Source organism: Mytilus californianus, unplaced genomic scaffold (genome assembly GCF_021869535.1).
Source record: "Mytilus californianus isolate M0D057914Y unplaced genomic scaffold, xbMytCali1.0.p SCAF_11, whole genome shotgun sequence".
Taxonomy (NCBI): Eukaryota; Metazoa; Mollusca; class Bivalvia; order Mytilida; family Mytilidae; genus Mytilus; species Mytilus californianus.
The window spans coordinates 65,124,663-65,196,751 of NW_026262593.1; the positions used below are offsets into that span (position 1 = coordinate 65,124,663).

The 72,089-nt window shown below is 33.6% G+C and overlaps 1 protein-coding gene across 3 annotated transcripts; it reads left to right on the forward strand.

Annotated features, from left to right (window-relative positions):
• The first annotated feature begins 23,354 nt into the window (after nt 1-23,354).
• Nucleotides 23,355-44,121, forward strand: LOC127720540 (uncharacterized). 3 transcript variants are annotated; one of them, XM_052227133.1, is made up of 5 exons: nt 23,355-23,571; nt 24,487-24,536; nt 27,047-28,236; nt 39,893-40,082; nt 42,177-44,121. In XM_052227133.1, exons 3-5 carry the CDS (start codon nt 27,478-27,480, stop codon nt 44,051-44,053), a joined length of 2,826 nt encoding a protein of 941 aa, XP_052083093.1. In that variant the 5' UTR covers nt 23,355-23,571; nt 24,487-24,536; nt 27,047-27,477; the 3' UTR covers nt 44,054-44,121. The 3 variants fall into 3 exon arrangements, with proteins under 3 accessions (XP_052083093.1, XP_052083094.1, XP_052083095.1); XM_052227134.1 differs by lacking the exon at nt 24,487-24,536; XM_052227135.1 differs by lacking the exons at nt 24,487-24,536; nt 27,047-28,236 and having other exon boundaries at nt 23,360-23,571.
• Nucleotides 44,122-72,089: the final 27,968 nt, after the last annotated feature.

Consider the following 72,089-nt stretch of genomic DNA (forward strand, 5'->3'; position numbering starts at 1 on the left):
CATGTGGTAGACGATAGAAATTTCCGCAAAAATAAATAGTTTACAAGTTCAATATTTCTTAATAAAGTAAAAGTTTAATTTCAACTCTGATGAAGACCTTGTTAAGAGGTAATTTCTATTTGACAGGACTTGTTTAAAACAAATATTATGATTTAAAATTTTGTCTCCAAATCAAATGAATTTGAAGGGATCAATTATTTAGTTTAGAGTTAAACAAGCATTGGATATTAATAGCAAATTATGAAAGCAATTCACTTGATTCTCTTTCGCCGATGTGCCTGTGATGCCGAGATCTGTAAGTTTTTTTGTTTAAATTTATCGACTTAGCTGAAGAATGAAAAGATTTCTGGATTTTGTTTTTGTTTTTGTTGATCAATTTTGTATTTTCTCTTGAAATATGAGAAATGTTTTGTTCTTGCAAAATCTTTGGCAAAATATCTTTAAAAAAGGATCTTAACATAAAACATATATGAAATAGTTCTTCAAATTAAGGAGAAATGAATTTACAGTACACGATTCTTTTTTTTTTCAGAGAAGGAAAAGAAGTGAATTACTTGTAGATGGAGAAACAATCACTGTCTTTGTGGGCAAAGCCAAAAAGATCCATGCCATAGGTTATCACGTATTAATTAAGATATATATATATTGATACTGCCCAAAGAAATTAAAGAATTTGCTACACAGTATAATATGCATATCATGATCACAAATAAAATATAAAAACATATTTACATAAAATATAAAAAGATTAGAGTACCACTGCAAAAAATAACATTCCATTGGTTACTAGTAAATGATTTCTATCAGTACAAAAAATTATCATAGAAAAAAAAGGACACCTAGGAATATTAAGGACATAAAAGATGCCAATTTTTATGCACCAGATGCACATTTCGACAATTAATGCCTGTTCAGTGAAGCTCGAGACTAAAGTAATTGAATATCCAAAATCTAATACAAATGCTGACGAGCGGATCAAACTAAATGGGACATAAAGTATACCCAAATCCGGACAAGGAATTAGAGCTTTACACGAGGGAGATATATTCCTAAGTTTTAAATTATTTCCAAAATTTTGTAACAGCAAATTTTAATCAAACAATATTCTTATTCTTATCAAAGTACTGGCTACTGGACTGGCGATACCCTCGTGGGCTAACAGTCAAGCAGCAGAGGTATCAACCCAGTGGCAGTAATGGCATAAACGGTACCGATTTTAACATGAACATGAAAACCTAGGACATTATTTACTGACACCGGACTAAAAATACTAGTAAATTCTGTAACCATGGACCTTTTATACTAGCAATTTGTGTCTGTCTGGACACATTTTACCAGAACCTGTTGATCTCTTTCATATATCGAATTGATTATTTTTGGTGATATATTATTTCTTGTTTTCCCGTTCACATTATAATGCATTCAAATGTAATATTTGTTCTTCAATATGCAGTAGAGACTGTTGCAAACATATATATATATGCTAGGTCATAAGGTCAAAGATGTGCAACAACAAACTTTAAATAAAAAGTGTGAAGTTAAGTTTTTATATACAAACTAGGTGACCTATAGTTGTTAACCTCTATGTTTTTTGGTATCTGGTGGAGAGTTGTCTTGTTGGCAATTATACCACATCTTATTTTTATACGACATGTATAACATTTTTATTCTCTTCAGTGATGCTCGAGGTCGGTCTACAGAAACAATCTTGTTAAATAAGGTCATTCTGCAGCATGGCAAAAGGAAGGAATCAGTCAATTTTCAAAGCCACTACCAAAATGTGCAGACTCCAGTACTTCAGGCACATCTTTGACACCAGAACCAATCACTTTAGGTACATCACTGACACAACAATCTAGCTCTTCATGCACATCTTTGACACCAGTGTCAAACACTTCATGCACTACATGGACAAATGTAATATGTAATATTGTTCTTCAATATACAGTAGAGACTGTTGCAAACATATATATATATGCTACGTCATAGGGTCAAAGATATGCAACAACAAACTTAAAAAGAGTGAAGTTAAATTTTATTTAAAAACTTACAAACTAGGTGACCTATAGTTGTTAACTTCTATGTTATTTGGTCTCGGGTGGAGACTTGTCTCATTGGCAATTATACCACTCTTCTTATTTTTATACGATATATATAAGTTTTTTTTTCTTCTCTTCAGTGATGCTAGAGGTCTACAGAAACAATCTTGTTAAATAAGGTCAATCTGCAGGCTAAGCATGGCAAATGGAAGGAATCAGTCAATTTTCAAAGCCACAACCAAAATGCCCAGACTTAACCATCCAGATGATGCTGCAAGTTGGTTTAGAAATCGAAAAACAAAGTTTTCCTCTGTGTCGTTATTTGTTTAATCTAAAGGTTATATGAAGCAAGTTTCAGTGTAATGAAAATATGTCTACTGATAATTTATTTTGTTAAAAATATTTCACCAACGGTTGGCTTGATGAATGTTTTAACGGAATCCGTGCTGTTAATAGCATATAGGTTTTTGTTTCGCCTTGACGGAGTCAAAAAGCGAGACATAGGTATGCTGTTTCCGGCGTCGGTGGCGGCGGAGGCGTCGTCAACAATGTATTAGTTTGTGATTAGGTCTAGTTTATGGTGAAGCACTAGTGGTCAATGATATTTGGTATGCACTTGCATTAGCATTGTCACATCTCATTACCACGAAAATTATTTGGGCCCGCCCCCTCAGTCATGGTCTATTGACTTTGAAACGTTTGCTTACTTTACATGTATTAGTTGATGATTAGGTCAGTTTAAGATGAACCACTATTGTTTAGTCAATGATATTTGGTACATGTATGCAGTTGTATAAGCATTGGCATATCTCATTTCCATGCAGATTATTTTGGCCAGCTCCCTCAGTCATGGTCTATTGACTTTTGAAACTTTTGCTTCGTTTACATGTATTAGTTTATGATTAGGTCAGTTTAAGATGAACCACTAATGTTAAGTCAATGATATTTGGTATGCAAATGTATAGGCATTTGCAAGTTTCATTCCATAGAGATTATATAACCCCACACCCCCATTATGGTTCATTGACTTTGAAACTTTTACATAGTTTACAAATTAATGTTTGTGTTTGTTTAAAGGGAACGACTTATAAGATTTCAGTAGTATTTGGTATACAGTTGTATTAGTATTGGCACATCTTATTTCCATGGAGATTGTGCAGCACTGTACCTTCAGTCATGGTTCATTGACTTTGAATATTTGCATAACTTACATATCAATAAAGTATTGCTATTTTAATTTCAACATTTGCATTATCAAAATAACAAATAGGCGAGACATATCTCTGTGTTAACAGTTTGTTATATAAACTACACGTTTTAATGTTCAATAAGAATTATCCATCCGGATAATGCTTTAAGTGAGTTTAGAAATCTAAACTTTTCCTCTGGGTTGTTATTTTATTACTTGTCTGTACAAATTATAAAATCTGTAAGTTTGTTAAATGTCCCTCTACAATAATGTTCAATCAAAGTCTACAGACTGACATCCAATCAATACAGTTTTATTACCAAAAAGAATTGGCAATAATAGTTAAGATGATAAAACACCTATAAAGACTTACATATAACGAGGAATGGTGAGCCATAGTTATTCCTTGACTAGAAAGTAGGATTTAAATCTACTTTGCCGATCAAAAAAGTGGGAGAAGAAAGTCAATTAATATATCAGTATATTTACTACCATAGCTAAAAAACGAAAGTAACAATTAAAACAAATACAAAAATAGAAAGTGCCGTATCGAGTGATAAACATTGTGTTGTTACGTTACTGTCTAAGGAACATTTATCACAATTCTCCTTTTGTTAGTGTCAGGATGAATGATTTGTGTCATTTTGTTATAATATCTGACTGTGGGATATGGCAAGTCGGAGCCAAAATGTATGGTCTAGATTACAAAAAAAAAAAATTCACTAAAATGTCATTAAAGTGTTCCCCCAAACAGAACACCAACTGTTGCCATAGATATCAGTGCAGCAGATACGGAAAGATGACCCAATAATGTATATGTCATTTAAACATAAATATAAGTTGTATTTTTAACAGACTACCTTGATACCAGATCGAACAAGATAACACCTAATGGTGAAGGTATGGTATATGTATTAAAACAACTATGTCTAGTCTTTTATATATTCAGAGGACCAATACAGATGGACCATTCTATGCATACAAATGTAAGTAGTCTAGTGGCAGTGGTCTTTGTACACCTCTGAGAAGCCTTTTTTAATGGCAAGACTAACATAGTGAAATTATTATTTTTCAAAGCTAATATTTCATCAAAAAAGAAATGATTATCACACTTCATTTACTCATCTAATTTTAGACACTACATTTAGTTCAAAATAGCCTGTGGCACTTATTGTTCCGAACATTATACTTTAATTACATTACAGTGTACAAATTCTCTTGTGGTTACCCATGCACGGAAAGAGTATGTTCTTTAAACCTAGGACAGAAAATTCAAACAACTTCACATGACGAGGTAGGAGCTGTAAATATGCGCTGATCATAAAATATAAATATTCATTTGCAACCAGTTATATTGGAATTAACGGGGTAAACAGAATTTCGGCGAGTACTGACAAATGCCTTTTACTTATTCGCCATGGAATGCATGCAGATACAAATAAGACGAATGCATATTTTATATGAAGCTTATACCCCTTTAACAGTCTCGATTGTCTCGTGGTGACATGCTAACCTCAGTGGCGAGAAGCAGTTGTTCACAGACATGGTTAAACCAAATACTTTAAAATATATGCTTCTCCGCTAGGCACGTGGTCAAAGAACAAAGACGGAGTGGTTGGCAATTCCCCTTTTTAACGATCAATGCTTTTGAATGGAGACATATGGTTGGAACCCCCTCCCCCTTTATCCTGGGTTGGAACCCCTCACCCCTTTTAAAAATGACTGGATCCGCCCCTGATCACTATGATCTACAGACGTCAACTACCACCAGGATATAATAAACCTGCCCAAATTCCTTACCATAATCGTTCTTGCGTTAGGTCGCGTCAACCCTCTTATGTCATCATTAATTATTTGACTAAATAACTCACAAGTCCAAAAAAAGTGACAACGCCATGGCAAAAAAACGAAAAAAATGGCGAATAGACAAACAACAGTACAAAGAACACAACATAGAAAACTGAAGACTGAGCAACTAGAATCTCAGCAAAAATGGGGGATGATTAAAAGATTGTGTTAAAATTGCCAGATTCGAATTAACCAATCAGATTACGTAAATTAGGTATTTTCCACATTTTATTAACACATAAAAGCGACGAAAATTAAAGGTACTAAAGGACGTTAAACACCCCCTAGTAGTAGTAGGGATTCACCAGTCTTAAGGTGAAGTTACGCCAGATTATACATCAACATTATAACCGATTTAAATGTATGGAACGCAGAATTTCAACAATAAGAGTGACATGAAAAATTTACAGTGTTAGAATGTTTCTAAATTATAAGAATCATAATTAGTGTTATATTGGTAATTATTTGCATCGGCTCTGGGATCGACGGCGTGCGCATGCTCGACTATATGAGACAAATAGGGGGTTATATTTCTCATATGGAGGTCAACCAGAGCTTTCCTGAGACGTTTCAGTCACCGGCACCGTAAGATCAACTCCATTGTGGAAGACTAGGGCGGTGGTCTCAGATCTAGATGCTCGCAACTCTACACAATTGTTACAAGCAGAACTGCCTAATCTTGTAAACCGGGTACTTCAGTGAAAGTGACTTGAACTTTATTGCATACAAAAAGAGGGGATCACATTTAAATTTAATGCTCTCGAAGTTGGCTACTGAACTGGAATGGTGATCAATAATTCATACTAGATAACTCCGTGATCATATTTGCATATATAAACTACACAGTTATGGCGTGATCGTCAGTTTGCAGAGAATTCCGCTCAAACCGGTGCTAGGGGCCGTCTTTAACTTGTATGAAGGTAGAGTTTTAGATCCGTGTTGAAGGCCCCACTGTAACTTTGAGATGAAGAATATCAATAAAATCGCTGTTCCTTTGCTTTTTGTGTTTTTGTCGTAATTAGTAACCTTATGCTTTATGACCAGGCTATCCTCCAAGAATTAATTGATTTAATCAAAATTAGTAAGTTGATGCTTTTAAGATTATTATGCAAGGTGCAAATATAATTACAATTGAAAACATAGACTTAACCAAAAAGAAGAAGTTGTTTAATGACTATTGAGGGACTGGGGACAGAAGGTGTTTGCTTTTTGTCAACAAAAAACGACATCATAATACATAATGATGACGTCATTGGGTATCCTCTTGGCTATTTTCTCTCAAAGGTTTAACATTAACAAACAGTCGCTTTATCCCTTACTACCCCACTACTGATGTACTTTATGACTAGTTATTTTGGTGTGTATACATGTGACAGACAATAGAAATTTCCGCAAAAATAAAGATTACAAGTTAAATATTTCTAAATATAGTAAAAGTTTAATTACAACTCTGATTGAAACCTTGTTCAGAGATAATTTCAATTTGACAGGACTAGTTTAAAACAAATATTGTGATTTCAAATTTTGACTCCAAATCAAATGAGTTTAAAGCTATCAATTATTTAGTTAGGAGTTTGGAGTTAGTTAGCAAGCATTTGATTATAATTATAGCAAATTTTGAATGAAGTACACTTGATTATCCTTCGCCGGTGTGCCTGTGATGCCGAGATCTGTAAGTTTGCATGTTTAAATGTATCGACTTAGCTGAAGTATGAACAGATTTCTTGATTTTTCATTGTTGTTGATCAATTTCATTTTTTTTCTCTTGAAAGATGAGAAATGTTTTGTTCTTGCAAAATCTTTAGAAACAGAGCTTTAAAAAAGGATCCTAACATAAAATATGTAAGAAATAGTTCTTCAAATTAAAGAGAAATGAATTTACAGTACACGATTCTTTTTTTCAGAGAAGGAAAAAAAGTTGAATTAATTGTCGATGGAGACAAAATCACTGTCTTTGTGGACTCAGCCAAAAAGATCCATGCCAAAGGTTATTCAGTATTAATATATATTGATACTGCCAAAAAAGTGAAAGTCGGAATTTTCTTCACAGTATAATATGCATATTTTGATCACAATTATAAAAAAAAACATATTTACATAAAATAAAGAAATATTAAAGTACCATTATAAACAAACATATTTAAACAAATCATTTAAACATTCCATTGTTTACATATAAATGATTTCTATCAGTACAAGGAATTTTCATAGTTAAAATAGGACACGGACATTTTTACCTAGACATAAACAGTACCAATTTAAATTCACCAGATGCGCATTTCGACAATTAATGTCTCTTCAGTGGTGCTCGAGGCCAAAATCTAATACAAATGTTAAAGAGCTGATCCACCCAAAAAAGGACCTAAGGTATAGCCAAATTCGGACAAGGAATCAGAGCTTTGCACGAGGGAGATATATTCCTGAATTTGAAATTATTTCCGAAATTTTATAAAGGTAAATTTTCATCAAACAATATCCGTATTGCCATGCCAATACCGAAACACTGGTTACTGGGCTGGTGATACCCTCAGGTACTAACAGTCGACCAGCAGAGGTATCGCACCAGTGGTAGTAGTAACATAAGGTAGCTACCATTTGCTTTTTATAGGGGGGGGGGGGGGGGGGGGGGCTAGGATGAAATTTGAAAAAAATAGGCAGGACAGGAGTTTTGAGTAAAAAAAAAGGCAGGATGAAACACTTTGCAAAATAAAAAGTCAGGATGACAATTTATGTAAAAAAAAGTCAGGATAAACTAAAAAAAAAAAAAGGCAGGACCGAATAGAGTGAAAAATAAAAAGGCAGGACAGAGATTACAACTAAAAAAAAATGCAGGACAAATTTTTTCATACTAGCCCCCCCCATAAAAATCAAATGGCAGCTCCCTAAACGGTTCCGGTACCAATTTAACATTGACACGTACACCTGGGAAAATGTATCACTTTGATTACTGACACCGAACAAAATTAATTGTTAATTATATAACCATGGACTTTTTATACTGGTAATTTGTATCCACCAGGACATATTTTCCAGGACTAATTTATCTCTTACCAAATTGATTTTAATATCATTTCATCGTGTGTCTTTTTAGTGATATATTATTTCTTTGTTTATTCTGTTCACAGCTATTACATTCAAATGTAATATTTGTTCTTTAACTTGCAGTATAAATTGTTAACATATATATGCTAGGTCATAGTAGAAGAGAGGCGAAAGATACCAAGGGGACATTTAAACTCTGAAGTCGAAAATAAACTGACAACGCCATGGCTATAAAAAAGAAAAAGACAAACAGACAAACAACAGAAAAAACTGAAGAATCATAGATGCGCTACAACAAACTTTAAAATTTACTTTACTTTAGTCTGTATTGTTCCGCCTATATCAGACGACCCATTTTTCAGTGTGAATTCTATTAAATTGTCCAATAATCCTATGCACTATAATAGTTACGTTTATACACATCTTACCACCACCTCTGTTTACACACGAAAATATTTACATCCAATGAAATATACATAAGTATATTTTTCTGCGTTTCGTAGTATAGTAGAAAAATAATGTATTGTACGGTTCATCAAGACTAAGTGTAGTCACGTGTTTAGAATGACCAATGGTCAAGTTTCTTATGGTTTGGCGCCAAGTGTATTGTCTTGTGTTAAGGTCTTCATTCTAGCCGTGGACGTTCGATAGTAAACAACAAAATGGACGAGCCGGCGATTAAACAGTTAATAGCAAACGAGGTTCATAATGCTGTACAGACTTCTCAGAATTCCATGCTTTCCAGAATCGACACTCTGATGAGCAATAAGCTAGGTTCTTTTGAAAGTTCCATGAAAGAATCCCAGAGACAGCTCTCCGATAGCCAAATTGCAAAAATCGAAGAACTGACAACAGACAATTACGAGTTCAAACGGAAGGGCAATAAAGAACAACATAAAATCAACACCAAAATCATCAAAAAGATGAAAGAAGCCCAATCTAACTTACAAGACAGTCCAATGCAGAACGAACAGATAAACTCAGCAACCTAACGAATTGGTGAAAGTATTGATTTGCTAACACATAGGCAAAAACTTGTGAAGATGGCTGATCAGTCAGAAAGCGGGTGGAAGACGGTAGAGGAATACCAGACGAATAGTCTAGCGGATAATTCCGAAGACGAGAAAAGAATACGCAGAGCTGATGTAAGAGCTGCACAGAAAATGAAGGCAGAGAGAAAGACAAAGAGTAGATTTACCCCGATTTCGCACCCCACATCAACCAGATCGAGTGCACCCATACCTGTTCAGATATCATTACCTGTACACAGACCAGGGAAATGCTACGAGTGTGGAAAACCAGGTCATTGGCGTAAAGATCATGCTGCAATGTCAATGAAGCAGAACTTTGATAAGATAAGTATTGATTTTGAATATTTATCAGAATTTCAAGATTTTGAAGAATTCGGTATTTCCGATTCTGAAAATATAACGTATGATTTTTTAAACAAGTCTAGTTTTCATAACGAAAACAACATATCGAAAGGTAAACAAGAAGATAATAGATCGCCAATAGGCATGCTAAAAAGGGCTTTTAATCATTGGACGAAATCAGGTGCTAATGAACAAGTTTTAGATGTTATCAAGAACGGGTATAAACTACCATTTTACACTGTACCTAGCAATTGTTCCCTAAAAAACAACAGATCGGCATTAGATAATCCTGAATTTGTACAGAGTGAGATAGACCAATCAATAAGTTTAGGTTGTGTGTCAAAAGTAGATCTCATACCAAAAGTAGTAAATCCTTTGACAGTAGCTAAAAATAAAAATAAGTTGAGATTAGTTTTAGATGCTAGGCATATAAATCCGCACTTGCATAAATTTAGATTTAAATATGAAGATACAAGTGATGCATCAAATTTGTTTAACAAGCAAGATTATCCGTTTTCATATGATTTGAAGTCTGCATATCACCATATTGAAATATTTTCTGAACATAAAACATATCTTGGATTTGCATGGGAAATTTCAGGTAAAATTTCCTATTATGTTTTTAATGTATTGCCATTTGGTATTTCAACAGCCGGTTACATTTTCACTAAAGTTACTAGACCGGTAGTACAGTATTTAAGACAAAAGGGTATGAAAATCATTATGTATTTAGATGATGGCATAGGTGGAGCGGAAAATTACGAGAAAGCATTAGAGATAAGTAATCAAGTGCACACAGAATTGCAAATGTTTGGATTTCTTATAGCAGAACAAAAATGCAACTGGCAACCTTCTCAGACAGTTACATGGTTAGGTTTAATATGGGACATGTGTGTTGGTAAGATTTATGCGTCTCCTGAACGTTTAGATAAACTGAGAATTTTTTAAAACACTTTATCGAGAAAATATCTTCAGGAAACTGTTTATTTAAAGCGAGGTTAGTGGCTTCATTAGTAGGTCAGATAATTTCTATGCAAGCGGCTATGGGTAGTTTGGTTAGATTGAGAACTAGGAGTCTTTATGAATGCATAATGCAAAAAGCTAGTTGGGATTCGCCAGTTTTCATTAAAGAAATGGCATTTGATGAAGTCGTTTTCTGGAAGGAAAACGTAGAGTTCCTCAATGGAAAGGAACTGTTGGATGAAAAAATCTGCACCAGTGTGGTGTACACCGATGCCTCTGGTACAGGCTTCGGTGGGTATATAGTAGATTATGAAAAAAGCGAAGTAATAGGTTCATGGAAACCTGAGGAACAAGTAAAAAGTTCAACATGGCGTGAATTTGAGGCAGTTTATAGAATGCTTATGTCGAAATTGACCTATTTGAAAGGTCAAAAAGTTCTATGGAGAACTGACAATCAGAACGTCGTACACATATTGTATAAAGGCAGTGTTAAGTCAGATCTACAAAGAATCGCAATAAATATTGCAGACATATGTACTAGGGAAAAAATTCAGTTAAGTCCACAATGGATACCCAGAACTGATAATGTAAAGGCTGATTTATTCAGTAAAAAATCAGATTGTGATGACTGGGGGATCAAAGAATTTATTTTTAACCATCTTAATAAAAAGTGGGGTGGATATTCGATTGACAGATTTGCGTCAGATTACAATAAAAAATGCATGCGTTTTAATTCAAAACATTGGTGCACAGGTACCGAAGGAATTGATGCGTTTAATTACGCATGGGCAGGAGAGAACAATTGGATTGTTCCACCTCCTAGTTTGATTGCAAAATGTATTTTAAAGATACAACAAGAACATGTTACATGTACATTAGTAATTCCCAAATGGACCTCAGCAGCCTTTTGGCCATTGTTAGTGACTGAGGGGGGAAAACTGAAAACTTTTATTGTAGAGTCGGAAAGTTTTTCCTCAAATCATATTTTACGAGGAAGAGGAAAAAACGGTATTTTTGGAATGTACAAATCTGTATTTGACATGATCGCATTAAAAATTTGTTTTTAATTTATTAAAAGCACATGTGCATAGGACATAACGACTGAAACAAATTAAAATACTTACAACAAAAATTATTTTATGAATCGAAATAGATATTTATTGATTTAATTTATTTTGACAGGGATTCAACTAGAACAAACAATAGAAGACGATATTTTAGCAGCTGGTGTGACGTCAGATAACTTTTCAACTTTAGCCAATCGAATGGTACATTTTCTATTACATTCTAGAAGTGACAATACAACTAAATTATATCATGGTGCTTTTCGGAGATTCGAGAAATTCATAGTTTCTGAAGGCGGAGTGGCAATTCCAGCAGAACCTATTCACGTGTCATTGTATCTAACCAAACTTTTAGACAATGGTTCTTCGCACAGTGTTTTACAAACTGCTTTTTACGCTATTAAATGGGCGCATAATATAAACAATTTAGATGATCCAGCAGATAATAATTTCGCAAAAATTTTGTTAGAATCCTCAAAAAGACAAGAGCATAGTCCAAAAGTTAAGAAAGATATTCTTGACTCAGCTGATATAGTTAAGCTATGTGAAAAATATACTAATAGTGAGGACATAGGTGTAATAAGAGATTTAGTTATGATAGTGCTTGGTTACTCTGTTTTTTTACGATTTAGTGAAATCAGTAATATAAAATACAAAGATGTTAAATTTTGTGAATCACATATAAATATTACTATAGAAAAGAGTAAAACCGATCAATACAGATTAGGTGACTCTGTAGTTATTGCTAAAGGTCAATCCGCAGCATGTCCTTTTCTCTTACTTCAAAAGTATTTGAATTTAGCTAATATCAGTTTGTCAAATGAATTCATATTTAGACCTCTTTTTAGATCAGGCAGATATTATAGTTTGATATATAAAAATAAACCACTTAGTTACACTAGGGCTAGAGAATGTATTGTCAATCGTTTGAAGGAAGTTTGTAAAAATTTGAATATTGGGTTGCATTCACTGAGAGCTAGTGGTGCTACAAAAGCAGCGAATTCAAATGTAAGCGACAGGTGTTGGAAACGTCATGGTCGTTGGAAGAGCGACTCGGCCAAGGACGGATATGTCGCTGATTCATTAGAACATAGATTAGAAGTGACCAAACATTTAGGTATTTGACATTTTTAGGGGGAAACGTTTTTTCAAGTATTTATTGTTCTAACTATTCTGCGCCCGTTCTTTGTGGATTTCTATAGTTCGTCCGCACGGCAAATGCAAAATATATTAGAGTTATTTTTTAGATTTATATAGTTTTGAAGTATAGTCCAATTTGTATTTGGTATACTGGTCAGTCAACATTTTGAGTATGTTTGGTATATCTAGTATGGTATAGTAAATACGTATATTTTTCTGCGTTTCGTAGTATAGTAGAAAAATAATGTATTGTACGGTTCATCAAGACTAAGTGTAGTCACGTGTTTAGAATGACCAATGGTCAAGTTTCTTATGGTTTGGCGCCAAGTGTATTGTCTTGTGTTAAGGTCTTCATTCTAGCCGTGGACGTTCGATAGTAAACCACAAATTACAAGTGTATGTATTTATATATAAGTATGTTATAAACAGTGGCTGTTTATTTTTGTATTTGGTTTTTTTTTTGAGCGCTGGACTTGACGCTTTCTCTGGAAGTGGTGTCGGCATTACCTCGAGTTACAGGTTTCCATGAAATTATTTTTTATGGTTTTTCCTGGGTGGCATTCATCACTAATGACGGAGATAAAGATTCAAGGAATAGAATCTTTTATATTGTTTCAAAAATATAGACTAAGATGGACAAATCTGTTAGTCTAATTTATCATTTTCAATTGATGTATTGTATAAATATGTATCGTCACATAATGTCAGATTATGTCATATTAAATGCCGGCTAGTTCGTCCGCACGGCAAATGCAAAATATATTAGAGTTATTTTTTAGATTTATATAGTTTTGAAGTATAGTCCATTTGTATTTGGTATACTGGTCAGTCAACATTTTGAGTATGTTTGGTATATCTAGTATGGTATAGTAAATACACGAAACTGGAGGCGCAAGTCAATTGACCTGTTAAAGTTCATTGCCTCATTTCAAATAAACATTGTCCCTGATGAGCACTTTATATTCCTTAAACTAATTGTTATTAATTAATTGATTAGTACTACCTCAGCAGAGTCGACCGCACCTGATGTACCTTAAAACATAGTCCTCTGGTGATACATTCCACTATAAATATATACAGTATATTTCGCTTTAAAAACGGTGAAGTTAAAGTTTAGACATAGGCGTCCCGGCAAAATAGAAAATATGCTATTTCAGCTACATCACGGACACAACAATCTAGTAATCTAGCACTTCAGGTATATCACAAACACCAGAGTCAATCACTTTAGGTTCATCACGGACACATCAATCTATCAATATAGCACTTCATGTACATCACGGACACCAGAGTCAATCACTTCAGCTACATCATGGGCATCAGAAGCAAGCACTTCAAGCCCATCATTGACACCAGAGTCAAACACTTCAAGCACTACATGGACATCAGAGTCAAACACTTCAAGTACTACATGGACACAAGAAGCAAGCACTTTAGGCACATCGTTGACACCAGAGTCAAACACTTCAAGCACTACATGGACACCAGTAGCACTTCAGGCACATCATTGACACCAGAGTCAAACACTTCAAGCACTACATGGACACCAGTAGCAAGCATTTCACGCACATTTTTGACAACAGAATCAAACACCTCAAGCACCACTACATGGACACCAGACGCAAGCACTTCAAGCCCATCTTTGACACCAGAGCCAAACACTTCAAGCACTACATGGACACCAGAGTTAAACACTCCAAGCACTACATGGACACCAGAGTAAAACACTTCAAGCACTACATGGACACCAGAAGCAAGCACTTTAGGCACATCGTTGACACCAGAGTCGAACTCTTCAAGCACTAAATTGACACCAGTAGCAAGCACTTCAGGCACATCATTGACACCAGAGTCAAACAGGTCAGGCACTACATTAACACCAGAGTTAAACACTCCAAGCACTACATGGACACCAGAAGCGAGCACTTCAAGCCCATCTTTGACACCAGAGTCAAACACCCCAAGCACTACATGGACACCAGAGTCAAACACTTCAAGCACTACATGGACACCAGAAGCAAGCACTTTAGGCACATCGTTGACACCAGAGTCAAACTCTTCAAGCACTAAATTGACACCAGTAGCAAGCACTTCAAGCCCATCTTTGACACCAGAGTCAAACACGTCAGGCACTACATTGACACCAGAAGCAAAAAAACGGCAGTGTCCAAGAGATATCGAAAGAAAAATATAATGATGATTTAGATGTAAACCTCGAGTATACCCTTGATTCGGAAACCATAATAAAAAAACTCATCACAGAAGCCTCCTAGAACAGGTAACTCGCCATTTACTTTTAAGCAGTGCATGTTTAACCGAAACGCTGAATAAATTACATGTACCTTTACTCCAATAACAAACTAGAGGCTCTCAAGAGCCTGTGTCGCTCACCTGATTCTACTTTGGTTTTGAAAAACATGTAAAAATAGATTAAAAGAAACATTTATGCCATGTTTTGGTTTCATTCCATTCAGTGCACCTCTAGAAGAAGCATTTGTATGTATTTCCCATAGGGTCTTATGTTAAAGGAAAGCCCCCCATTGGCGGCCATCATGGATGAAGGATCAGCTTCAAAGTAACAAAACTTAGTCAGCACCTCATAAGGAACATTCATGCCATGTTTGGTTTCAATCCATTCAGTATGTGGTTCTCTAAAAGAAGACATTTGCATGTATTGTCCATAGGGTCCTTTGTTAAACATTGTCCCCATCTGGCGGCCATCGTGGATGAAGGATCAGCTTCAAAGTAACAACACTTGGTCAGCACCTCAAAAGGAACATGCATGCCATGTTTGGTTTCATTCCATTCAATGGTTCTCTAAAAGAAAACATTTGTATGTATTTCTCAAAGGGTCCTATGTTAAACTAAGTCCTCCGCTGGCGGCCATCTTAGATTATGGATCGGCTTCATAGTAACAACACTTGGTCAGCACCTCATAAGCAACATTCATGCCATGTTTGGTTTCATTGCATTCAGTGGTTCTCTAAAAGAAGACATTTGTATGTATTTCCAATAGGGTCCTATGTTAAACTAAGTCCCCCGCTGGCGGCCATCTTGGATGATGGATCAGCTTCAAGACTTAAGTAACAACACTTGGTCAGCACCTCAAAAGGAACATTCATGTCATGTTTGGTTTCATTCCATACAGTGGTTCTCTAAAAGAAGACATTTGTATGTATTTCCCATGGGGTCCAATGTTAAACTAAGTCCCCCGCTGGCGGCCATCTTGGATAATGGATCGGCTTCATAGTAACAACACTTGGTCAGCACCTCATAAGGAACATTCATGCCATGTTTGGTTTGATTCCATTCAGTGGTTCTCTAAAAGAAGACATTTGTATGTATTTCCCATAGGGTCCCATGTTAAACTAAGTCCCCCGCTGGCGGCCATCTTGGATAATGGATCGGCTTCAAAGTAACAACACTCGGTCAGCACCTCATAAGGAACATTCATGCCATGTTTGGTTTCATTCCATTGAGTGGTTCTCTAAAAGATGACATGTGTATGTATTTCTCATAGGGTCCCATGTTAAATTAAGTCCCCCTGCTGGCGGCCATCTTAGATTATGGATCGGCTTCAAAGTAACAACACTCGGTCAGCACCTCATAAGAAACATTCATGCCATGTTTGGTTTCATTCCATTCAGTGGTTCTCTAAAAGAAAACATTTGTATGTATTTCCCATAGGGTCCAATGTTAAACTAAGTCCCCTGCTGGCGGCCATCTTGGATGATGGATCCGCTACAAAGTAACAAAACTTAGGCAGCACCTCATAAGGAACATTCATGCCATGTTTGGTTTCATTCCATTCAGTATGTGGTTCTCTAAAAGAAGACATTTGTATGTATTGTCCATAGGGTCCTTTGTTAAACATTGTCCCCATCTGGCGGCCATCGTGGATGAAGGATCAGCTTCAAAGTAACAACACTTGGTCAGCACCTCAAAAGGAACATGCATGCCATGTTTGGTTTCATTCCATTCAATGGTTCTCTAAAAGAAAACATTTGTATGTATTTCTCATAGGGTCCTATGTTAAACTAAGTCCTCCGCTGGCGGCCATCTTAGATTATGGATCGGCTTCATAGTAACAACACTTGGTCAGCACCTCTTAAGGAACAATCATGCCATGTTTGGTTTCATCGCATTCAGTGGTTCTCTAAAAGAAGACATTTGTATGTATTTCCAATAGGGTCCTATGTTAAACTAAATCCCCCGCTGGCGGCCATCTTGGATGATGGATCAGCTTCAAAGTAACAACACTTGGTCAGCACCTCATAAGGAACATTCATGTCATGTTTAGTTTCATTCCATTCAGTGGTTCTCTAAAAGAAGACATTTGTATGTATTTCCCATAGGGTCCTATGTTAAACTAAGTCCCCCCGCTGGCGGCCATCTTGGATTATGGATCGGCTTCATAGTAACAACACTTGGTCAGCACCTCATAAGCAACATTCATGCCATGTTTGGTTTCATTCCATTCAGTGGTTCTCTAAAAGAAGACATTTGTATGTATTTCTCATAGGGTCCCATGTTAAATTAAGTCCCCCTGCTGGCGGCCATCTTAGATTATGGATCGGCTTCAAAGTAACAACACTCGGTCAGCACCTCATAAGAAACATTCATGCCATGTTTGGTTTCATTCCATTCAGTGGTTCTCTAAAAGAAAACATTTGTATGTATTTCCCATAGGGTCCAATGTTAAACTAAGTCCCCTGCTGGCGGCCATCTTGGATGATGGATCGGCTACAAAGTAACAAAACTTAGGCAGCACCTCATAAGGAACATTCATGCCATGTTTGGTTTCATTCCATTCAGTATGTGGTTCTCTAAAAGAAGACATTTGTATGTATTGTCCATAGGGTCCTTTGTTAAACATTGTCCCCATCTGGCGGCCATCGTGGATGAAGGATCAGCTTCAAAGTAACAACACTTGGTCAGCACCTCAAAAGGAACATGCATGCCATGTTTGGTTTCATTCCATTCAATGGTTCTCTAAAAGAAAACATTTGTATGTATTTCTCATAGGGTCCTATGTTAAACTAAGTCCTCCGCTGGTGGCCATCTCAGATTATGGATCGGCTTCATAGTAACAACACTTGGTCAGCACCTCTTAAGGAACAATCATGCCATGTTTGGTTTCATCGCATTCAGTGGTTCTCTAAAAGAAGACATTTGTATGTATTTCCAATAGGGTCCTATGTTAAACTAAGTCCCCCGCTGGCGGCCATCTTGGATGATGGATCAGCTTCAAAGTAACAACACTTGGTCAGTACCTCATAAGGAACATTCATGTCATGTTTAGTTTCATTCCATTCAGTGGTTCTCTAAAAGAAGACATTTGTATGTATTTCCCATAGGGTCCTATGTTAAACTAAGTCCCCCGCTGGCGGCCATCTTGGATTATGGATCGGCTTCATAGTAATAACACTTGGTCGTCAGCACCTCATTAGGAACATTCATGCCATGTTTGGTTTCATTCCATTCAGTGGTTCTCTAAAAGAAGACGTTTGTATGTATTTCCCATAGGGTCCCATGTTAAACTAAGTCCCCCGCTGGCGGCCATCTTGGTTTATGGATCGGCTTCAAAGTAACAACACTCGGTCAGCACCTCATAAGGAACATTCATACCATGTTTGGTTTCATTCCATTCAATGGTTCTCTAAAAGAAGACATTTGTATGTATTTCCCATAGGGTCCTATGTTAAACTAAGTCCCCTGCTAACGGCCATCTTGGATAATGGATCAGCTTCAAAGTAACAACACTTGGTCAGCACCTCATAAGGAACATTCATGCCATGTTCTGTTTCATTCCATTCAGTGGTTCTCTAGAAGAAGTTCAAAATGTAAAAAGTTAACGACGACGAGGGACGACGCCGGACGACGGACGACGGACGCCAAGTGATGAGAAAAGCTCACTTGGCCCTTTGGGCCAGGTGAGCTAAAAATGTAAATCATCTACCATTTTCTCTCCTAAGCAACTCTAAAAAGGACTAAAATGATTTTTATACGAATATTCTAGGATGGTATACTTCAATGAGACAGTAACCCACCTATAAAAACAACCATTAGACATATGGTGAGCAACAAACAGTCTTCAACAAGGAGTTTATTCAATATGTCAAGGTTAAATGGTCCCAAGGCCACAAAAGTTGTTTATCAATTAAACCCAAACATTAATCGACATAAGTTGCACAGTTACAAAAAGATATTAAGATTTATAAGATGTGCGTTAATTTCAAATTTTACAGGTATTTGCATTTATACATAGATTTATCCAACAAGAAATAAGTTTGTGTACTTGCTTATTCATTAAAAATTATGAACACAAAAAAAACAAACAGTTAAAATCTGATTTCTGAGCTGGTACACACAGTGAATTGTAAAATTATGATTCAATGTATTTTCTTTAACATAGCAAGTTTACACCAGAACAGATATATCACAGGAAAGAATTTTAAGGCTACATATATTTGAAGCTTAAACTTTTAACTTTAATCTTTATAAATGTTTTTTTCTTCTTCCAAGCTATCACCCATAGCTGTTATTAAATGTGTAGTCATATTGGTCAGTAACTTTTGAAAATATATGTACACATCGTCCTGAAAATGCATAAAATATTTGCCACTGTGTTGAGCAATCAACAATCAATGAGTGTATACAATACATTGCTATCCAGGTCTCAGTGAAACATGTCAAATGTGAACCTGTATTGTAGGGTCTGAACAGTAGTCCTGTAATTTTGAAAAAAAGCTTACAAAATTGTTTTCAACATGTCCTAAACTTGCTTAAAGTAAAATCTGCGGTTAAACCTATTTTTATTGCAGAGGCGTTAAAATTCTATGACCCAGATGCAAAGTATTGATGTTGACGGGGACTTCACAATGCTTGGCCAGGACTTCCTTTCATAATTGGATATTTGGACACATCTTCAGTCGATAGGAAGGTGATTTTAGAAAAGAAACTACTAGTATTTAACAAAACTTGCATACAACAATACATTCCCTGAATCAACTCCAAGATACATTATAAGGTGCCGTAATACACGGGAGTTTAAATTTCATCCAGTTTGCAAACATGGATGTTGAATTCGGTTCATGGCCTTTAAAATTTTTGAAGTTAAAAATACCTAAAAGTTCTGCGATTTGTATAAAAAAATTAACGTGATTAGGTTAATATGTATTGATAATTTTATTGTAAAGCATAAATGAAGTAGTTTCATAGTTTATTATGAAGCATTTTTTGAGTTATAGAAGAATACATGTATAAGAACTGTAAATAAGTTTTCAGTCAAACGAATGAATACAGATGTTCTAGATATGAAAGATTTGGTATAATTACCAATGAGACAACTCTCCACCAGAGACCAACTGACATAGAAGTTAACAACTATAGGTCACCGTACGGCCTTCAACAATGAGCAAAAGTTTTTATTTCACATTATCATTTCTTGTGTGTATCAATGTTCAACACCAACAACCAACCAAATCATACAACATGTAGATTTTCAATGCTTTGTTTTCAATCTGGTTAAACATTTTTTGGCATAATATATTCATGCATGCAGGATCGTTAACTATCCTATTCTGTTTTAATAGTTATGTCAAACTTCCTTGAGTCTCACTTAATTAAAGCTAATCTTTGAAATAAAAATCGCTAGTTAATTGATCACCATATTGACGTACATACATCTTGCTTATTACACCACCACTTGCATGCATTGGAAAGTATTACATATCTTTTATTTTTGTATGTACAAACTGTATGTCAAGTGACAATGTAATAAAACTTTGAACATAAACATCATTTTATTGAAAAACCAGTGTTATTGATAGTTTGTGATTTATGATTTGAATAAATTTCACTTAAGGATGCACTTAGGTGAAATTAAAAAAATCTAGAATTTAAAATATTTTAAGTCGAAAGAGCATTAGTTAAGGAACAAAATAAGCTAAAAATATTGATAGGTTATGGAGCTCCTTTTCGAGATATTATTTTTTTTTTAAATGGCGTGAAAAGGCTGACTCGGACTTTTACCTTGTATTTGCATTGGTATAATTAGTCTCAAATCGAAAGAAAAGAAATCTAGAATCTGCTTAAATTTTGGTAAATGACCTTTTATGAGCTATTGAAGTCTTATATGAAAAGAAAAATGGGTGTCATGGGGCAAAATATTTTACCATGTATCGTAGGAAAAAAACCAAGGAGTCCGAACATATGACACAAATTCCTAAACCTGACCTAAGTATATCCATAAGATATGCACAGTCGCATAATAAACGATAACGTCCTTGTTGGCATTTTCCGTCTCCTAACTCCCACAAACTAGAATGTCTAAACACCTTGGCATCATATACCCTATTTTTACATACTCCTTGCAGAATTAAGTTAAGGAATAAAATATTTGTCTGTTAAAGTATGCAATTGATTTATTTTAGGTAGGTCCATTCGTATGTGTGTCCCATCAATTTCCCAAACGATGTTCGAAAAAGGTATCCCCCCCCCCCTATTTCTGAAATAGTTTCAAATCTCTGCACATTGATTAGCATCAGGCCATGAAATAAACTTCTTATTTTGATATGAAAGTGCCAGGATAGTATGCAAAGAATTATTTTCAAATTCAGCTCTCTATATACAGCTGCCTTATAAGTTGACTGAAAGGTATAAAAAACATTGAGTTTCTATAAACGGTTAGTGTACAATATTACTAATAACTATCAGAAATATATTAGCTTTACTAACCACCGTGAAGGGTGAATGTAACATAAAATTAAATGTCGACAATTAAATGTGTCATATTTTGATTACAATGTGTAATTTATTATTTATGAAAATATTCACCGAAAGTTTAAAATATTAACTTCTTGTGTTTAAAAGATTTTTGACATAATAATTGTTTGTATAGAACTTTACCTCTAAACCCAAACAAAAGAATTTCATTAACTTTAAAAGCCTCACTCTGACGATTTCACAAAGGAAAGTAAAATGTCCATTACGATATATATAATTACACATTTTATACATAAAAATTTAATTTCTAACACAAACCACTGTGTTTATTATTATTGAAATCATAAATACCGAAAAACTGTAAACCGTAAGTGTTTTTGAAAGTAAGTTTTTAATTTATTTTTATGTACGAGATAAGAGATCTATGTTTAACTTGCGTTGTTGGGATGTGTACCCCACATTTCCTTATATTTTTTTTTTTAATTTTTAATGCTTGATTTTGTTTATATGTGTGAACTTACGACTCTTTAAATTTAAACACGCCTTTGCTTAGCTGTGGACTTTCTATGGGTAAGTATCGTTTCGTTAACAGTGTGAGGGTCAGTAATTGTATACCCTGATAAAATAGAATTCAAAAAGCTATAATTAAAAAAAGAAAGTGGGCTGCTAATTGTCAATTAAGTAACGCATCAATGAAATGACGAGTACATACGGTCCTCGGTAACAGACAAGCTTTTTCATACCGCATATAGTGATACTCGCCCCTGGAGTCGATACAAGTTGTGAATGAATAACAAAAATTGAAGGACTGCAACGAAAACCTATTCTCGACATTAAACCAAAAAGTAAAATCGAAAGACAATAACTGTCGAGGTTAGTGCAAGCTAATTATATTAGTAACAGCACATAGTTTGTTTATATCCACTAGTGAGTTGTCTGAGATTGTACGTCAATCATTGTTGCAATAAATTCTCAGTCAGGGTTATATTAAGCATGAATAAATAGTATCTCTGAAAAAAGACAGGTAGAGGTAAACATACAAAAGACAGCTATAGACAACACCCATATGCTAAACAAGATGTTTTAGTTATCTTTTTTATAACTTTGTCAGTTTTGTCTTTAATGTTAACACCCTCTCCTACATGTAAATGGAATACCTTTTTAAGAAAGATATGACTACGGTAGATAACTCTTTAAATTAGTAAAACGTTTTAAAAAGTCAGTTTGAATGGGATTCATGTTAAACAGAATCCAAATCATTGGTGTTACTTTGAAACTTAGAATACATAAATGAAAACGGTTAACAAAAATATGCAAGTATTTTTGAAGACCTAGTTAGGTACTATCTATTTTAAAGTTTACCACAATTTTGTAAGTAACACTGTCATGAAATAGAAGTTCCTTCATAATATAAGTTCAAAATGGAATAAATATTCTGAAATATTATTTCCACTGGGGAACAAATATATAACAGTATTTGTATTTGTTTCCAACGGAAAGGAGTATAATAATAGAATATTTGTTCCAAGAGGAACAGTGCTTTGTTTATAACAAAGTTTTCAGGAGAACTACTGTTAGGCGGAACAAATTTACTTTGGCAATACGCCGTCTGGGTAAAGACGTAGCTAAGCACATACATTTTAACAATTTAATCACAGCAAAATCAAAGGCATATTTTGTATTGCTTATATTAATGTTTATACAGCGTATATCTGGCTTCTCTACTTGGGTGTAAATAACTGTAATCAACGTATATAAGCAGTATTGTTTATTCACAACAAATGTCACTGACCAAGAGTCTGTCGTCTTATTGTTACTGGCCAAGCGATGGCATATTCGTTGTCTTATTGCTACTGGTCAAGTGTCAATCATCTCAGGTTCGATAACTTTCATTATTTATAAAGACACATTTGACCAAAATTCTTGCTAATTACCATTTTAATAGTTAATCACCGATACACGCCATAAAGGACGCAAATCATTTACTGCAAATGAAATACTACCTCGAATAAACGCGGGAAGATCGATCGATGAATCTTGATCAATATCGCACTGTCATGAACATGATCGCGGATGGGAAATTATACATGTTGTGTAAAATCCAAGACTATAGTATAGAATCACGCTGTCGGAAGTAGAGACTTTGAAATCTCGATGGATTTTTTTATTCAATAAGAACTTATCAGGTAATATTTTACAGCAATTTAGTTTTGTACAGTGGTAATTTGTTTTGATTATTGATTTTCTGTTCACCTAATACGAAGATATTAAGTTTTATCGTCATCTGACTTAACGTGGTTCATCAATGAACTGAATTAGAGATAAAGTCTTAAATTAAATTCCTATATTTACCAAAAAAAATAGATTTGTACATAACATGTTTTTGTGAAACATTCATTGAATATAAATTGTAGAAAAATAACTTACTACTCTTGTACTAATTTGCAACTAGCTAGTAATTATACACCTGTTAAATAAAAATGTCGACACCTTTCAATGAAAGTTTAAAGGCGAAAAGTAAAGATCAAACAGTATTTTTGCCTCATTTCACCGAAATCCATTGACTGCACACTTTATTACACAATTGATTTTATGTCAACAATTTTACATTATAGTTATTGATTTTTAAAATGTGTGTAGATTTGAATATTTAAAAAAATATGCTACACTTCGTATCGTGATTTCTAAAATGTAAATTATTTGTTTTCCACACTAAACATGATATATTTTTGTAATTATTTGTATAAAAGTTTTTGAACAACTACACACTATTTTCACTGTTTTATTAACCATATTTTTCTCAAAGAAAATTTAACCACCCTGTTATTGTAAACTACCACGCCCTCTTTATCTTCAATAAGAAACACCTGGACAGATCCAGGTAAAAGGACGTAGGAATTAATTTACAGATTCTGAAAGAGGTGGCAAATTATCAAGGTTAAATAGAAACACACACGTATGAACAGGTGAAATTTACGTAGTTAGATGCCTAAATTATTGATGATATATATCAATAATAAGGTGTAAAATCCAGAATAACATTGATTCAAGTAAATAATTATTTACAGTATGTAATTGAATTTTTTGCTTTGTACACTTAGATGGGGATCGTTAATGAACAGAATCAAATGATGGCTTGCTATAACTAAAGGTATGAGCTATTTTCTGTTCTAAATCTTGCAGAAAAAACATTGCCCATGTCCACTTCATTTGAACTCTGGTGAAATTGTCTCTTTGGCAATCATACCACATCGTCTTATTTTATACATATACGTGTCGAATGGATTTGTCTTTATATACTCTTAATTAAAAGTTAAGGTTAATAAAAAAAATAATCAATTTATACCTAGAAAAAGGCTTAAGTAGCTTGTTCAATGCACGTCAACAGTTTCATGTTGCTTTCACTGTGATTTCTCACATTCTTCGATAGTTTTTTTAATAATTTTTTTAAATATTTTTGCAATAAATATTGTAAGGGACCTTTCCTACTCCAGTAATAAAAATAAAATAAAGAATAAAAATAAGTTCTTTTTCCTGTTTTCTTCCAATTCGTGTCTAGAACAATAGAACGGTGGCTCCATTGCCAAGCGACGACTTCGAAATTATGTATACAACATTCAGCAGCTACTCGCTCTCTAAGCTGGTTCTCAGCTGATTACTACTCTTATCTTCATAATCTTTAAATACAAGTGGATACCAGTTTCCAGTTTACTCGCTGTCGAGCAGATACTATACCGCGGCGTAATACTATGAAGTTCTTATAAGGTTGCAGAACAATTATTTAACCCATCAGTTTAAACAGCGAATTTCGCTGAGCTCAGTTTGTCAACCATTCAATTCATAAAGTCATTTAAGGTTTATGACCCCTTCTGTAGGCCTGTGTATTACAAAATTTGAAAATTGCTACAATATCAAAACAGTAAAAATACAAAATAAAAGTGACGGGCCATTTTGTACATATACAAAAGGGAAACGTTGTTCAAATGCTGTTAAATATTTCATTGCATTTTAAAATAGTAAATGAGGATTTGGTGGCAAATAAAGCCAAGATTTTTGCAAAAAAGCCACAGACTATATTACAGAGATTTTCGTTATACAGTTGTAAACATAGATTACTCACTTGTTTGTTCATAATGTGCAAACGTTTATTGTCTTAGACTACAAGCAAGTCCGAAGCAACCTTAACATTACAATACACCTCGTGATGAGACACTCAAGTCGAGCGCACCCTAGAAGGTGTACTTGAATAGTTCATCTCTTCAATCATTCATTTATAGGATAAATTTTATTTAAAGTTTGGATTGTAAAACCTAGAGAGCACAACTATAGAGATTTTTTCCGACAAGATAAATAGAGCCATTTCGTTATATCAGTTTCTCAACCGTTCAGTTTATAGAGCTATTTCGCTGAGCTCAATTTGTCTATTCGATTTAAGGAGCCCTTTAGTTGCTCCCAAAACGTCAACCATTTCATTTAGTCGATTATTCAGTTTACAAAGGATTTTAGCTATGTCGATTCATCAACCATTGCAGAATATGTACCACTCAAAACGATGATTACAACACTCTTTATGAAAAATACATTTAACGCATTAAGGAAAAATTAGTAGTATACAACTGTATTACTTCCTTCTGTACTAAAACTACTATTTACACAACTCCTCAGGTTTCAAAAAGATTAAAAAAAAGCGATATATCAATTTACATAAGAAATGTAATTCATTTTATCACATTCTCAACCTATGTAAGACTAATTTTGTTTCAAATTTTGATATTCATATCAATGTACTTTAAATCGTTAGAAAACGATCTGAATAAATGGACCAAAGGGTTTAGTGGTGTATGGTCAACCTTTGGTCCGCGTCAGATGGGCAGTAAAACGCATACATGTACTAAAGTGGGGCGTCTGTTTGGTTGTACGGGATGTATAAATTTTCAGACACGTCCAGTCATAATGGGGACGTTAAATCCGATAGTACCACGCTCTCTACACATTCAGAACCCTTGCAAAAAGAACTTGAGGGGTATGTCGGGTGCCTGTTGCAAGGTTAATTTCTTATCCTATCCAATATTCCATCATTTTCCAGTGGCAGTCCAAAGTTTTACCTTCATCCCTGTCGACCCCCTATTAATTGTCAATTTCTTCTTGTACTGAATATGCACGAAGCACTTGCCATTGGACGTTATGCAAACACCACACACACATGCAAGCATGCAACAAAACCCTACCCAATGTGCATACTTTACATACACCGAAAGAAAACCCTACTCAACATGTATTCTTACAAGCTCAGATGCAACGACGTGGACCCTTCTCAATATGACCTTTTCATTTTTTAAAAGCTTCATGAGAAATGCATTATAATTTGTGTTTACTAGTATAATATAAGATGTGTACTAAAAGAAGAAATTTTATCTCAAATTAAGAGTAAAGAACACGTTACAATAACTTCAAAGAGTATACCTAAAACATTAAAAACATAGGAGTAAAACGTCATGCTTAAGCAAAGATGCAGTTAAAGTATAGGGTCATTTGTCGTTAAAAAGTGCAAGATTAATCTTAGTTTCACACGTATACAACTGTTATACTGCAATTTTGATACATGATAATTGTGAACAACAATGACGTATTATGAATAATGATTTTCATTTCTCTTTTCAGAAATGAATTTTACATTAACAAAAAACAAAGAGGGCATGATTTCGTATATGTGTAAGAACCCAGTTGTTTTTGTTTAAAGGAAACAATGATTTTATTTTTCACAAAAGAGATTTTATCTGAAACAAATTTTTTACAAAGAAATGATTGAAGTCAGGAAAAGATATAAATTAAAACAAATTTCGATAGTGTGGAAGATGTGTATCAAGAATTTATTTTTACTTTCGTTTAACTATGAAATATAATGTCGAGTTGTTTCTCGGAAAATTAATTTTCGATCGTCAAATGTGTTTTAACTTCGTTAAATTATGGATTATAACGTTGAGTTGAAGGTTACAAATTTTCTCTGGAAATTAATTTTCAATCGTACGTAAAAAGGTGATTTTCAAGCACACTAGTACACAGATAAAACTATTTTAAAAATTATCTTTAAAATGACAAGCAATGGTTTTGGATTATCATGGATTATTTTGTCTCCCATCGCCATTTTAACAGATGTCACAGCAATCGCTATCGTCTGCCATTACAGGCCATTTTACCATGGATCAGATGTCATGGTCATTTCGTTAATGGTTGCCATGACAATGAATGCAATTCTGATTGTTCCAATTCCAGCATGTACAGAACTTGGATATTTCAATTGGAGCGCATCTTTGTGCAAGTTTTACGTTTGGGCGTTTGTGACGTTTAGAGTAGTTCAGATGTTGAGTTTAAGTGCAATTTGTTTTCATTGGTCGACAATATTCAAAGCCTCAAGCAATAATCAAAATAAAGGTTTGACCTACAGAATTAAAATAATATCTGTTATCATATGGATACTATCAACGATCATTGGCCTCTTGCCAATAATTGGTGCTGTTCCGGACGAATTTTTTGGAGCCGGTTCCTGTAGGTTTTTATCTAGCGATATTGGAATCGGATTTACCGTGTTTATCTTTGTATTTGTAGTAACATGTATGTTTATGGCAATTATAAGTATCTGTGATGTGACGTTCTTAACGAAATGCATGAAAAGAACAGCTCATATAAAATTTGGTGCTGGTCGGTTTTACCTTCCAAATAAAAGATCAGATATACCCGGGACTTACAGCACTCAAGAAAAATTTAACCAGCTAAACTTTACTAGGGATTTATGTAGATTTTTCTGCATTGTTATATCATTTTGCTTCATAGGAAATCACCTACCATTTGCTGTAAGTATTTTATTAAAATCAGTTAGAATGATACGAATGTCTGAAAAATTCATACCTTTACTACTAGTAATTTGTAATAATGCTAATTAAGCTAATATTAAACTAAGCAGTCTCGGTAGGATTGTCAATTAGACAACTATCCACTCTAGAGACAAAAAGGACGAGGATGTAAAGAGCTATAGAACATTGTACGAACCTGTAAGGTTGCACTTCTTTCAGGCAATGTTGATGAAAAACGCCGTGTCATTTCCGTTTTGTGCTTTCTAACGAGTAATATGTGTTGCTTTCCAAACTTTAAGTGTACTTGGTGAATGTAATCACAGAATCACGTGTTGTAAAAGTGGGAATCATATCATGCGTATAATTATGATGGATATTTTGTGGGGAAAGGGGGGTTGCAACTCAATTCTTTGTTCTCGTAAATTTAAAAGTATCATCGGTAACTGCAACATGTGTTGCTTGCATGTTTGTATTTTTGTGCACGCCTTATTCTGGCAGAGTCGGAGAGTTTATGATAGGTGTGGTTTGTTATACTGTCCAATACTTTTGAGGAGTTGGTTTCCAGTCGTTCAGAAATGGTCGTGCTGTACAATCTTTAAAATGTTTTGAATTTATTTGTCTCTTATTGTTCGAAGTCACTTGATCATTAGACCGACACAAGTTCCTCTACCACATTTTAAAACCCGATAAGGTATTGGCGTGTGTGTTTCCTTTGTTCTTGTAAAAGGTTGTAGTTTTAATTCTGAGAGCATGCTCATGAGACATCCGGATTCGCGTGTACCGATTTACAATAACGGTGGTGTTGCATATATCACATAAGTTACAGAACTTGTAGCTTCTCTTACTGTAAAGACATTTTATGATTACTATACGGAGAAAACAAAACAGTCACTCAATAGTGCGAGGCACAGCCAATTTTTTACATATAGAAAAGACTATATTAAAAAAACCCGTTTGTATTGTTTTATACTGTTAACAAGAGTTTCTTGAACTTGTAGGATATTTCTTGACCGCATATTAGCACTAATTTCTTGAATTGCTCTTTTCTGTCTTCCGGAAGGTACCTTGTTTATGTTTGAAATCGATAAACGATGTATAGACCAAAGAATAGTTTTAAGCAAAAGTTTGAAATATTTATAAAACAAATACTAGTATAATGTCAAGGGTCACTGGACTGTAGTAATTAAACGCTAACGGCATGCTATAAGAAATTTCAAAAATCCTCAAAAACTTGCATGAAAATAAACTACACAATGCACTCTTAAGGGCAGCTTCTCTCAATGAACGAAATATACAAACCAGTATAGATGTGTTTCAATTACCTCAGTTTATGGTAATATATGTGTTGTCGTTTTTAATCCCGATACATTACAAATTTTCCTGAATTTTATGATTCATTCGGATTTTCAAAATCGGGAAGTTAATGAAACCTATGAATGTCCTTATTCATTTGCTGGATTGATACTCCTAATTTGTCAATATCTAACAAGATTGCAGTGCCAGCAATCATATATTTATAGCGGGTCAGAAGATAAAAAATATTTTATGATATGTCACAACCTCATCTACGCTTATGCAACTGCCGAACTGTGAATCGAAGAAAAGATTAACAGGCTTTTTGAAAATGGCCCGGATGTAAAATAACTACGGCGGGAAAAAATTACCATAAGCAACACAACGGGTGCAACGTGGAGCAGAACCTGCATACCCTTTAGAAGCACCTACAACCACCCCCAGTTTTGTCTTGGGGTTCGGGTTTCTCAGTCTGTAGTTTTCTTTGTAGCGTTTTGTGGATTGCGGATTGTCATTTTGTCGGTTTCTCTTCGACTTGTTAATTCTGATTGTCACTTTGGTATCTTCTGCATCTTTTTTATATCTTTTATGTACACTATGAATATTTATATATGATATCCACAGTGACGAATCAATTAACTAGTTTTCTGTCTCTTTACACGAAGGACATATTTATTTTGAGTTTAATTTGTCAAGATGTTGTTTTTAATCAATGTTTTAAAAGATTGATAATGTACGTTCTGCCTGGCCAAGCATTCAAACATCCATTTGAGAAAATTGATAGATATACTAAAACGTGTTGTCATATTGATGCATAGACTGTTTTTACATACAATGATTAAAAAATATGTCACAACAGTGCTTTTATTTAAAATATTGTATTGTTTATTATGTATAATAATATATTCTGTTGAATTCAATAAATATGTTGTCAATTGAGGTTATTTATCCAAACTCATCTTAAATTATTCACACATTTATATCTCGGTTAGGAGGCGACATTTGATTTTTCTGTCGAGAAATGGGGAAATGCTCGCGGATTGTTAGCGAATTGAATGTTCATTTTCATTTATTGTTAGTATGGCTTATTTATTTAGTGCCGGTAACATTTTTCTTTGGTACATAAGCATTTCCTACATTCTTTTATACCTTAGTATTTCCTCCATAGTCCTGCATTTTGTATTCATTTTTATTCTGTCTTGGGTAAAGTATTTTTTCCAGTTATTACAATTCGTAAACCATGATAAATATAGACAGCTACTGGCGAAGTTTAAAACCTTTGACAGGGCATAAGAATATGTGGGACTGCAGTAGTTTAATCTCGGTCTGTTGACCATCAACTTCGTTTCGTTTATGAGATTAAATATGCAATTTCATCGTGATACAATTTGATCTGTTATACGGTATGGGTTTTCTCATTGTTGAAGATCGTACGTTGACCTATAATTGCTTACTTATAATACTACCACTTCATTTTAACTCTGGTAGATAGTTGTCTCATGCGCAATCATACCACATTTCCTCATTTTTATTCTGCTTGATAACGTACATATATCCATAGAAAGCTGTTATCAGAAAATTACTTGTTGACCAATGCATTTATACAAATCCAAAATGGACAATCTTGATGGGAAATAATGGCCTTTTCGTACATATACCATATTCAAATATGGTTTATCCTGCATGCAATGTTTTATAATCAAATGTTTGATAAATGATGTCGGAGTTAATCAGTCCAGAGAAATCTTGTACACAAATTTTATTCAATATCCGACATTTTATAGAAAAACTTAATCTTGTTCAAAACTGTAGAAAATTGTTCGACACTTCATAATTTTAATACCCAGTCCCTGCATTGTTTAAATCCTTTTATTGATTAAGGATATAGTCGGTTACACTTGTTACGAGCAGACGGTAAATTAATCTAATGAGTTAATGGACTGCACTGAACAATATTTTTCTGGTTCGTCATTACTTCAATCGGTAGTTTTGACTTCTATCTGTGGAACGTCTCTAGAGGCTTCACAAACAAACTTAAAGGTCAGACCGAGAGCACTTCAACCTTGTAAGATTAAATTATGATAAATGGAGAAAAAGAAAATTTCACAGATTAAGTCCTAAGAGACATGACTAATTCAAATTTGATCCCTTTCGATTTCTTTATTGTACGGCAACGACCAGATGGTAATTTACAAATGACCGCCAATTATCGTTAATAGATCCAATATGGCCTATTTTGTATGTTTTGCAAATGGCGGTTGAGTAATCTCTAATTGAATCCAAAGGCCATATAATCGAAAGTTTACACTTTATGGACGTATTCATTTTCAGTATTGTTTATCGATTAAGATTAAAACTAACAGGCATTTATTCTTGAGATGCCAAGACAGAAAATTCCGTTCAGATAAATTACCGTTTATAACTCCATTTTTGATTGCCATTGCACAAATGATTTACAAATAATTGTCTATTATTGGAAAAACCGCTGAATCTATGGCGGGAACTCGACTTATTAGATTTATGTAATGTCATTTGTAACGATTAGATTGGTTTAACTTGTTTCGTTTGTTTGATATAATTCAGGTCATTTGACAAGAAAGCGAGAATCACCATAATGTTGTCAATATCTGAATTTCTGAATGGATATTGAAAAGTTTCATAACGATTACTGCAGCAGAATTTAATAACCCACAATGCATTTTTCAGAATCATTAATATTCAAAATTCAACTTTGACTTATTAAGCTATGTTAATAACCTTTGTTTTGATTAAAACTAAAAGAATATAGACGTTTTGCCTTTCCTGGTTGGGGAACTTTAAATAATGTTCTAAGTAATTAATTTGTTGCATTTCAAATTTTAATTACTTGCATTTCAAATTTGTGTATCTTGAAATGAAATTTTTATTTTGTAATTTTGAAAGTACGCGGCATTCATGTAAGGTTGTATAGTTTTATTCTAACGTGTTGCAATTTTACCTTGACAGGTCAAGGAAAAATACAAAAAGCATGAATACACCGGAAAATCATGCATTCAAACCAGTCACATTATAATTAGAAGTTTGGGTCAGATGTATATAACAGATTATGCATTATATATTTTTTTTTGCTATATATCTGCTCGTGGAGATTACGTCAGTAAACAAAACTAAATACTTCCATAAAGTGTAACTTAAGATTTGACAATTTTAGATTCAATATTCAAGCAGAAATTGCATAGAAATTCAATCTTGCACAATCATTATTTCCGCATGGTTAGAATTTCCTAAAAACCGGAACCGGACAAAAAATTCTAGAACAATGCACGGTTACAGAATATAATGCCGCAGTGTGTAAATTTGGAAATTTGTAAACCTCAGGAATAGATTACTGTAACTGTATCTGGCAAAACCTTTCGGATTTTTGGGTACTCAGTGCTATTCAACTTCGTATTTGTTTTTTGGCCTTTTAAATTTTTGAATCGATCTTCACTGATGAGTCTTTTGAAAAAGAAACGCACCTCTCGCGTACAAAATACTAATTAAGCCTGGTATCTTTGAAGATTTTTTTCAACAAGTCGAATAAATCGTTTTAAATAAGGTTAGTTAAATCAAAACCAAATTCAAATCCCATTCAAGCTAAATCAATCCGCTCTCTCTCTCTCTCTCTCTCTCTCTCTCTCTCTCTCTCTCTCTCTCTCTCTCTCTCTCACATCATCCTAAATATAGTTGACGAAGCAGCAATTCTTTTTTAGAATTTTTTTGTGTCTCTTGACAATTTTAATTTACTACAGTGACGTAACACGGAGACATTGAAGAGTATTTTTACTGTGTTTTGTAATTAAATAAATGAAGCAAAGCAATGTTGTGCTATAAAACTTATTAAAAATTCCCTTTCATCAATTCTTAACTTCGATCGATTTCAATACTGTGGGAATGGAAACGTTAGTTAGTACGGTATTACTCATAATCAGCACAATTAAGTTTCCAAGTTCAAATATGATGTGGTAAAATATTTCTATTTGAAATAAAATAAATTACAATGGAAAATCACTTTAATTGAGCACGGTGGTGATTAACAATTTCCGATACAGTTTTAGTTTATTTCTTGATTTACGTCAAAAATGCAAAATTTTACAAAAATATATTTTCTACAGCAGGGTATAAGATTTTGATTTTAGGAAAAATATTTAAAATATCCTATTTCTTAGATATTCATATTTCAAAGGGGTTACCATCTTTCCTATATCGAAGCTGTAAGGAAACAACTATAGGGGAGAGGATAGTCAAACCTTATTTCAAGATTTAATGACCATGAAATTATCCGCCTAAAGCTATTTTATTTAGGTTTCTCTATTTTTTGTGCTATTTTCACTTTTCCTGAGCGGTGTGAGAAAAATATTTCTCCTCACTGGTGAAATATATGTTCTCAGCAAATGATTGGTCAAAATTTAATTATGACGTTAAATTTTCTTGTTTTCTTCTGAAACTCCTATTGTGACGTCATGAAAAAATGCGATCATGCCTGATGACGTCACATGTAAAGAACACAACTTTTCTGCAAATCTTCTTAAAGGAAGGATAAAAATCATTAGAGAAACAGATTCTACCACTATAACTCGTGTATTACGATATTTCGCTTTAAATATTAAAATTTAACTGTCTCGAGTGAAGAAATATCGTAACACACTTGTTGCAGTGATGGAATCTAAATTTCTTAATTGTTTAACGTCCATTGAACGATGTTTCAAACATTTAATAATTGCTTGATTATTTATTTACGTTGGTAAACCTGACGCAAAGTCAGCGCGAAAATGCTTTATTGCGACGGTCATAAATAGATGATTGTTTTTTGCTTATGTCCAGTGGCTAGTATTTCATACATATTGATATTAAGAACGAAAACATATTCACAATTAATTCAATAGATAAATCCGGTGGACCAGAAAATTTATAATACGTTAGGTAGGGAAAAGATATTTTGCCTTGAAATAGTCTAATGACGGACCCCTCTAAGTCTTGATGCAGATATTTATAACATGCACATGGCGTAGCATATTCCGTAAACGAAGCATTCTGGACGAACGAAGCTGCGTTTATAAGGAGACACTCCACAGTTTGAAAACAAATGAAATTGACCCTCATTATTTTTAACCATCCTCTAGTCCTTACTTTCTGACAAATTAAGCTTTACTGTTAGTTACATATTATATTATAGATTTGACCGTTATTTGTTAATGTTGAAATATTATTCCGTTTTTTGTGCAACATTATGCAAATTATACATATAGCAAAATGAGGCATGAAAATATCTCATTAAAATAAGGTCCAAAGTAGAAGATGAAATATAATTATACTTTTTCGCCTCATTTTCCTGTAAAATTTCATAAAAAAGGAGGAAAACATCATTTTCATGGTAATTGGTCATTGAAAGGTTTTTGTGGTTTTGTCAGTTTAGCAGTTACTATAAACAATAGGTCAACTATATGTGGTGTATAGAATGGTTGTTAGGTGTACATGTCTGTCTGGCATGGTTCATCCGACCATGACTTTCATTTTCATGGATCATTGATAAAGTAAAGTTATTGTGATACTTGTAGTTAAACCTTCATATAAAAAGACTCTCAACATTATTTCAATACAAGGGAACGACCATTTAACCTCAAAGGAGGTATGGTATTTTCCTAAAAAAATATTCTGATCCCTAATTTGATGAACAAAAATATTGTGGTCAAGCAGATGACAAAAAAAATATTCTGAATCTAGATTTTCCCCATACCTTATAGTGTTAAATTTTGAAAAAAAATGGATTGATAGTGTCGAAAAACTAAACAAAATGTTCGCCCTTTAGCACGAAAAAAATTTTCCGACTCAGACAAAAACCATTATCCCCACCCCCTCTTAAAGTTAAATGGTTGCTCCCTAAGTAAAACAGACGAGACATTTCAGCAGGTGCTCTCTTGTTAATATTTTAATATGATTAGACATGCATTTTGTTTAGAAACTATGAATCTAAATAATATCTACCCAAATTTATTATTTAATGTATTGTTTATTGAGACACATGTAAGTGAGGGAAAATAATTTTGACTTGTTTGTACATTTTGGTTTCCAAGACAAACGCTTGCTTTATAAAAAAACTAAGTTCACCCTGCCTTTTGGTAGTATTATTGCTGCTCAATTTGTTTCTCTCCGACGTTATTCTGTTGGTCTTGATGTTGTTATTGCTTATTTGACTAAGAGCTTTTTATTACAATATTGGTATCTCTGACTTTTAATAGATACAGTTGCTATGATCATATAGCTTCTACCAACAAATAAATTCACCCTGCCTTTTGGTAGTGTTATTGCTGCTGAATCTTCACTTTTGTCTTGTAGTATTTTAAGGAATGTCGATTTTTCTTTTTGACGTTATTCTATTGGCCTTGATGTTGTCATTGCTTATTTGACACTATTGGTATCTCTGACTTTTAATAGATACAGTTGCTAGGATCATATAACTTCTACCAAGAAGGTTCATTCAGAAGGTTTCGCGTTTTATATAATTCTTATGGTATTCATTTGAACTTGAATACTATATTGATTCACAGTACATGATATGTGTAACAATGCTGAAAAAAACCATCGACTAGCTATGAAATATGTATGGCACCTCGCAATCGGTCAACTAACTGATGTACATTTATTTCTAAAAAAAATTATTAGATGGAAAAAGCAGACTTAGTCTTGTAAGTGTAAACCTGTATATATCCTACACATTTATTCAATCGATTTATTCGAATGCTAACACCTTTTCCATATGAATAAGTAATGAAAACATGGAGTAAGTATTTGAAATTTGCCGACTATGCAGTATCAATCATCATTTACATGCAGTATATGTGTAGGCTCAGTATCGTGATTTCAGAACAGTTATAAATGATCCTTTTCAGCGCGATGAAGATGATTGAAGCCTTTACTTGTGCTTCATTCATGTTGTAAACAAAATTCATCTAGAAGGTAGTCGTATTTCTTACATGTTTCGAGACTGTTGGATAGATTTGTAGAGAATGTTAGATAGATTTGTAGAGAATGTTAGATATGCGTCAATGAAAAAAAAACAACTAGACAAGATGAAAAAAAAACAAGACATTCCAAGATTAAGAATTGGGGTTTCAATTTTTATGTCTTGAATGCAAATTTTTCGACGCTATCTCTTATATTAATTCAAATTTAGATTTGATACAATAACCGTGTTTTTATTTTATTTTTTCTCCTTGGGAGAAGACCATCCTAGAAATATTATTTAAAATCTACACATACGTAGTATCTAAAACATAATCGTTTACATTTTCATATGCAGACAATTCTCTTTTTTATCCAGTATAATTCAGTTGCGTATGCGCCAACTAACTAGCTATAGGTAAGACAAAAGTCTAGTTGATTGGGAAAAAGAATCTGGGGCTTACTATGTAATGAGTGGTAGGGACTAGCCGCTGGGATATGTTACTATTTTTAGCTTCATGATATGTGATAAGATTGAGAAATATATGACAAGGTTGCTGATTGAATCATAAGTATACAGATGCGATTAAAATTGCAGTCGTAAATGCATCAGATATTCGTCAAATCTATTTATCTCTCCATGAAATAGCGTAAGCATGATAGCTGTAGGCATATCCTGTTCAAATAATATATAGGTATTTATGTTTTTTTTTATTCAAAATCTATGAAAAGGGACTCAATGTCTTAGCTGCTCACCCCTACCAAAAATGTCAAAAATAGAGTTATGCCTTTTTTTTCATATTTTTCCTCGCAAAGCTGCCATGTTAAAAACGTCAACTTGATACACAATATACACATGGTATATATTATACATTTAGCTTCGGGCAATATTGAAAGCAAGTGTCTCATTAAATGCGCTTGATGTGAAACTATACGTTATCTGTAGACGGATGACAATTTTATTGTAAAAATGATCATCCAAACGCACTTGTATTGGATAAATTATCAGCTGTATCATGCAAGACAATGATTTGATTTAAGCCTTCAGCAGAAGTGAGAAATTCTAGAAGTAATATAATACAACTGGTTTGCGGATGTTCACGCTTCAGAGGTCTAGAAAATTGTATTTAGTGGTTCTAATGTGTATCTTTTTGTTTATTTTTTTTAGGGGGGAAGGGGGTTAAATTGTTAAACAGATTGTACAAAAACTTTCGCTTCAAATTCATGAAATAAACCTGACTGTTTTAGTTTCATATTTTGAATGCCTTTGAATGGGTATTATAGGACGAGACAGTTTTATTACAGTTGAACGGCATAATTTAATGAATTCCAAAATATATATAAAATGATTAAATTCGTCTTATTGTTTAACCATCTTGAGTTTATATGATTATAGATCATTATATAGTCTTTTTTCAAGAATTTATTTAACTGATTGAGTGAAGATAAGATAGACTTTGTATTCTACAATTATATGAAGATTTAGAGGAAATAGTTTTTTTGTATATATATAACCATACAAAAAAATAATATGAAAACTAGTTTCTCATTCGCACAAAGACAACACATACAGAAAATAAATTAACTTTTATGAAACACATCTTCGCTGAAAACTTGAATTAATGGATTTACCTTTAACCAAAAAATCCACGAAAAGTACCCGACGAATCAAAATGAATTCATAGTGACTAAAATTACCAAATAAGATTGTACACAGCTTTGGATGGTTATACTTAAGGTATTTGCAGATTTACGATCGCGAAATAAACATGTTAACCATTATTGCATTTATGTCAATCATAGATAAGTCCCAGTTTGATAGTTTGATCAATATGCATCCAGTAACGTAATTTAGGTGGCAGAGACTGAGGCTTGTACAAATAATGGACAACTTTTCGTAGTGTCATTTCTTTTAAAGATTGTTAGCTGTTATGTTGGGATCTGCTTGGAAAAAAGTAGCATGAAAAACATTTAAGACGGAAAATTGAGCATAATTATATATAATATAATAATAATCTAAGATCACCTATATAGATATAAGAAGATGTGGTATGAATACCAATGAGACAACTCTCCATCCAAGTCAAAAATTTGTAAAAGTAAACCATTATAGGTCAAAGTACGGCCTTCACACGAAGCCTTGGCTCACACCGAACAGCAAGCTATAAAGCTATGTCGACCTTATATATATATATATATATATATACAAACTTATGGTTGCTAACATCTATATATAAAAAAAGAAGATGTGGTATGATTGCCAATGAGACAACTCTCCACAAGAGACCAAATGACATAGAAATTAACAACTATAGGTCACCGTACGGCCTTCAACAATGAACAAAGCCCATACCGCACAGTCAGCTATAAAAGGCCCCGAAATGACAATGTAAGACAATTCAAACGAGAAAACTAACGGCCTAATTTATGTACAAAAAATGAACGAAAAACAAATATGTAACACATAAACAAACGACAACCACTGAATTACAGGCTCCTACATTGGGACAGGCACATACATACAGAATGTGGCGGGGTTAAACATGTTAGCGGGATCCCAACCCTCCCCCTAACCTGGGACAGTGGTGAAACAGTACAACATAAGAACGAACTATAAAAATCAGTTGAAAGAGGCTTAACTCATCAGATGGATAAAAATACAAATACTACAAATACAAGTGGACGAGGCCGGGTACTTGTACATCCAAACAACAAAAAGACACTAAGTACAGATCTGAGAGTACTCGCAGTTACTGACAGCTAGTTCAAAGCCACTAACAACTTATACAAAAATAATCTACGTTATTTGGTCACTGGTGGATAGTTGTCTCATTGGCAATTATACCACATCTTCTTATCTCATGCTTATAGGAACAATTATAAGTTTTCTGTTGATTGGTATTTGCTTAACAAATTGTTACAAATACTTCATGTATATTCGGCTGGAGAATAAACAGAAAAATAAATCAAATGAGTCTGTAATATTACGTGGATCATCCAGGATGACTATACGGATAATTTTGGATATCACAGAGAAAAAAGTGGGTATTTTGGATAGGGACAGCAATTTTGCCTTCAACAGGCGATATTTGGATTCCTAAACTTCTCCGGTCCGACCAAGTGTGGCTGCGTATTGATAAATCCCGTATAGCCAAACGGATGGATCTCGTAAGCATTGGTTTTACTACTGGAAATATACGGCATCTCATTTGAATTCTTAAGTTGGTGGGCTTTGTGTTGCTCAGTCTTTAGTTTTCTAAATAGTGCTTTGTGAACTTGTTTGTTTTTCGTCATCTTTCGTGTTTTGCCGTGGCGTTGTCAGTTTAATTCGACTTAATGTTACCAAAAACATAAGTTCGATCTTTTGCTTCTGTTTGTTTTAACATTATAATTTTTCTTTCAGATATTAGAATTCATGCAATCAACGACAGGATTCAACAGAAGTCTGGTACAAGAAATAATCATTTGGTTAATACTGATGGAAGCTCTACTTTTTCCTCACTTGCTTTGGTCTTGTAGCAGACGATACCGACACGCTCTGGTGTTCACGTGGCGTGTTCATGTTTTACGACGACCAAGAGAGGAAGAAGAAGGTGAAATGATACAATTTTAAACTCAAACAACTACAAAACGTACAAAATTTAAAATTCAGATTTGAAGCGTTATTTATTAAAATGAAAAATGCATGCACGAAATGGTACACTTCATTTAAAAAAGAGATTATATAAAAATTCGATAAGAATGTATAGGGCAAGATGATTTCCATATTATCAGATTTAGTACTTTGAGCTCGCTTTCAGTAATTTCGGGGATTCTTAGTTCCGGTAGTATGCAGTTTTTTTACTTGTATTTTTTATAGACGCCTGTGATTCCAATATAATATAGTAACTAAAGGTATAGAACGTTCTCCTTTGTTCCGGCTGTCTTTCTATTAATTGAGATTATAAAAGGAGTTCAGTATACGCTAAACAAGATTAATTCCATAACGTGTTGATATGCTTGCCTTATGTTGGGAATCTTGCTATCTGCCTGAACGTAGATATCTTAATTTTAATCTAGAATGAATTCTAATTAAGTGTTGGACAGCTTTTTGGTAGTCTGTGTTAAATCTATTTCAACTTGTCTAGACTTTGGAGATTAAGAGCTTTTGTTGTATTGACACTCAGTATCTATCTTTGATGACCGTATGTGAACTTGTTGTATTGACACTCAGTATATATCTTTGATGACCGTATGTGGACTTGTTGTATTGACACTCAGTATCTATCTTTGATGACCGTATGTGAACTTGTTGTATTGACACTCAGTATCTATCTTTGATGACCGTGTGTGGACTTGTTGTATTGACACTCAGTATCTATCTTTGATGACCGTGTGTGGACTTGTTGTATTGACACTCAGTATCTATCTTTGATGACCGTGTGTGGACTTGTTGTATTGACACTCAGTATCTATCTTTGATGACCGTATGTGAACTTGTTGTATTGACACTCAGTATCTATCTTTGATGACCGTGTGTGGACTTGTTGTATTGACACTCAGTATCTATCTTTGATGACCGTATGTGAACTTGTTGTATTGACACTCAGTATCTATCTTTGCTGACCGTATGTGGACTTGTTGTATTGACACTCAGTATCTATCTTTGATGACCGTATGTGAACTTGTTGTATTGACACTCAGTATCTATCTTTGATGACCGTGTGTGGACTTGTTGTATTGACACTCAGTATCTATCTTTGATGACCGTATGTGAACTTGTTGTATTGACACTCAGTATATATCTTTGATGACCGTATGTGGACTTGTTGTATTGACACTCAGTATCTATCTTTGATGACCGTATGTGGACTTGTTGTATTGACACTCAGTATCTATCTTTGATGACCGTATGTGAACTTGTTGTATTGACACTCAGTATCTATCTTTGATGACCGTGTGTGGACTTGTTGTATTGACACTCAGTATCTATCTTTGATGACCGTGTGTGGACTTGTTGTATTGACACTCAGTATATATCTTTGATGACCGTATGTGGACTTGTTGTATTGACACTCAGTATCTATCTTTGATGACCGTATGTGAACTTGTTGTATTGACACTCAGTATCTATCTTTGATGACCGTATGTGGACTTGTTGTATTGACACTCAGTATCTATCTTTGATGACCGTATGTGGACTTGTTTTTGTTGGGTTTTAGCTGTTTTGTTACTTTCTCTGTGGTATGCCTTATACGGTATCTGGTTTCATTTACGTAAAAATCCTTGAATTACAGAAACCTAGATATTAAATGCATTTCACGTTTGGAGCTTGAAACCCGGAAGCATCAAAATTTGACTGGAAATCAAAATAAAATAAAAGAACCTCAAAGCTAGATCTAACCAGCCAAAATTTAGAAAAGGACTAAAAAATGAGTAAATATATTTATTTATATATAAAAAAAAATATAAGTATGTCAAATATTATACGTTGTTTTAAAATGTCCATTTTCTTGTGAATGTGTACTTGTTACGAAAACAAAGTTTCTGGTATTTCGATGCGGTCAGTAGAACTATTTTACAATTATATTTAAGTATATAACGTGTCAGATTTTTTTCTCTCAAGGACTTGTGATTGATTACATCCATATTGGACATTTTAATATGCATAAAGATCAATAACAGTTTTAATATTGAACTATTTTTAGATCCAATGTCGTGTAGGTTGCAGTCCTACTCCAGAAAAGTGCGTGACATTAACGGATATACAAACAACGCTCAAGATGTCCCGGATGTATCACGAACGGCCACAACAGCGGAAGATATAAACAACACTGACATTGTTACCGGAAGTACGTCGTCACCAACTCCAGAAATTGTTCTGCATCCGATTAATAACGGAAGAATTGAATACAGCAGAACAGAATCGGTATCATCACCAAACACACCTGAAGCAAAACCGGAAACAATAGAGAAGGAAACTAATTTCTCAACTTTCCATGCAGTGGTGACGCCTGTTCACATCCGATCGGGAAGTGGTGGTTTGAATATAAAAATGGGCGCCGCCGATTTACAGAGGTCCTCATCCGGTAGTTCTCGTCAGGAATGGAAAGAACAAATGAGAAAGAAACATCTGCCGCCATTTTTCACAAATGACAGTTTTACAGCCGAGAGCAATTCTCTCCCACTCCCTCAGGAAACAAAACTTAGGAGTGAAGGAATGACAGGAAGTGTTCATTCTTTATACTACCTTTCAGGTGATTATCACCCAGACTATCTCAATACAGATAGCTTACCGAGACATCGTGTTACTGGTGACGAGGATGGAAGTGGGAATAGTATTTGTACGCATGAGCATCACAGAATGAATTCAGATTTTGCGCCAACTAAGCAATCAAGCAGCAGACCACAAGACCAATCTGTAGCATCTGTTAACATCAGTACGAAAGACTCTTTCGGAACCTTAAATTCCAAAGACACTGATTCTAATCATTTAACACAAAAAGTTCAAGATATGCAGACGCCAGTTTCTGCAGAGGAAATTGACATATATATTTACAAAATTTCAGACGAAAAACTTAAAGCAAATGCAACTGTGCAGAACAAACATATACCCATGGAAAATGGTGGAAATGATCCAGACAATTTTACGGATATTATATTAAATGAACTTGTTCCAGGGATCAATGAAGTCCGCGAGCCTGCAGAAGGTTGCGATGGAGAGGATGTTCAGCTAAACAGTAGCAAAAGAGTATTCAATGATGAATTATCAGTTAATCAAGAATCTTCCGAGCAAAAACTCCCTGACGATAATTGGAGCGATATTGTAGAACCAATTTTAAAGAAAAATGAAACTGATGAACTTGATGTTTCTCTTACCAGTTGCGATCCAACATGGCGGCATTTACGGAACTATAAATTTGAAGACGGACGACCTGTGTCCCATTCACCTTTTGATCGTGAAACTGACAAAGGATTCGAAGAAGCATTGTCAGTTGACTATGAACGAAGCATATCAAGTTTGACTAGTGATAGTTTCGGAGATTCTATCAATGTTTCTAATCCATTTGATTTTGCAGACGATTTTAAAAACGAGTCTTTTAAAACTCAGGCCATTGTTTCGAAATCGAGGCCGGCGTCATGTAGCACAGTTGAAAGCGATAATCCATTTGATTATGTTCCAATAGAAACTAGACGTGATGTGATAAAAAGATCTTTCTCAGAAAACATTAGCAGACAACGACCTTTATTTTCAACATTTAAATCAACGTATACAAATTCAAACACATCGCACGAGGATTTTGGGGACTCATTCTTTGAATCCAATATTCGGGATATGAAAACATCAACGCCAAATACAAATGCATCATCACCTTGGCCAACAATTCCAGAGCAAACTTACGACGAAGACTTTGTATTTGAATCAAATTTTGACACAATCAAATCGAAAAAGGTCCATAAACAATCCTTCGATGACAAATCGAAACACTTGAACGAACACGACTACTCTTCAAAAACTGAGAACTCAGAAAATACAGAATTTTCAGGAAGTTTAACAATGGATGTTGAACCTATCTTCTTGTGACAAAGATAACACAATATTTTTAATATGGAATAAAATGGGTTTTCTGTTAATAAACCATCGTAAATGTGTTAGAAGATATTTAAATTCAAACTCCTTTGGTCTTTATGAATAGTTGACTAATGCGCAAACAACACCACATCTCCTTACGTTTATATTTAAGAATCCAAGACAACATATACATACATTTACTAAATATGAGGAAAAACCCAGAAATTAATAAGTAGGAATCGCACTAAGATCTATACTTTATCTTCAACACTAAGATATGTACTTTATCTTCAACACTGATCGATATACTATATACTTTATCTTTTCTTTATGCCTTTTGAGGATAATTATGAAATGAAACTTGTATGGTCAAGTTAATCAGAACTGATAACAAACCTAAGACATAAAGTAACTAAAAAATCTAAATACATTTTAAAAGTGTGATGCGTCCGTAGTTACCTTCTTGTTTTACCTTCATCGGGAACGCTCAAACACAACACTTTGAATGGCAAGGATGTATAAATACATTAATGACAACACAATAAAAAATGCGAAGTGGACAAATCCTAATCTCTCCCGTCTCTCTACAACATAAAATGATAACTAGTAAATATGATGATAAGATATCGTTTACAACCAGAATAAAAACTATTATCACTTTTTTACAATACATGCATACAAGTTTACAAACATATGGAATAACACATAGACCACCCAAACGCCCGACTCGACATAGACGGACATACGTTCCAATACAAACACACCCACACAGTGAGAAGCATTTCGTTCATTTCCAAACAAAACAAAATGAAAACGTCCAGAATAGTTATTATATATCTCAGCTCCGAAGGATGGGATATACTGGTTTACGTCTGTCCGTCCATCCAATCAAATTTGGTCGCATATTTTTTCAGGAACTAAACATCAGAGCTTCCTAAAATTTGGAGGATACTCTTTCATTGCTCATACACTTCCTGTCATCAGAATTCTTATAAAACTATATTTTTAACTGATAATGGCCATATATGAATTTTTGTGTTTTCACGTCCATTGCTTATCAACTCTATACTTACTTATATATAAGTAGCGACGGTACCATAAGTAAGCAATAGCTCACAGTTCAACTTTTTTTAATTACGCCATGAATTTATTCTTTATTAATACCATTAAAGTTTATGACCTCATAATAATTATAGAACTTATTTGGCACACTAGGCCCTAAGTTCTACTGGTAAGATATAATCAATTTCCGCTGACAGCAATTGTTTTGTAAATGTTTCTCAAAATCCAAATTCGATAGAACATTAAACAATATGATTTTCTATTGTCCTATTTAAGTGACAAAACAATACAACCTTCCTGATCTGTGGGAAAGGAGTTAACAGTAACCAAGGGTAAAAGAAAACCACCAAAGGTAAAAAAAAAAATAACGACACAACATCAAAGAAAATTTGCGAAAAGACAAAAACAGTCCATGAAAGACTTTGAATAAAAAAAAATTCGCAAAACTAACCCTGCAAAACCGGGGTACTTAGCGTGCGAGGGTCAGTAGTTAATGTTCCACTTGCGACACTAGCCCGTTACTGTTAAAGTACTATTGCAGACGGGCAAATATTTCTTATCTGACCATTACCCTTAAATATTACCAATTTAATAACCCGTAAAGTATCTACCACTTTAAGCTTGAACTTGACCAAACGTGAAAGTTTGAATTGAAAATACAATCATACAATAAACTTTCATTAGATTTTACACCTATTTATGACATAACTGTGACTATAAACTTAATTAAAATGTTGCAGAATTCAAGATAATTTGTATTTTATCAATATTTCTATTGTGTTAGATTAACCAAAGCATTGCTGATCAATATAAAAGTGTTGTGAAAACTTTAATAGTTGGATAACAGGTTTGTGATAAAAATCCAGAGCATGCACAAAAGACAAAAATCGAGATATTGTTAAAAAAATTTAGTGAAGTATTTAAAAAAAATGTTTTTTTTTTTTTTGTCAACGGATGAACAATCATTATTTTCAACCCCGTCCTCTTTTTCTCGATGCTGACCTCACCCAATGTTAACGTCCATTAGATGGGGTTTGTGTTGTTTAGTCTTTCGTTTTTTATGTTTTGTATACTGTTGTTTGTCTTTCGGTCTCTTTCGTTTTTTTCCATTGCGATGTCAGTTTATTTTCGATTTATGATTTTTGAATGTCCCTTTGGTATCTTTCGTCTCTCCTTTCCAATGAGTAACACAATTGGTGGCAGTAGTGGAACAGGAATTCCTTACCCTTATAGAGCGGTTTCCGTTTGATTTAGCGTTGAACAATCTTTAGTTTTTTGTTTAGAGGCTAGTGCACTGTTTAGTTGTCTTTTTTTGTGTATTCTTTTTCAATATGGAGATGTTTGGTGGATTTTTCTTTTCACTCGGTAAATTCGCCTTCTTTTTTGTTAGATTTAGGAATAACTAAATCAAGATTTATGAAATTCTGTTTATTTCTTGGCGGTAGTCATTAAAGTTAAAAAAAAAATACGCATTTATAAAAAAAATGACTTCGTGCTTGAAATATTCATAAATTTGGATTCGCAAGTCCATTGGCAGCTGGATGTCACAAATGTTTAATGTTATAATACACTGGCACACAAGTAAAACTGTCTATTTATTTATATGCTTGGTTACGTAATAATAGATATGTTTGTCAATCTGTGTCAATATTTCAGTTTCCCTAACGTAACAGCAGTGACAATTCTACACAAAATAACTTTCAATGATTGTATTATAACCACTAGAATTTGGTTTTTATCATAGTTTTTTGTGAATTTTGCCTTGAAGTTACGAACGCATATTTAATAACTAGCATATCATTTTACCTTAAATTTACTGACATGACATTAATCACTTATGTACGAAACGAACATCATTCGTTCGCTTGCACTTTAAATTTTCAAGTTTTGTAAAGTTTACAAGCAAATCCAAATTGATTATGATGAATTTCCGGAAAGTTTCTGATCATCACTATCTTTTCGGCAATCTATCTTGAATTCTTATGTCATTTTTTCTATGAATACCCATTTTTCTATTTGGCAATAACAATAGTTTCGGATTCTTAAATTTCGTATTATAAACTACAATAGTCTATGGTAGAATATATGTCTTATGTGTATCGGCAAATATTCTTTAAGTTTATACAAAAGTGACATTTTAGATGAGATAATCTTACATATACGATCAACATGTGTGATGCCAAGCTCTGGTTTTTTGTTGACAATTTGATTTCATATTGAAGTATCTTAGACCATCAGTCTTCGAGACTCTCTGGGTTATTATTGATTTGCTTGTACTTTGTATTAAATTTAATGTTGTTTCTTTCATTTAGGGGATTTTGTATTGATCGGCAAATCTTAGGTAGTCTACTAGTGTTTTTTGTATAGTTTTCTAGCTCCTTTAGCCCCCAAGGGTGACTGGGAAATAGAAGTATGGTCACCATAGGTCTTACTCCGACCGGCAGTGAAACCCTTGCTAAAGTGGGGCGTCCGTTTGGCTGTGCGGGTGTACAAATTTGCAGCTACGTCCGGTCAGAATGGGGACGTTAAATCCGATGCCTCGTGTAAAGAGAGTGCCACGCTTTTTGCACGTTAAGAACCCTTGCAACAACTCTTTGAGGGGTCCGTAGGTGACCTGTTGCAAGGCTAAATTTCTGTCTCTATCCAATATACCCTCATTTCCCATGGCAGTCTAAATTTCTCCGACCTTAATCCCGGAAGCCCCTATTACAGAACCTACTTATTGTATTTATTGTATTTATTGTTAATTTGTTCTCGTCCTGAATATGCATGAAATATTTGCCACTGGACGTTAAGCAACCAACAATCAATCAATCTAGTTCCTTTAAAATCTATCAATAGATGAGAGTTTATGTTAACTCCAGTTGTCTTTTTAGGGTTTTTTAATTAAGGTCAACGGCTTTCTGTCTCTTAACATTTACCCAACATCTTTTTTATTTATTTATATACACTTATTATATTGTCTTTGAAATTGTGCTTTTTCAATTGCTCTCATTAAACTTGAATTATTCTTATCTGCCACTAGAATAATTTGTTTTTGATTAAAGAGAAACAGAAAAACAAGAGAAAAACAAAAAGGACATTCAACGTCATTTGTTCTTTGGTGGAGAGTTGTCTCATTGGCAATCATACCACATCTTATTTTTATATTTCGAGATTTTTCATAGACTCAGAAAATAAGAGTTTCGACATGAAAAATTTACTTAATAAAATGCCGTAATTAAAATTTAGAAAAATGGTGTCAATCATTGTTTATTTGTTTGACAAAAAAAAGGATAATTTGAAAAAAATATTTCTTATAACAAAAAATGCAGGGAAAGGAGAAAAAGATACCATTGAGCAATTACGATGATATTAAAGCAAACTTCCTGTTGCTAAAGTACAGTGGTGTATTTTCAGAACTTAATCATTGCATGTGACATAATGACAAGTCTGGTATTGCGTAATAACACACTGTTAACAGATATTTGATATGTTCTTCTGGTATCTAATTACATGAAAGAATTATAACCTCCAGCTGCGTCAATGGACTTGGAAATCCAAGTCTATTAATTATTTTGAAAGCGCACTGCTTTTTCTCGAATTGTTTTTTATCCATCTGAAATCAATGAAAAAGTGTGTACTTTTGTGGTACTTGAAAAATAACCTTTATATATATATTAAGACAGTAAAGCAAGCAAAAGAAATAAGCGATTTATATGACTTAAAGCCATATGAACATGGAACGACGAATAGCGTAGAGAAGATTCTCTGAAAATATGTATATGAATAATTTGTAACTAATTGTGAAAAATTTACTGCAATGTTCATATGGTTATATTGCAAGTTTTAAATGTCTCTGCAAATAAGCTTAGCTTGTATATAAATGTAGTTTTGACCATGGCTGTCCTTTCATCACCCCGTCTGTGTGAAAGTATACTGCTGACCGGATTTTGTTTTGTTTGACTTGTTTTTGATAATAATTACATAGCAACTGCTTTAAGATCGAGTTTGCTTTTCGTTCGGTAGACCGGAATGAAGGGCGAAGATCGTATATTGGATAGTGGTCGAAATTTTGCCTTGCAACAGGTCATCTACGGAACTCTCAGAGCTCTTGCAAAGGTTTTTTTGAACATCGCGTGTAGAACCTCTAAAATTATTTAATTGTATAGGTTTATGACTCGCACTTTGCGTTTTATAAGTTTGTTACTCTATAGACAAGAACCAAAAATCGTTTTATCATTTAGAAAACTGATATTTTATTTTGACCAACATCTTAAAAAAAAAAGCTCAAATAATTGACACATTCAAGAGTTCCAAGTGGTGAAGTTGAAATCTTCCCTTCGTAAATGGAAGCCATCACGAGTTGGTTGATCGTTATAGAATATTTGTTTCACAGATGACAACGGATATGTTCCAATTGTCGTAACTAGAATGTGACCTACCAAATCAGACATATCGCCGGGTTTGTACTTACATGAGCAACACGACGGGTGCCACATGTGGAGCAGGATCTGCTTACCCTTCCGGAGCATTTCAGATCACCAACAGTGTTTGGTGGTGTTCGTGTTTCTCAGTCTTCGGTTTTCTATGTTGCATTTTGTGTACTGTTGTCTTTTTCTTTTTTAGCCATGGCGTTGTCAGTTTATTTTTGACATCAGTTTGAATGTCCCTTTGGTATCCTTCGCCTCTATTGTGTTGCCTTTATTTGGCGTTAGATTAATCTTTTTTTTTATAATGGGTATACAAAATCTGACCACAAAAGAAGAACTTTCTGTGGAATTTTATTACTTTTATTCGAATTTTTAAAATACACAGTTCAGGCAAGGTTCTCGCACTAATGGCGGTAAAATTTTGTTATACGTATCCTTGATTGTTGGGATAGAAACTGTTGTATCCTGTTCTGTAAGGTTCACATTTTGTTTAGATTTTATCATACCAAATCAAGAATATAACATGTTGTTTTATCATAAAAATAATAAATGTTCATCCTTTATACTTGACCTTGCGAAAATTATATCGTTCGACTTTTTGACAACCTGGCTTACTAGATATAATACGATTAATGCAAGCTCACGTGACTAATTGTGTATGTGTATGTGCGTGTGTTATATGCATATTTTTAATTTCACAACCTCTGTTTATATGTATGAGATACATGTCTTTTACGTTTGAATAAAACCTGGAAACAATTTTTGAAATAAGAATTAGTGGAAACCGAATTATACTTTGAATGTACAAATATACATTACTTTATAAGAGGTAAGACCTGATCAAAAACTTACTTTCAAAAGCTATATCGTCGTATAAATGTTCATCCTTTATACTTGACCATGCGAAAATTATATCGTTCGACTTTTTGACAACCTGGCTTACTAGATACAATACGATTAATGCAAGCGAATGTGATTAAATGTGTATGTGTGTGAGGTATATGCATATTTTTAATTTTCACAACCTCTATTTACATGTATGAGATATATTTCTTTTACGTTTGAATAAAACCTGGAAACAATTTTTCAAATAAGAATTAGTGGAAACCGAATTATACTTTGAATGTACAAATGTACATTACCTTTATAAGAGGTAAGACCTGATCAATAACTGACTTTCAATGGCTATATTGTCGACCCACCGAAGGTCATACGATGACCTGAAGTTGTCCACATCCTCGTCCTTTAGTAATTTGTAATATAGTTGTATCATTTGGCAATCAAAACGCACTATTTTTTTCTTTTCATGCATACGACTTTTGGAATGACAGAAATAACATTAATATGGCATCATGTTGTTATAAACTCAAAAGTAAACGAATGAAGCTATAAAACTGTGAATTTGACATTGAAAGACATTTAGATTAATTGATTCTTGGTTGCTTACCTCCAGTGACAAATATTTCATGCATGTTCAGGACAACAAAGAAAGACATTCAAAAAACCCTGAGTGTTCATTACTATAGTAAATTAAGAGGACTTTGGCCGTACCTCAAATTTTCATCTGCATGATCATAAGGATGTGCCGTATTTTAATGCAGATTTATATAATAAAAACATTTCGTACAAAACGGGATCATATTATTCGTTCACCAGGAGGTCTAAGACACCGAAAGTGTTTGATTATCGTCTCCGATACAATGCTAACCATAGGAGAGCTTTTCTTGAACTAAATACTTGTTTATCAATTCAATTAAAACTACAGCCGGAGTAACTGGTCGTTTTGATGGAGCCAAGGCTCCGTGTTGACGGCCGTACTTTGACCTATAATTGCTAACTTTTTACACATTGTGACTTGGATGGAGAGTTGTCTCATTGGCACTCGTACCACATCTTCTTAAAATATTATCAATAGAGAAACATGTATCGGAAAGACTTTCATGTTGAAAGTAAATGATGGATAGTAGTTTTCTAGATTATAACACTGTATTTAACAATCAATTGGAGGTAATTAATAGTCCTTGGACAATTTTATTATATATTTTAAAGTGTTATACCACTAACCATAAAAGGATATTATTACAACACATTGTCGTGCTTTGAAGATAAATGGCTGTGACCGATGTAGCACGGACTAAACATTTAAACAGTTTAAGTGATTGCATTTGATAGTATGTATGTTTCGATTTATATAAGACTGTTGTTTTGTAATATTTTCTGATCCTAACACGAATTAAAACAAACTGTTTCAATTTTAGATGAATGTAATATCCTGTTGCAAAGATTTCGGGAAGCGATAAATTAAACAAAACAATCAAGAATCAACTCACTACTTGAGTCCTAAAGTACGATTTTCCGGATAAGCAGCTTTTTGTAAGATTACACGTTTTACAGCCTAGTGCATTTAAACAGATCTTCCTATATCTATAAACATTGACTTTGCTTGGTATTAATGCGGAAAGATAATTTACGTTAAGCATGTTTTTGTATGTTATGCGAATCCTTACGGAGTCCGATTATTATAAAATTGAGAATGGAAACCGGGATATGTGTCAAAGAGACAACAACTTAACCAAAGTAACCAAAGAGGAGATAACAGCTCACCACCAATTTATCCTTATTTATCTAACATCACAATATCCAAATTGCACCCATTTTGCAAAAAAAAAAATCAACGAAAATCTTAGTTTTTTTTCTTAGAGACTAAACAATTTGTGTTTTTATCATTTGTCATTATACACGTCTTTCACTATAGCTATATATATATAAAATTAATTATTAAGATCCATTTTGTTACATCTGGTGATCCGTTTATTTGGCAATCGCCAACGGCAGTCAGCAGGGTTTAAGAACATCCGTTGTTCGACCTGCTAGTCAAATGCGTTTTGTTTAAATATACTTTTAACTTTTTTGGTCTTTTGGAAAATGTTGTTTGTGCTGTATTAGACAAAACAATACAACCTACCTGATCTGTGGGAAAGGAGGTAACAGTAACCAAGGGTAACAGAAAACCAAAGGTCAAAGAAAAACAACACAATGGCAAAGAAAATCTGCCAAAATACAAAAAAAAACAGTCCATGAAAGACTTTAAATAAAAAACTGTTTCGCAACACGAACCTACCAAAACCGGGGGACTTAGCGTGCTCTGCAAGGGTCAGTAGTTCATGTTCCACTTGCGACACTAGCTCGTTACTGTTAAAGTATTATTGCAGACGGGCAAATGTTTCTTATCTGACCATTACCCTTAAACATTAACAGTTTAATAACCCGTAAAGTATCTACCAATTTAAGCCTAAACTCGTCCAAACGTGACAGTTTGAATTGAAAATACAATCATACAACTAACTTTTATTAGATTTTTACACCGATTTATGACATAACCGTGACTATCAACTTAATTAAAATGTTGCAGAATTTAGGATAGTTTGTATTTTGTCAATATTTCTATTTTGTAAGATTAAACAAAGCATTGCTGATCAATATAAAAGTGTTGTGAAAACTTAGTTAGATAACAGGTTTGTGATAAAAATCCAGAGCATTCACAAAAGTCAAAATCGAGATAGTGTTAGAAAAAATTTAGTGAAGTATTTGAAAAAAAATGTTTGTTTTTTTTGTCAACGGATGAATGATCAATATTTTCATTTGAACAGTGTTATTAAGATGGTTGACACTATATCAGTTAAAAGTTGATGTTTTTATTCTATACTTGTTGAGAAGAGATTACATGCGCTTCAAAACTTAAAGGATCGTGATTTTTTTCCCTTATTTGGATCCATTCCTCCACAAATGCAGTAATCACGAACTTGTGTATAGTCATATAAATAAATTATCAAGATAGAAGTTTGTTCACGTGAGAGATACATATAGGTGTTACAAATTGATTTTTTAAAAATAGAAAATAAAATTGAGGATGGAAATGAGGAATGTGTCAAAGAGACAACAACCCGACCAAAGAACAGAAAACAGCCCAAGGCTACCAATGGGTCTTCAACACAGGAGAAAACCCCGCACGCAGAGGCGGGCTTCAGCTGACCCCTTAACAAAAGTGTGTACTAGTTCAGTGAAAATGGACGTCACACTAAACTCTGAAACATATAAATAAACTAGAATTAAAAAAAAACATACAAAACTAACAAAGGCCAGAGGCTTCTGACTTGGGACAGGCGCAAACATACAGCGGGGTTAAACATGTTTTGTGAGATCTCAACCCTCCCCCTATATGCCTCTAACCAATGTAGAATAAACATACACACCGCAATACGCACAGTAAAATTCGGTTAAAAAGAAGTCCGACTCCGATGTCAGAATGAGTAACAGAAGAAACTAAGCAAAATGACAATGATACATAGACTAACAAAGGATTTCTAGCAGTTACTGAGATGTACTCTCCAGAAGTATGTATGTATATGTATTCAGTTATTACATACCACTGCCATTTTGTAAATGTCGTACATGTAATATAAAAGATATGGAGATTTGGTATGTTTGACAATGAGTCAATTCTCCACCAGATACCCGATGACGTAGAATTTATCAACGATAGGTCATCGTACAGTCTTCAACAATGAGAAAAAAAATACTGTTGAGTTTTAAAGTACCTCGACATTAAAAACAAATGTTGTTTTGACCAAAATTGAGCAATCAAAAGTTATATATTATCTATCAACAAATTTGCATGGTGCATGAAACACCTTGAGCATGAAAATAAAGAGATCAACAGGTCAGTTGCAAGCGTCAGTTTTATGCCTATATAAACCATCTTATTAATAAGTTTATCTTGAGCATTTTATTTAAAATCTATTTCAAAATGTTTGCTTAAACCATCAATAATCTCACTAAATTGTGTTTAAGTTATCGTACCAATGTAAAATGATATGTTAATCTTTTATCCCGAACGGTTGTACATTATAAAGCAATGCAACAGCAACCCAATAACAAAACAATAAGTGCTTGCACAATATACCAACTGAGGCTCAGATTTACCTTTTTTCGCATCTTTTGATCTTTATCGGATTGTCTGATTGGCATTCACACCATGTTTTCTTATTACCTCACCTGGCAAGAAATGTCAGTGCCAGCTATTGCCATTACTTGGCACCTGTTGCCCGTCGTCGTCGTTCGTTAACTTACAAAAATCTTCTAATCTTGATAAAAGCGTGTCAATGGGAACCAAACTTATCCACAATCATCATTTGGGTATCTTTTTATTTTTTAATGTGTTCAATGATTCAGGAGGCCTGTCAACTGACATGACAGTCAAGGCAAACAATATAATTGGACATAGGGGTAAATGCAAGCGTTATCTATTATCTTGTAAACCGTTATAGATATAAAAATTCTGATAGGGACAAAAGTGGTCGGATTGTCAAGATCTACCTGTTGTCTATTTTGATTAAAAGTGTTAGACGAATCCTTTCAGGAGTAATTGTCCTTAAATGCAGATTTTTACCATTTTTGCGAATTTGGCTATCCTTTAAAACATAAGGGAAACTGTAATGTTAAAAATGATCAACAGGACAAGATCTACAATAAGTCAACTGGTCTAAACCGTCAGTCGACTTCTTAAAGGAGTTATTTTCTTTAATGACAATATATTTACTCGCATTTGTGTTTTATGCGATAATTTGTCAACAGGACAAGAACCGAAAATAAGGAAATGCGACTGAAATTGTCAAGTGACTCCTGATTGGAGTTATTGTCCTTGAATAACGATTATTTTACAACGGAAACTACGCTTATATTCTTTTTGTTTTGTAGCAGTTTTATACTCAAATACCAGATGAGTGATACGGGCTCTCTATTTTTATATTGTGTCTACTTTAAACAATAAAAAGATCATGTATAATTTTTACAAAAAAAAATAATTAATTGATTTACCTCAAACGTTGAAAGTCGACCTATTCCTATTCCGTTCAGGATAAAGTTTGCACCAGAAATTTGAAAAGAAAAGTTCTCTAAATCTGTTTAGCAAAAATGCACCGTTCAAATAACTAATGCTTCCACTTCTAGATCAATCGATGTTATATTTTTGAAAAATCGGAAATTTTTTGCCTGCTTATTACTTTATTCTTTTTGAAATTGAAAACTAAAATTTATGACAAAATAGATCATTAGATTTTTCCCATTATAAATTTTCCTTTTTTTGGTGCAGCAACATTGATGCAGAACCTGCATGCATATTCAATAGATATCTTCCAGTCGATAAAATGTTCCAGTCATCCCTTCCAACATTGTACGGACGTAATCATGATTTGGTTGACCAATTTGTAATATCTGTGTCACATATGACCAGGGTTTCGTTCAGTATCGTAGCATAGCTAGCGTAGTATGGCCGCTATGTCTTAGATATCTATCTATGTTGAACGATATGTTACGTAGCTAGACTATCCAGTTGACGTCATTATTTAATAATAATCTATCCTAACTCATTTTGGATTCTCTAGATAGCATAAACTTGTTATGCTATCTAGATCTATTTAGCAGCTAGGATAGCTATACGTTCAGTAGTCGAAATCTACGTAGCCCTTCGTAGCAGCTTTGATATTTAACGCACCGCTGGGATATGTTCTACGTGTACTGCAGGAGCTTCAATTCCGCCCTCTTTTACTTGATGTTGACATCACCGAACGCGGTTATCATCTATTGTTAACTTCTAATGAGTAACACAATACGTGTCAGTTGTGAAGCAGAAATTCTTAGCCTTTTGTAGCGGTCGAGTTCTACCCAAGTTTTCGTATGGGTTCATGGTGATCAATCTTTAGTTTTCTGTTTAGAGGTTAGTGTACTCTTTTTTTTTTCGCAAATTCTTTTTTTATTATAGCGTTGTTTGGTTTTTTTCGACTTGCGGATTTTGATTACCCTTGATATGTTCTCCATTTTTTTTGTTAGATTTGAGAACTTTTCTGAATTATAAATTTATAAATTTCTATTTATTTCTGATCTGTTGCCATTAAAGTTTTCAAAAATACGCATTCATAAAAAATGACTTCGTGCTTGAAATATTCATAAATCTGGATTTGCAAGTCCATTGGCGGCTGATTGTCACAAATGTTTAATGTTATAATACACTGGCATGCAAGTAAACCTACTTTCTATTTAATTGCTTGGTTACGTAATAACAGATTATGTTTGTCAATCTGTGTTAATATTTCAGTCTCGCTAACATAACAACGGTGACAGTTCTACACAAAATAACTTTAAATCATTGTATTATAACCACTAGATTTCGGTTTTTTCCATATCTTTTTGTGAATTTTGCCTTGGAGTTACGGACGCATCCTTAATAACAAGCATATCATTTTACCTTAATTTACCGACATGACATTAATCACTTATGTACGAAACGAACATAATTCGTTCTCTTGCACTTTAAATTTTCAAGTTTTGTAAAGTTTACAAGCAAATCAAAATTTACTGTGATGTATTTTTCATCACTGTCTTTTCGATAATCTATCTTGAATTCTAATGTCATTTTTTCTCTGAATACCTATTTTGCATTTTGGCAATAACAATAGTTTCGGATTCTTAAATTTTGCATCATAAACTACAATAGTCTATGGTAGAATATATGTCTTATGTGTATCGGCAAATATTCTTTAAGTTTATACAAAAGTGATATTTTAGATGAGATAATCTTACATAAACGATCAACACGAATGATGTCAAGCTCTGTTTTTTTTGTTTACAATTTGATTTCATATTTATTTAAGTATCTTAGACCATCAGTCTTCGATATTCTATTGGCTATTATTGATTTGCTTGTACCTTTGTGTTAAATTTGATGTTTGTTTTTCATTTAGGGGATTTTGTATTGATCGGCAAATCTTAGGTAGTCTACTAGTGTTTTTAGTATAGTTTTCTAGTTCCTTTAAAATCTAGTCAATAGTTGAAGACTTTATGTTGAACTCCAGTTGTATTTATAGAGTTCTTTAATTTAGGTCAGCGGCTTTCTGTCTCTTGACATTTACCCCATATCTTTTGTTTTATTTATATACACTCAATGATATTGTCTTTGAAACTGTGCTTTTTCAATTGCTCTCATTAAACTGGTATTATTCTTCTCTGCCACTAAACTAATTGGATTTTGATTAGAAAGAAACAGAAAAAAACAAACAGTACATTAAACGTCATTTGGTCTTTGGTGGAGAGTTGTCTCATTGGCAATCATACCACATCTTCTTATTTTTATATTTCGAGATTTTTCATAGACTCAGAAAAGAAGAGTTTCGACATGAAACATTTAACTAATGAAATGTCGTAATCAAAATTTAGAAAAACGGTGTTAATCGTTGTTTATTTGTTGGACAAAAAAAAAGATAATTTGAAAAAATAACACGACAATAATTACTGTTACCATTAAAAAAACGTTATTCACGGGCAAATTCAATATCAATTTGTACCCTCCAGAACAACAAGTAATCTTTCGCCAATATTTCTTATAATAAAAAAATGCAGGGAAAGGAGAAAAAGATACCATTGAGCAATCACGATGATGTTGAAGCAAACTTCCTTTTGATAAAGTACAGTGGTGTATTTTCAGAACTTAATCATTACATGTGACATAATGACAAGTCTAGTATTGCGTAATAACACACTGTTAACAGATATTTGATATGTTCTTCTGGTATCTAATTACATGAAAGAATTATGACCTCCAGCTGCGTCAATGGACTTGGAAATCCAAGTCTATTAATTATTTTGAAAGCGCACTGTTTTTTCTCGGGTTGTTTTTCATCCATCTGAAATCAATGAAAAAGTGTACACTTTTGTGGTACTTGAAAAATAACCTATATATATTAAGATAGCCAAACAAGCAAAAGAAATAAGCGATTTATATGACGTTAAGCCATATGAACATAGAACGACAAATAGCGTAGAGAAGATTCTCTGAAAATATGTATATGACAATTTGTAACTAATTGTGAAAATTTACTGTAATGTTCATATGGTAATATTCTCTGCAAATAAGGTTAGCTCGTAAATAAATATAGTTTGGCTGTCCATTCATCAACACGTCTGTGTGAAAGTAAACTGCTGACCAAATTTTGTTTTGTTTGAATTGTTTTTTGGTAATAATTATATAACAACTGCTTTCAGATCGAGTTTGCAGGTCATCTACTGAACTCTCAGAGCTCTTGCAAAAGTTTTTTTTAACATCGCGTGTAGAACTTCTTAAATTATTTAATCGTATAGGTTTGTGACTCACACATTGCGTTTTATCAGTTTGTTACTTTATAGACGAGAACCAAAAATCGTTTTATCATTCAGAGAACTGATGTTTTATTTTGTCCAACATCTTAAAAAAAGCTCAAATAATTGACACATTCAAGAGTTCCAAGTGGTGAAGTTAAAATCTTCCCTTCGTAAATTTTACGGAAGCCATCACGAGTTGTTTGATCGTTATGAAATATTTGTTTCATAGATGACGACGGATATGTTCCAATAGTCGTAACTACAATCCCGTCCCCTTCCCCCTAGAATGAGACCTACCAAATTAGAAATATCACCGGGTTTGTTCTTACATGAGCAACACGACGGGTGCCACATGTGCAGCAGGATCTGCTTACCCTTCCGGAGCATCTAAGATCACCCCAGTGTTTGGTAGTGTTCGTATTTCTCAGTCTTCGGTTTTCTATGTTGCATTTTGTGTACTGTTGTCTTTTCGTTTTTTTTTTAGCCATGGCGTTGTCAGATTATTTTTGACATCAGTTTGAATATCCTTTTGGTATCCTTCGCCTTTCTTGTGTTGCCTTTATTTGGCGTTAAATGAATCATTTTTTTATAATGGATATACAAAATCTGACCGCAAAAGAATAACTTTCTGTGGAATTTTATTACTTTTATTCGAAATTTTCAAATACATGGTTCAAGGCAAGGTTCTCACACTAAATAATGGCGGTTAAATTTCGTTATGACTATCCTTGATTGTTTGGATAGAAACTGTTGTATCCACTTCTGTAAGGTTTACATTTTGTTTAGATTTTATCATACCAAATCAAGAATATAACATGTTCTTTTATCATCCAATAATAATTGTTCATCCTTTATACTTGACCTTGCAAAAATTATATAGTTAAATTTTTTGACAACCTGGCTTACTAGATATAATACGATTAATACAAGCTCGCGTGATTAAGTGTGTATGTGTGTGTGTGTGTTATATGCATATTTCTAATTTCCACAACTTCTGTTTACATGTATGAGATATATTTCGTTTACGTTTGAATAAAACATGAAAACAATTTTTGAAATAAGAATTTTTGGAAACCGAATTATACTTTGAATGTACAAATGTACATTACCTTTAGAGGTGCGACCTGATCAATAACTGACTTTCAATAGCTATATCGTCGACCCACCGAACGTCATACGGTGACCCGAAGTTGTCCACATCCTCGTCCTTCAGTAATTGGTAGTATAGTTGTCATGCACACAACTTTTGGAATGAAAAAAATAACACTTGCACGTTTATTAATAAGTCATCATGTTGTTATTAACTCAAAAGTAAACTAATGAAGCTATGAAACTGTGAATTTTATTTGACATTGAAAGACATTTAGATTGATTGATTCTTGGTTGCTTACCTCAAGTGGCAAATATTTCATGCATGTTCAGGACAGCAAAGAAAGATATTAAAAAAACCCTGAGTGTTCATTACTATAGTTAATAAAGAGGACTTTGGCTGTACCTCAAATTTTCATATGATCATAAGGATGTGCTGTATTTTAAAGCAGATTTATATGATAAAAACATTTCGTACAAAACGGGATCATGTTATTCGTTCACCAGGACGTCTAAGACATGCAGCGGAAGTGTTTGATAATCGTCTCCGATACAGTGCTAACCATATGAGAGCTTTTCTTGAACTACATACATGTTTATCAATTCAATTACAACTACAGTCGGAGTAACTGGTCATTTTGATGGAGCCAAGGCTCCGTGTTGAAGGCCGTACTTTGACCTATAATTGTTAACTTTTTACACATTGTGACTTGGATGGAGAGTTGTCTCATTGGCACTCGTACCACATCTTCTTAAATTATCATCAATAGAGAAACATGTATTGGAAAGACTTTCATGTTGAAAGTAAATGATGGATAGTAGTTTTCTAGATTATAGCACGGTATTTAACAATCAATGGGAAGTAATTAATAGTCCTTGGACAATGTTATTATATATTTTAAAGTGTTAGCAAGTTATACCACTAACCATAAAAGGATATTATTACAACACATTGTCGTGCTTTGAAGTTAAATGGCTGAGACCGATGTAGTACGGACTAAACATTTACACAGTTTAAGTGATTGCATTTGTTTCAATCTTAGATGAATGTAATATCCTGTTGCAAAGAGTTCGGGAAGCGATAAATTAGATAAAACAATCAATAATCAAAGCATTCCTTGAGTCCTAAAGTACGCTTTTCCGGATAAGCAGCTTTTTGTAAGATTACATGTTTTAAAGCCTAGTGCATTTAAACTGACAAACAATAACTTTGCTTGGTATTAATGTGGACAGATAATTTACGTTGAGCATGTATTTGTATGTTATGCGAATCCTTACGGAGTCCGATTATTATAAAATTGAGAATGGAAACCGGGATATGTGTTAAAGAGACAACAACTTATACAAATAGGAGATAACAGCTCACCACCAATTTATCCTTATTTATCTAACATCACAATATCCAAGTTGCACCCATTTTGCAAAAAAAAATCAACGAAAATCTCCGTTTATTTGACAATCATCAGGGTTTAAACACAGCCCTTGTTCGACATGCTAGTCAAATGCGTTTTGTTAAAATATACTTTTCACTTTTTTGGTCTTTTGGAAAATGTTGTTTGTGCTGTATTTAGACCCCTCTACCAAGACATTTGTTTTGCATGCACACGTATAAAAATTGCAATCATAGGTTTGAACGTTGTTTTCAATTTAGACTTGTTTATATTTTTTTCGTTTGGGCTTGTATTATATTTGCCTTCGGGTTATATGATCCGTTCATCCTATTTCGACTCTTCAAAATTCAAGAGTCTAACCTAAATTGAGGTAAATCATATGGCCTTCCAAATACCGTTTCGATTCCTAACATCACTGAAGAATATGATTTTCTATTGTCCTATTTAAGTGACAAAACAATACAACCTACCTGATCTGTGGGAAAGAAGGTAACAGTAACCAAGGGTAACAGAAAACCAAAGGTCAAAGAAAAACAACACAATGGCAAAGAAAATCTGCCAAAATACAAAAACAGTCCATGAAAGACTTTAAATAAAAAACTGTTTCGCAACAAGAACCTACCAAAACAGGGGGACTGCAAGGGTCAGTAGTTCATGTTCCACTTGCGACAATAGCTCGTTACTGTTAAAGTACTATTGCAGACTGGCAAATGTTTCTTATCTGACCATTACCCTTAAACATTAACAGTTTAATAACCCGTAAAGTATCTACCAATTTAAGCCTAAACTCGTCCAAACGTGAAAGTTTGAATTGAAAATACAATCATACAACTAACTTTCATTAGATTTTTACACCGATTTATGACATAACTGTGACTATCAACTTAATTAAAATGTAGCAGAATTCAGGATAATTTGTATTTTGTCAATATTTCTATTTTGTAAGATTAAACAAAGCACTGCTGATCTATATAAAAGTGTTGTGAAAACTAAGTTGGATAACAGGTTTATGATAAAAATCCAGAGCATGCACAAAAGTCAAAATCGAGATAGTGTTAGAAAAAATTTAGTGAAGTATTTGAAAAAAAATTTTTTTTTTTGTCAACGGATGAATGATCAATATTTTCATTTGAACAGTGTTATTAAGATGGTTGACACTATATCAGTTAAAGTTGATGTTTTTATTCTATACTTGTTGAGACGAGATTACATGCGCTTCAAAACTTAAAGTATCGTGATTTTTTTCCCTTATTTGGATCCATTCCTCCACAAATGCAGCAATCACGAACTTGTGTATAGTCATAAAAATAAATTATCAAGATAGAAGTTTGTTGACGTGAGAGATACATATAGGTGTTATAAATTGATTTTTGAAAAATAGACAATAAAATTGAGAATGGAAATGAGGAATGTGTCAAAGAGACAACAACCCGACCAAAGAACAGAAAACAGCCTAAGGCTGCCAATGGGTCTTCAACACAGCGAGAAAACCCAGCACGCGGAAGCGGGCTTCAGTTGACCCCTAAACAAAAGTATGTACTAGTTCAGTGAAAATGGACGTCACACTAAACTCTGAAACATATAAATAAACTAAAATTAAAAAAAAAACATACAAAACTAACAAAGGCCAGAGGCTTCTGACTTGGGACAGGCGCAAACATACAGCGGGGTTAAATATGTTCTGTGAGATCTCAATCCTCCCCTATGCCTCTAACCAATGTAGAATAAACAAACACACAGCAATACGCACAGTAAAATTCGGTTTAAAAGAAGTCCGACTCCGATGTCAGAATGAGTAACAGAAGAAACTAAGCAAAATGACAATGATGCATAGACTAACAAAGGACTACTAGCAGTTACTGACATGTCAGCTCCAGAAGTATGTATGTATATGTATTCAGTTATTACATACCACTGCCATTTTGTAAACGTCGTACATGTAATATACAAAAATAAGGAGATTTGGTATGTTTGACAATGAGTCAATTCTCCACCAGATACCCGATGACGTAGAAGTTATCAACGATAGGTCATCGTACAGCCTTCAACAATGAGAAAAAACACATACTGTTGAGTTATAAAGTACCTCGACATTAAAACAAAATGTTGGTTTGACCAAAATAGAGCAATCAAAAGTATTATATTGTCTATCAACAAATTTGCATGGTGCATGAAACACCTTGAGCATGAAAATAAAGAGATCAACAGGTCAGTTGCAAGCGTCAGTTGTATGCCTATATCAACCATCTTATTAATAAGTTTATCTTGAGCATTTTATTTAAAATCTATTTCAAAATGTTTGCTTAAACCATCAATAATCTCACTAAATTGTGTTTAAGTTATCGTAGCCATTTAAAATGATATGTTAATTTTTTATTTCGAACGGTTGTACATTATAAAGCAATGCAACAGCAACCCAATAACAAAACAATAAGTGCTTGCACAATATACCAACTGAGGCTCAGATTTACCTTTTTTAACACCTTTTGATCTTTATCGGATAGTCTGATTGGCATTCACACCATGTTTTCGTATTACCTTACCTGGCCAGAAATGTCAGTGCCAGCTATTGCCATCACTTGGCACCTGTTGCCCGTCGTCGTCGTTCGTTAACTTACAAGAATCTTCTAATCTTGCTAAAAGCGTGTCAATGGGAACCAAACTTATCCACAATCATCATTTGGGTATCTTTTATATTTTTAATGTGTTCAATGATTCGAGAGGCCTGTCAGCTGACATGACAGTCAAGGCAAACAATATAATTGAACATAGGGGTAAATGCAAGCGTTATCTATTATCTTGTAAACCGTTATAGATATAAAAATTCTGATAGGGACAATAGTGGTCGGATTGTTAAGATCTACCTGTTGACTATTTTGATTAAAAGTGTAGACGACTCCTTTCAGGAGTATTTGTCCTTAAATGCCGATTTTTACCATTTTTGCGATTTTGGCTATCATTTAAAACATAAGGGAAACTGTAAATGTTAAAAATGATCAACAGGACAAGATCTAAAATAAGTCAACTCGTCTAAACCGTCAGTCGACTTCTTAAAGGAGTTAATTTTCTTAAATGACAATATATTTACTCGCATTTGTGTTTTATGCGATAATTTGTCAACAGGACAAGAACCAAAAATAAGGCAATGCGACTGAAATTGTCAAGTGACTCCTGATTGGAGTTATTGTCCTTGAATAACGATTCTTTTACAACGGAAACTACGCTTATATTCTTTTTGTTTTGTAACAGTTTTATACTCTTAATTATAACTAATTATTTGATTTACCTCAAACGTTGAAGTCGACCTATTCCTATTTCGTTCAGGATAAACTGTGCACCAGAAATTTGAAAAGAAAAGTTCTCTAAATCTGTTTAGCAAAAATGCACCGTTCAAATAACTAATGCTTTCACTTCTAGATCAATCGATGTTCTATTTTTAAAAATCAGAATGTTTTGCCTGCTTATTACTTTATTCTTTTTGAAATTAAAAACTAAAATTTATGACAAAATAGATCATTAGATTTTTCCCATTATAAATTTTCCTCTTTTTTTTTGTGGAGCAACATTTATGCAGAACCTGCATGCATATTAAATAGATATCTTCCAGTCGATAAAATGTTCCTGTCATCCCTTCGAACATTGTACGGACGTCTCATGATTTGGTTGACCAATTTGTAATATCTGTGTCACAGATGACGAGGGTTCAGTTCAGTATCGTAGCATAGCTAGCGTAGTATAGCCGCTATGTCTTAGATATCTATCTCTGTTGAACGATATGCTACGTAGCTAGACTATCCAGTTGACGTCATTATTTATTATTAATATATCCTGACACATTTTGGATTCTCTAGATAGCATGAACTTGTTATGCTATCTACATCTATTTAGCAGCTAGGATAGCTATACGTTCAGTAGTCGAAATCTACGTCGCCCTTCGTAGCAGTTATGATATTGAACGCACCGCTGGAATATGTTCTACGTGTACTGCAGTAGCCTTAATCCCGCCCTCTTTTACTCGATGTTGCCATAAAAGCGGGAGGTTTGGCATGCCACAAAACCAGGTTTTACCCACCATTTTTGTCTTAAAATGTCCTGTACCAAGTCAGGAAAATGGCTATTGTTATATTATAGTTCGTTTCTGTGTGTGTTACATTTTAATGTTGTGATTTTGTTGTGTCGTTGTTCTCCTCTGATATTTGATGCGTTTCCCTCAGTTTTAGTTTGTAACAGGGATTTGTTTTTATCTCTATCGATTTATGAGTTTCGAACAGCGGTATACTACTGTTGCCTTTATTTGACATCACCGAACGCGGTTATAACCGACTGTTAACTTCTAATGAGTAACACAATGCGTGTCAGTTGTGAAGCAGAAATTCTTTATCCTTTTGAAGCGGTCGAGTTCTACCCAGGTTTTCGTTTGGGTTCATGGTGATCAATCTTTAGTTTTCTGTTTAGAGGTTAGTGTACTCCTTTTTTTCGCAAATTCTTTTTTATTATAGCGTTTTTTGGTTTTTTCGACTTGTGATTTTGATTATCCTTGATATATTCTCCATTTTTGTTTTGTTAGATTTGAGAACTTTTCTGAAATCTAAGATTATAAATTTATATTTATTTCTGAGCTGTTGCCATTAAAGTTTTCAAAAATACGCATTCATAAAAAATGACTTCGTGCTTGAAATATTCATAAATTTGTATTTGCAAGTCCATTGGCAGCTGAATGTCACAAATGTTTAATGTTATAATACACTGGCACGCAAGTAAACCTTCTTTCTTTTTAATTGCTTGGTTACGTAATAACAGATTATGTTTGTCAATCTGTATTAATATTTCAGTCTCGCTAACATACCGACGGTGACAATTCTACACAAAATAACTTTAAATTATTGTATTATAACCACTAGATTTCGGTTTTTTCCATATCTTTTTGTGAATTTTGCCTTGGAGTTACGGATGAATCATAAATAACAAGCATAACATTTTATCTAAATTTACCGACATGACATTAATCACTTGTGTACGAAACGAACATCATTCGTTCTCTTGCACTTTAAATTTTCAAGTTTTGTAAAGTTTACAAGCAAATCAAAATTGATTGTGATGAGTTTTGCGGAAAGTTTCTGAATCATCACTTTCTTTTCGGCAATCTATCTTGAATTCTTATGTCATTTTTTCTATGAATACCTATTTTGCATTTTGGCAATAACAATAGTTTCGGATTCTTAAATTTCGTATTATAAACTACAATAGTCTATGGTAGAATATATGTCTTATGTGTATCGGCAAATATTCTTTAAGTTTATACAAAAGTGATATTTTAGATGAGATAATCTTACATATACGATCAACATGTATGATGCCAAGCTCTGGTTTTTTGTTTACAATTTGATTTCATATTGATTTAAGTATCTTAGACCATCAATCTTCGATACTCTATTGGTTATTATTGATTTGCTTGTACTTTGTGTTAAATTTAATGTTGTTTTTTTCATTGAGGGGATTTTGTATTGATCGGCAAGTCTTAGGTAGTCTACTAGTGTTTTTGGTATAGTTTTCTAGTTCCTTTAAAATCTATTAATAAATGAAGACTTTATGTTGAACTCCGGTTGTCTTTTTAGGGTTTTTTAATTTAGGTCAACGGCTTTCTGTCTCTTGACATTTACCCCTCATCTTTTTTTTTTATTTGTATACACTTAATTATATTATCTTTGAAACTGTGCTTTTTCAATTGCTCTCATTAAACTGGAATTATTCTTATCTGCCACTAAAATAATTTGATTTTGATTAAAGAGAAACAGAAAAACAAGAGAAAAACAAAAATTACATTCAACGTCATTTGTTCTTTGTTGGAGAGTTGTCTCATTGGCAATCATACCACATCTTATTTTTATATTTCGAGATTTTTCATAGACTCAGAAAAGAAGAGTTTCGACATGAAACATTTAACTAATAAAATTCCATTTCATCACTGTCTTTTCGGCAATCTATCTTGAATTCTAATGTCATTTTTTCTCTGAATACCTATTTTGCATTTTGGCAATAACAATAGTTTCGGATTCTTGAATTTCGTATTATAAACTACAATAGTTTATGGTAGAATATATGCATAATAAAATAGTTGTCTCATGTGTATCGGCAAATATTCTTATAGATAATACAAAAGTGATATTTTAGATGAGATAATCTTACATATACGATCAACATGTATGATGCCAAGCTCTGTTTATTGTTGACAATTTGATTTCATTTTGATTTAAGTATCTTAGACCACCAGTCTTCGAGACTCTATTGGTTATTATTGATTTGCTTGTACTTTGTGTTAAATTTTTTTCATTTAGGGGATTTTGTGTTGATCGTCAAATCTTAGGTAGTCTACTAGTGTTTTGGTATAGTTTTCTAGTTTTGTTATAAATTCCTTTAAAATCTTGTCAATAGTTAAAGACTTATGTTGAACTCCAGTTGTCTTTTTATGGTTCTTTAATTTAGGTCAGCGGCTTTCTGTCTCTTGACAATTACCCCACGTCATTTTTTTATTTGTATACACTCAATTATATTTTGTCTTTGAAACTGTTCTTGTTCAATTGCTCTCATCAAACTGGAATTATTCTTATCTGTCACTAAAATAATTTGATTTTGATTAGAGAGAAACAGAAAAACAAAAAGTACATTCAACGTCATTTGTTCTTCGGCGAAGAGTTGGCTCATTGGAAATCGTAGCACATCTTATTTTTATATTTCGAGATTTTTCATAGACTCAGAAAAGAAGTTTTGACTAAAAAAATGTTTTATTTGTTGGACAAAAAAAGAATAATCTGAAAAAAAAATAACACGACAATAATTATTGTTAACACAAAAACCGTTATTCACGGGCAAATTCAATATCAATTTGTCCTCTCCAGTACAACAAGTAATATTGTGTCAATATTTCTTATAATAAAAAATGCAGTGAAAGAAGAAAAAGATACCATTAAGCAATCACGATGATATTAAAGCAAACTTCTTGTTGTTAAAAGTATAGTGGTGTATTTTCAGAACTTAATTATTGCATGTAACATAATGACAAGTCTGGTATTGCGTAATAACACACTGTTAACAGATATTTGATATGTTCTTCTGGTATCTAATTACATGAAAGAATTATGACCTCCAGCTGCGTCAATGGACTTGGAAATCCAAGTCTATTAATTATTTTGAAAGCGCACTGTTTTTTCTCGGGTTGTTTTTCGTCCGTCTAAAATCAATTAAAAATCTGTACTTTAGTGGTACTTAGAAAATAATCCTTATATATATTAAGACAGCCAAACAAGCACAAGAATCAAGCGATTAATATGACTTAAAGCGATATGAACATGGAACGACAAATAGCGTAGAGGAGATTCTCTGAAAATCTGTATATGAACGATTTGTAACTAATTGTGAAAAAAAATACTGCAAGGTTTAAATGTCTCTGCAACTAAGCTAGCTTGTATATATATATATGTAGTGTTAACCATGGCTTTCCTTTCATCACCCCGTGTGTGTGAAAGTAAACTGCTGGCCAGATTTTGTTTTGTTTGAATTGTTTTTGGTTTATAATTATATAACAACTGCTTACAGATCGAGTTTGCTTTTCGTTCGGTAGACAGGAATAAACGGGAGGAGATCGTATGTTAAATAGAGGTCGAAATTTTGCCTTGCAACAGGTCATCTACAGAACTCTCAGAGCTCTTGCAAAGGTTTTTTGAACATGTTCATGTATTCAGTTATCACATATCACATGACGTACATGTTATATAAAAATAAGGAGATTTGGAATGTTTGCCAATGAGTCAATTCTCCACCAGATACCAGATGACGTAAAAGTTATCAACGATAGCTCATTGTACGGCCTTCATCAATGAGAAAAAAACATACTGTTGAGCTAAAAAGGGCATCGACATTTAAAAAATGGGTTTTTTTTCCAAAATTGAGCTATAATATATTGTCTATCAACAAGTTTGCATGGTGCATGAAACATCTTGCGCATGAAAATAAAGAGATCAACAGGTCAGCTTCAAGCGCCAGTTTTATGCCTATATAAACTATCTTAAGTTTATCTTAATAATTTTATTTAATTTTTTTTTAAAATGTCTGCTTAATCCATCAATAATCTCACTAAATTGTTTTTAAGTTATCGCAGCCAACTACGATATACTCTAAACTTTTTATCCCGAGCGTTTGTAGATTATAAAGCAATGCAACGGTAACCCAATAACAAAACCATAATTGCTTCCACAATATACCAACTGAAGCTCAGATTTACCTTTTTATCGCATTTTTTTTTTTATCTTTAACGGATAGTCTGATTCGCATTCACACCATGTCTTCTTATTACCTCACCTGGCCAAAAATGTCAGTGCCAGCTATTGCCATCACTTGGCACCTGTTGCCCGTCGTTGTCAATCGTTAACTTACAAAAATCTTCTAATCTTGATAAAAGTGTGTCCATCGGAACTAAACTTAGCCACAATCGTCACTTGTGTATCTAGTTTTTTTGTAATGTGTTCAATGATCCAGACTGTCAACCGACATGGCAGTCAAATCAAAACAATAATGGAACACTGGTGTAAAATGCAAGCATTATCTATTATCTTGTAAACCGTTATAGATATAAAATTCTGATAGGGACAATAGTGGTCGGATTGTCAAGATCTACCTGTTGTCTTTTTTTTTATTAAAACTGTTAGACGACTCCTTTCAGGAGTAATTGTCCTAAAATGCCGATTTTTACCATTTTTTTGCGATTTTGGCTATCCTTTAAAACATAAGGGAAACTTCAAATGTTAAAAAAGACCAACAGGACAAGATCTACAATAAGTCAACTGGTCTAAACCGTCAGTCGACTTCTTAAAGGAGTTATTTTTCTTAAATGACAATATATTTACTCGCATTTGTGTTTTGTGCGATAATTTGTCAACAGGACAAGAACCAAAAATAAGGCAATGCGACTGAAATTGTCAAGTGACACTTGATTGGAGTTATTATCCTTGAATAACGAGTATTTTACAACGGAAACTACGCTTATATTCTTTTTGTTTTGTAGCAGTTTTATACTCAAATACCAGATGTGTGATACGGGCTCCTTGGAGTCTCTATTTTTATATTGTGTCTACTTTAAACAATAAAAAGATCATGTATAATTTTTACAAAAAACATAATTAATTGATTTACGTTAAACGTTGAAAGTCGACCTATTCCTATTCCGTTCAGGATAAACTTTGCACCAGAAATTTGAAAGGAAAAGTTCTCTAAATCTGTTTAGCAAAAATGCACCGTTCAAATAACTTATGCTTCCACTTCTAGATCAATCGATGTTCTATTTTTAAAAATCGGAATTTTTTGCCTGCTTAATACTTTATTCTTTTTGAAATTAAAAAAATAAAATTTATGACAAAGTAGATCGTTAGATTTTTCCCATTATAAATTTTCCTTTTTTTTGTGCAGCAACATTTATGCAGAACCTGCATGCATATTCAATAGATATCTTCCAGTCGATAAAATATTCCAGTCATCCCTTCCAACATTATACGGACGTAATCATGATTTGGTTGCCCAATTTGTAATATATGTGTCACAGATGACCAGGGTTGCGTTAAGTATCGTAGCATAGCGTAGTATAGCCGCTTTGTCTTAAATATCTATCTATGTTGAACGATATTCTACGTAGCTAGACTATGCAGTTGACGTCATTATTTAATAATAATCTATCCGACGACATTTTGGAATCTCTAGATAGCATGAACTTGTTATGCTATCTAGATCTATTTAGCGGCTAGGATAGCTATACCTTAAGTAGTTGAAATCTACGTAGCAACTATGATATTGAACGCACCCCTTGAATATGTTCTACGTGTACTGCAGTAGCCTCAATCCCACCCTCTTTTACTCGATGTTGACATCAACGAACGCGGTTATCATCGATTGTTAACTTCTAATGAGTAAAACAATGCGTGTCAGTTGTGAAGCAGAAATTCTTTATCCTTTTGTAGCTGTCGAGTTCTACCCAGGTTTTAGTTTGGGTTCATGGTGATCAATCTTTAGTTTTCTGTTTAGAGGTTAGTGTACTCTTTTTTTTGCGCAAATTCTTTTTTATTATAGCGTTGTTTGGTTTTTTCGATTTGTAGATTTTGATTACCCTTGATATATTCTCCATTTTGTTTTGTTAAATTTGAGAACTTTTCTGAAATCTATGATTATAATATTCTATTTATTTCTGAGCTGTTGCCATTAAAGTTTTCAAAAATACGCATTCATAAAAAATGACTTCGTGCTTGAAATATTCATAAACTTGGATTTTCAAGTCCATTGGCGCAGTTGAATGTCACAAATGTTTAATGTTATCATACACTGGCTTTCTATTTAATGACTTGGTTACGTAATAACAGATATGTCTGTCAATCTGTGTCAATATTTCAGTCTCAGTGACAGTTCTACACAAAATAACTTTAAATGATTGTATTATAACCACTAGAATTTGGTTTTTATCATAGTTTTTTTTGTGAATTTTGCCTTGAAGTTACGGACGCATCATTAATAACTAGCATATCATTTTATCTTAAATTTACTGACATGACATTAATCACTTATGTACGAAACGAACATCATTCGTTCTCTTGCACTTTAAATTTTCAAGTTTTGTAAAGTTTACAAGCAAATCAAAATTGATTGTGATGAGTTTTGCGGAAAGTTTCTGAATCATCACTTTCTTTTCGGCAATCTATCTTGAATTCTTATGTCATTTTTTCTATGAATACCTATTTTGCATTTTGGCAATAACAATAGTTTCGGATTCTTAAATTTCGTATTATAAACTACAATAGTCTATCGTAGAATATATGTCTTATGTGTATCGGCAAATATTCTTTAAGTTTATACAAAAGTGATATT

Excerpts from the sequence above, each read along its gene's own strand:
- LOC127720540 (XM_052227133.1), top strand. The coding sequence starts at position 27,478 with ATGACAAGCAATGGTTTTGGATTATCATGGATTATTTTGTCTCCCATC. Across the intron at positions 28,237-39,892 it reads GAAATCACCTACCATTTGCT|ATATTAGAATTCATGCAATC; the intron begins GTAAGTATTTTA and ends TTTTTCTTTCAG. Across the intron at positions 40,083-42,176 it reads ACCAAGAGAGGAAGAAGAAG|ATCCAATGTCGTGTAGGTTG; the intron begins GTGAAATGATAC and ends AACTATTTTTAG.